Source organism: Ranitomeya variabilis, chromosome 5 (assembly GCF_051348905.1).
Source record: "Ranitomeya variabilis isolate aRanVar5 chromosome 5, aRanVar5.hap1, whole genome shotgun sequence".
Taxonomy (NCBI): domain Eukaryota; kingdom Metazoa; phylum Chordata; class Amphibia; order Anura; family Dendrobatidae; genus Ranitomeya; species Ranitomeya variabilis.
Window position 1 is genome coordinate 13,951,781 of NC_135236.1, and position 72,089 is coordinate 14,023,869.

At 43.1% G+C, this 72,089-nt stretch overlaps 3 pseudogenes; all 3 read right to left on the reverse strand.

The window, feature by feature from the left end:
* Positions 1 to 6,314: 6,314 nt before the first annotated feature.
* Positions 6,315 to 7,259, reverse strand: LOC143774614 (olfactory receptor 1f45-like; annotated as a pseudogene).
* Positions 7,260 to 23,497: 16,238 nt separating this feature from the next.
* On the reverse strand, positions 23,498 to 24,462 carry LOC143774615 (olfactory receptor 5G9-like; annotated as a pseudogene).
* A 12,182-nt stretch (positions 24,463 to 36,644) lies between these two features.
* On the reverse strand, positions 36,645 to 37,790 carry LOC143773246 (olfactory receptor 5G9-like; annotated as a pseudogene).
* Positions 37,791 to 72,089: the final 34,299 nt, after the last annotated feature.

Consider the following 72,089-nt stretch of genomic DNA (forward strand, 5'->3'; position numbering starts at 1 on the left):
GGCACATCAGGGGCTCTCCAAATGCAACTTGGCGTCCCATCTCAATTCCAGTCAATTTTGCATTGAAAAGTCAAATGGCGCTCCTTTCCTTCCGAGCTCTGCCATGCGCCCAAACAGTGGATTACCCCCACATATGGGGTATCAGCGTACTCAGGACAAATTGTACAACAAATTTTGGGGTCTATTTTCTCCTGTTACCCTTGGTAAAATAAAACAAATTGGATCTGAAATAAATTTTGTGTGAAAAAAAGTTAAATGTTCATTTTTATTTAAACATTCCAAAAATTCCTGTGAAACACCTGAAGGGTTAATAAACTTCTTGAAAGTGGTTTTGAGTACCTTGAGGGGTGCAGTTTTTAGAATGGTGTCACACTTGGGTATTTTCTATCATATAGACCCCTCAAAATGACTTCAAATGAGATGTGGTCCCTAAAAAAAAATGGTGTTGTAAAAATGAGAAATTGCTGGTCAACTTTTAACCCTTATAACTCCGTCACAAATAAAAATTTTGGTTCCAAAATTGTGCTGATGTAAAGTAGACATGTGGGAAATGTTACTTATTAAGTATTTTGCGTGACATATGTCTGTGATTTAAGGGCATAAAAATTAAAAGTTGGAAAATTGTGAAATTTTCAAAATTTTCGCCAAATATTCGTTTTTTCACAAATAAACGCAAGTTATATTGAAGAAATTTTACCACTATCATGAAGTACAATATGTCACGAGAAAACAATGTCAGAATCGCCAAGATCCGTTGAAGCGTTCCAGAGTTATAACCTCATAAAGGGACAGTGGTCAGAATTGTAAAAATTGGCCCGGTCATTAACGTGCAAACCACCCTCGGGGCTTAAAGGGTTAAGCAAGTGGACCCACAGGGAAAAACCCCAGGACCGAGACACTGAATTCCTCCAAGGGAGCATCGGCAAGTGAACCCTATGCTGGGACTGTCCCTATACAACCATGGAGACTCAAATGAAACGGTTCCAAAACCAGAGAGTCAGACCCAAGAGGGAAAGAGGCACACTGGAAAAGGGAATGGGAGGTCCTAGGAACCAGAGGAGGAATACCAGATGATCTGGAGAGTCCGCAGCCAGATGATGGATGGATGTGACACGGCACTAGAAGAAAACACGGAGTGTTAAAGTTAAGCAAGATAAAAACCGCACGAACAAGCGCTGGTCTGAGACCTGAGGAGGGCAACAGTGAATACAACACAAAATTGCCCAGGCACCTCCCAAAGTAACTGAGGACCTTAAATACATCCAGAACTCACTGCGACTGGCTGAGAGGACATTTCAGGAAAAAGGGTGAGCTGGCCCTTTAAATGCTTTGACAGCAGTGCACGCCTTATGCTCGCTCCCCTGCAACCAGGAAGCAAGGGAGCGGAGGAGGCACGCGGGACAGATGCTGCAGCCTGGGGAAGCGTCACAGGAGCGTGGACAGGGTGAGCAGGACTTCGGAGACCAGGAGGATGCCTGCGGGCAGGCGGGACCTGGACCCTCTATACCTTAGAACAGGGCCCGCCAGCCGGAGCTCTACAGTGCCTCTTCCTTATGCCCCATCCTTTAAAAATAAGGCAAAAACCTGTGCATGAGAGGGGGAGAATTAATATTTTCTCTTGGTTCCCAGGACCTCTCCCTGGACAAAAACCCTTCCAATTGACCAAAAACAGTGTCTTGTTCCCTCTCCATTTCAGATCCAGTATGGCCTTCACCTCAAAGATATCGCCAGCAGAGATAGGAGAAGGATCCCAGAAATAGCGTCCAAGGATGAACGGCTTAAGGAGAGAGACGTGAAAAGAGTTGTTGAAAGAGAAAGGCATCTTCAGCCGGTAGCATACCTCATTAATTCTCTGAAGTGCTTGGAATGGCCAGATAAACCAAGGAGCGAACTTGTAGGAGGGAACCTTGAGGCGATTGTGCCAAGAAGAGAGCCATACCTTGACCCCAGGTTGGAATGGATGAAAATCCAGACGTCTCTTATCTGCATGGTTTTTCATCCGCATTGCTGCCTGTTCCAAGGAAGCCTTCGTCTCTGACCAGATCCTGGAGAAATCCCTGGCCAGATCCTCGGCTCCTGCATTACTGGAAGGGGTGTTCAAGGGAGTCGGAGTCCTAGGGTGGCACCCATAACCAATGAAAATTGGGGATTTTGGAAGAAGACTCAATGACATGGTTATTGTAGGAGAACTCCGCCCAGGGCAATAAAGTGACCCAGTCACTGTGGTGCGCATTGACAAAGGTGTAGCAGGTACTTGGGGAGTATCTGATTCACCCATTCCACTTGGCCATTAGATTGTGGGTGATAGGCCAAGGAGAAATCCAGAGCGAAATCTGGCTGCTTGCTGAGGGATCGCCAGAATCGGGACACGAACTGCACTCCCCTGTCAGACACAATACGAATAGGTAAATCATGGAGATGAAGAACATGTTAACCACTTAATGTCCATTGACGAACACAGTCCATCATGGCCAGGTGTAAGTTCCTGCACCAGGACAGACTGTGTCCATCATGCATTTAAACTACCACTGCATGTAAACATGCAGTGATAGTTCAGTGCTGACAGCTGCCACTGACAGCTTAGAGGCACAGGAAGAGGCTATGTGAGGCATGCTGTTGTTCTCCACACCCAGACCTTTGTGATTGGTCAGTAATTCTGACTGATGAATCACAGCATGACCGAGCAGGAGATGCTGAAAGTTCAGCATTTTCAACCACATCAATGCAGCAGCTTAGCTCTGCCAGTGGCTGAGCTTCTGCACTAGCAGCCAGGAGTTACATCCTCACCACTCCTGGCTTTTAACCCCCTAATTGCTGTGATCGAGTGTGATCGCAGTGTTCAGGGGGGTGGCAGAGGGATGGGAGGTCCCTCTGCTTTCAGATCGGCGTCCCTGCAACTTCAAAGATCTCTGCCATGATGACCTGGGGTTATCATGACGTCACCTGGGGTCACAAGTTACAGAAAGCCTCTGAGACCATGCTCACATCTTGGTCTCAGAAGCTTTCACCAAAGGTATAATGCACTGCAATGCTAGTGCATTGAAATGCATTATACCTGCAAACAAAGTATAAAAAGTGAAAGTCCCATAAAGGGACTGGGTAAAAAAAAGGAAAAATGAAGAAAAAAAATGTAAAATAATAATAAAAAAATCCACTAATAAATACAAATTTTTAAGTAAAAAAAATAAGTAAACAAAGAAAGTACACATTTGGTGTCGTGCGTCCGTAAAAGTCCCATGTATAAACGTGTCACACTAGTTAACCTCTTCAGTGGACACCGTAAAAAAACAACAAAAAAGTAGCAAATTATGCTTTTTTCAACCAGTATCGTCATACGCGATAAAAAAAGAATAGCAATAAAAATAGTATCACTGAAAGCGCCATCTTGTCCTGCAGGAAAGCCACCATATAGCTCCATCAGCGGAAAAATAAAAAAGTTATCGCTCTCAGAATAAAGCAATACTAAAATATTTTTTTTTCTATAAAAGCGCCAAAACATAAAAAAATTATAAAAATGAGGTATCGCTGTAATCGTAGTGACCTGAAGAATAAAGCTGCCTTACCCATTTTACCACACATGGAACAGAGAAAAAAGAAGAATTCCTGAATTGCTGGTTTTTGTTCATTCTGCCTCCACAAAAATCAGAATAGAAAAATGTCATGTGCCTGAAATTGGAACCAATAAAACTGTCAACTTGTTCTGCAAAAACAAGCCTTCACATGACTCTGTGGGCCAAAATATGAAAAATGATAGCTCTCAAAATAATGTAAAAATTTCTTACAAACAATTCTTACAAAATAAAGCATCTTTTAGTGTGTGACAGAAGCGAAACATAAAAAAAGGACATAAATCTGGTATCTGTGTAATCGCACCGACCCGAAGAATAAAGTCGCCAAATCACTAATACCACTCTAGGAACGGTATAAAAATAAAACCAATTCTTCTCATTTTGTGGATTTGTTCATTCTGCCTCCCAAAGATTGCAGTAAGGCGATCACAGAGGTTTACCCCCACTTTTGGGGTATCAGCTTACTCAGGACAAATTGCACAACAACGTTTGCGGTCCTATTTCTCCTGTTACTCTTAGGAAAATAAAAACTTGGGGGCAAAAAGTTCATTTTTGTGGAAAAAATATGATTTTTTTATTTTCATGGCTCTATGTTAGAAACTTCTGTAAAGCATTTGGGGGTTCAAAATGCTCACCACACATCTAGATTAGCTCCTTGAGGGTGTATTTTCCAAAACTGGGTCACTTGTCGGGGCTTTGTACAGTTTAGGAACATCAAGGGCTCTTCAAACGCAACATGGCGTCCGTAGACCATTCCATCAAAGTCTGCATTCCAAAACAGTGCTCCTTTCCTTCCAAGCTCTGCCATGCGCCCAAACAGTGGTTTACCCCCACATTTAGGATATCAGTGTACTCAGGACAAATTGCTCAACAAGATTTAGGGTCCAATTTCTCCTGTTACCCTTGTGAAATTTAAAATTTTGGGGCAAAAATGATTTTTTATTTTCATGGCTCTACGTTATAAACTTTTGTGAAGCACTTGGGGGTTCAAAGTTCTCACAACACTTCTAGTTAAGTTCCTAGGGGGTTTAGTTTCCAAAATGGTGTCAGTTATGGGGGGTTCCCATTGTTTAGGTACATCAGAGGCTCTCCAAACACGACATGGAGTCCGCTCTCGATTCCATCCGATTTTACGTTCAAAACCTCAAGTGGTGCTCCTTCTCTTTCAAGCCCAGCCGTGCGCCTAAGGAGCGGTCTTCCTCCACACAAGGGGTACTCTGAAGAAATTGCACAACAAATATTGTGGTTCATTTTCTCCTGATACCCTTGACAAAATAAAAAAAATTGTGTCCAAATTAAAATTTTTGTGAAAAAAGTTAAATGTTCATTTTTTCCTTACACATTTCTTCAATTCTTGTGAAGCAACTGAAAGGTTAATAAACTTCTTAAATGTGGTTTTGAGTACCTTAAGGGGTGCATTTTTTAGAATGGTGTCACTTTGGGGTATTTTTAGTCATATTGACTCCTCAAAGTGACTTCAAATGTGAGGTGGTTCCTAAAAAAAATGGTTTTGTAAATTTTGTTCAAAAAATTTGAAATCGCTGGTCAAATTTTAACCCTTATAACTTCCTAACAAAAAAAATGTGTTTCCAAAATTGTACTGATGTAAAGTAGACATGTGGGAAATGTTATTTATTAACTATTTTGTGTGATATCTCTCTGATTTAACAGCATTAAAATTAAACATTTTAAAATTGCAAAATATTAGACATTTTAGCCATATCTCCATTTTTTCATAAATAAACGCAAGTAATATCGAAGAAACTTTACCGAGTCAATAGAACGTCACTTATTTGCAGCTGAGGCCAGACTAACCTGCATCTTCTTCAAGTTTTATCTTACTTTAAACCAGATACCATTTAATTTATCCACAGACTTTACAATTTCTGTAGTATCTATTACAATGGTGAAAATGTAGCTAAGATAAGAATGAAACTCAAGATTACAGAAAAGCAGAAATGTTTTCATGGATCCTTGATATTGATAAGCGAAATGATTAGAACAGAATTCAATTCTGATATTTTACAAAAATATGCATTTTCTAAAATGGCTACCATGGACAAGTTAACGCAAACTACTCCATTTACCAGATCTCCAGACTTCATAATTTATTGAATTTTCTCAGGGACCTATTAGTTAGGGCTATAAAGTCGGCTGCAGGCTGGTGATGCAGGCTGGCACGAATGATCAGGTAGCTGGCTCCAAACCAGTAGGACAGTAGTGCTACAAAAGGATAACATAGGAGAATCTTCTGTAAACATGCTGAGTTCCAGGAAGATGGACTAGAAATAAATAAAGACAGAAGTATTTTTTGAAAACTATTCATATTTCAAATTTAGGAGACTCAATCGAATTTAGCCTGGAAATTGGATTCACAACTTTATTATATGTGAAATAAAGGTGCCTGAAGGCCATTAATAGTCATTACCTAAGTGTTATCTGTCCACATCCTAGTGCAGAATCGGTTGGAGCGCTGGTCATGTGATGGGTAAAGACGGCATATTATTTTATTATTTTTACGTCTTCCCAGCGCTAAAATGTTGATTAGCCAGAAGCCATTTTGCTGAATTCAAAGGAATCAAATCAGAAAAATAGTGGATTCTGACCTGTCCATTTCTTCTGTGAAATTTGCAGAAAATTTAACTTGCTTTTAATTAATCTACTCATCTCTAGTTGTAATACAACTTCTAATGGATTGAAAACAATGCTTTGGTGAATGATTTGACTCATAGTTGAATAAGGCCTTCACTTATTACCACTGAGCTGAACATTTAAACTCATTTTGTTTAAAAAATATATATATCTCATCTTTTGCATAGCTCTCCTAATCTCATTGTTCCTCAGACTGTAGATAACGGGATTCATCAATGGTGTAACTACTACAATGGTATTGGATGAGCTCTCATCAGATGGAGCCATGTAGACTACGATTAGGGTGCCGTAATATGCACATACTGTGGTCAGGTGGGAGCTACATGTGGAGAAGGCTTTTCTTCTAACATAAGAAATGTTAAGGATCACAAAGAAAATGCAAAAGTAGGTAACAATAATAAAAACAAATGGGAAAAAAAGCATAAAGATGCCATAAACAAAGTCTTGCATTATTACAATGGAAATGTCTGAAGTGGCCAATTCCATTAAGGGACCAAGGTCACAAAAGAAATGGTCCATGTAATTCAAGCCACAGAAGTTAGACTGAATAAAAATAAAGACCTCAATTGAAGTGAGCATAATGACCAAAAACCAGGCTCCCATAACAAGTCAAAGGCAAAGATCTAGACTTATTAGTGAGGAATATCGTAACGGATGACAAATGGCCAAATATCGATCATAAGACATAATGGCAATGAGGAAACATGGAACAGTGCAAAATATACCAAAGAAATAAAGCTGTGTCATACAACCCCAAAGGGACAAAACTCCTTCCTCAACAAACATAATGCCTAACATCATGGGGATAACGCTGGTGGTCAGTAAGACATCTGCTATGGATAAATGCTTCAGTAAGAAAAACATTGGAGTTTTGAGTTGGTCAGTGATGGTCACTAGAAGGATAATGAGAAGATTCCCTCCCAGTATACATATGTAACTCAGGGTAAGCAGAAGGAATAGAAGAGGTTTGTATTTGGAAAGACTTTGAAATCCAAGAAGACGTATCTGAGTGACTTGTGTCTGATTCTCCTCACACATCATTTATATATCAATAAGTATCCAAGAATTATTTTCTCCTCAAAATTATGAGTATTTATTCAAGTTCAGGTATAAAGTCCGGGAATGTAGCCCACTAAAAACAAGTGTTATATTATCCTTAGTGATGGTTTTCATTATTAGAGGAGGCTCAATAGAATTTTGGGATATTTTCATCTGTAAAATGATATCATCGCATTGTTGGCCCTTCTGATGTAAAGGCGAAATGTTCCAGATGTTCATGTTTTTATAGTCTCAGAAGAACATAGCAAATGCCCACTGGATCCCGATAATCACCCTCAAGTGAATGTTCTAGACAAAAGAGACCAGATGTTTAACTGAATTGATAATTATCTTGCCTTCAGAGAATTTTGGTAAAAAAAAAAAAAGCTTTCATGTTTTGTATGCTAAATACCCACAATGTGTAAACTTACAAAAATATAAAGTACTTTACTGTATATAAAATGCAGTGAGATAGTTTTAAGCAGGAGGGTCAAGAATTGAGCAGTTAAAAATAATTTCAAAATTAGAAGTGTTAAAAGTTTATTTTTGTCAAATAGTAAAATGCAAAGTGAATGGACAAAACAAAAATATAAATCAAATTCGTTTTTGATGTTATCAAACTTTGCCTTCCAAACAGTCAAAGCATTATTTTTCTCTAGGGACATTTACATATATTTCTTGAAGGAAGTTGGCTGAGAGGTTGCAAGAGGCTCCAAGCATCTTGGAGAAGTATCTGCAGAATTCTGTGGATTTACTGTAGGTTTGCACACATTCTTCTGTATTTTTAAACAATCCCACACAAACAGGATGACGTTGAGATCAGAGATTGGTTGGGGCCATATCATCACTTTCAGAACGCCTTGCTTTCCTTATGCTTAAGATCCTTCTCCATGGTCGTTCTTCGTGACATTGGCTGATTCTCATAGACTTTCATTGAGAACTTCTGATGTAGTTTCAGACCTCAGGCCTGTCAGAAGCTGAGTTCACAAGATGGTGCCATGGAAGCATTTAAAGAGACCAGGATGAATGAACACAGAAGTTAAAGACTTGCTAAAAAGTAAAGAAGAAATTTCTATCAAATGAAAAAGTGGCATATCTAATGAAGAATATAATGCTGTTCACAGGGAATGTAGGAAAAGCGTTAGAAAATCTAAAGTCAGTAAAAAAGTGAGGTTTGAAATTGTGATCAAAAGCAATAAAAAAGGATTTTGATTTCATGTGAAAATAAAAAAAGACAAAAATGCTATAGGATTTTTACAGGATGAAAAGGGTGATGTGGTCAAAGGTGATGTTGAGAAGGCCAAACTTTTCCATTCCTATTTTGCATCTATGTTCTCTAAGAAAACAATTGTAACATCAACAGCTAATTTACATGAACTTAAATCTCCTGGTCCAGATGAATTACATCCTAGGGTACTGAAAGAGATAGCAGACAAAATTGCAGAATCACTAGCCAGAATCTGAAAAATCCTGGAGCACAGGAGAAATCCCTGAAGATTGTAAAAGGGTAAATGTTTTCCCTATCTTCAAAAAAGGAAAGAACACGGAGCCAGGAAATTACAGGCTAGTCAGCCTTACTTCTAAACCATTAAAGATCTTTGAGCAAATTATTAAACAGCACGTGTGCAAGTACGAATAAAAATACAGTAATTAACCATAGCCAGCATGGGTTTTTACCAAAAAGTCATGCCAGATTAATCTAATTTCCTTCTATGATGCAATCACTGACTGAGTGGAACAGGGAAATTCAGTAGATATAGTATATCTCAACTTCAGAAAATCATTTGATAAAGTATCAAATACCTTCCTAAGGCTACAGTTAGGTAAATTCATAACTGGCTCAGTGTGATTGCACTCAAAAAGTGGTGATAAATAGTTGCACATCCAATTGGAAGAGTGTTCTAAGTGGGGTACCACAAGGCTCTTCCCTGGCCCCAGTGTTGTTATTTTCATCAATGATCTAGACAAGTAAACTGAATGTAAACTAATCAAATTTGCAGATGATGCAAACCTAGGAGGCATAGCTAATACTAGAGAAGACAGAGAGAGAATTCAGAAGGATATGATCTGCCCCTGACGAAGACACACATGGCACGGCATTATGTAAGAGGTCAGACCCCTTTTCTGTCTTGATTACAGGCAGAGCTTTTATGTGTTCACTCTACCTATTATGGGCTGTTGAATCTTGCCCTATTAATCTTTTGTTGAGTTCTCTTAAATATCCACCTTGATTTGGATATTGCATCCTTTGTGTGTTTATTTATAGATACATTTTTGCTTTTTTGTGTAATTCTGCCTTTGCACTGTATTTATTATAAGGATGTTGTACATTTGATCAGGTTCTACCATCTTTCAAATGAAATGTATTTTTATTTATGTAAACTTTCCTCCTTTATTTCTTTGTAAACAGTAGGACATTTTGATGTGTATGTCAGGGCTCTGAACATTTGTATTACCTTTTTGTGCATTACTGCCCTTTTCCAAGATGGCGTCTTTGGCCTCATGTGCACTGTGTCTTCCTGCTATAAAACTCCACCCCAGCCTTTAGTCTGTGCTAGAGTATTCTGCCTTGCATCCAGCTCCTGACCTCTGGTGACTCCCTGGCTATATACCTGCTCCTGTGAACCTGAAGGGTTATCCTGCTACTCTGCTCTGAGTTCCTGCTGCATACACCAGTTCCAGTAATCCTCCTTCATCTGCTGCTCGTGTTTGCTTCCATCTGCATTTGCTGGACATGTAAGCTGTTTCTGCTCTGCAAGAACCTGAGACTATTACCCAGACTTCCCTGGTTGAGCTAAGATATTATTTGAACTGCCTTATAAGCATATCTGTGTTTTGGACTAAGCAAGGACTTCGTGTCAAGTATCCTCAAGAATAATTGTGCTTCATAGACTTTCTGCGTGATTGCATTTTCCTCTGAAGTTTCCTATAGACTGCTGAGCTGCATTTGATATTTGCACCAAGTGTTGTGGACTTGAGTTTCTCTCTGCACCTGTTTGAATCACCGTGTGATCATATAAACTTTACCACTTATAAAACTGTGTCCTGTAGTTGTCTTGTTCTACCCAAAGAGTCTCCTGAGTTATCCCCTATAATTATTACAGGATACTCTAGTCTAAAAAAAAAAGGAAACTGCTGGAACAATGACTGCAGAAAGTAGACTAGAGCAGGTGTTTTCCATAATTAGATCACTGCAGAAAGATGTGGAAGGTCTGCAAAAAAAGTTTGGAAGCTTTGAACTCAATCAACAAGTGTTTGGACAGACTGTGCAGGACTTAAGCACCCACATGGCAGCCCAGGAAAACAAACTTGCTGGCATAGAGTCCCAGTATGGACGGGCTTTTCAGGACATAAGCACGCAAATAGCTGCACAAGCGACTTTTCCCTCTGGGCAACCGCCACCAGCTAGCCCACCTAAGTTGCCCCCATTCAGATTTAATTGTGATCGTGACAAATTTCATGGCTTTGTGAATCAATGTATGCTACATTTTGATGTGCATGCTGACTGTTTTCCTAATGATAGATCCAAAGTATTGTGTGTAATAATGCTGCTGACCGCACGAGCGCTCGCCTGGGCGAATCCGATGATTGAGTCTCGTGACCCACGGTTAAATAACTTGGATGATTTCTTGGCCGCTATGGCATTAATGTTTGATGATCCTAATCGCCGTGCAACCGCTGAATCTGCTTTATTGTCTTTATGCCAGGCAAAACGTTCTGTAATTGAGTATGCTACTGAATTCAGGAGATTAGCGGTAGATACCAATTGGGACAGTTATGCACAATTGCCTATTTTTAAAAGGGGTCTGTCTAGTATTGTAAAAGATGAATTAGCTCGCTCTGAGTCACCACAAGAGCTAGAGACATTTATACAGCATTGTGCGTGCATTGACATTCGCCTTACTGAGCGTAGGCAGGAGAAGTTTGCTGCATATAACCGAATTTCTAACTTTTCCCTTCCTTCCAAAGAGCCTGCAGGTAAAACATCTCGGGAGGTGCAGGAGGTGCCCTTGCAAATTGATTCCATTCAGAGGCACTAGATCAATGAGTGACGGGAGCATCGCCTTCATGAAATTCTGTTTTTACTGCGGCCAGTCTGACCACTTCTTGATCAATTGTCCTAAGTGTCCTAGATGGCCTAACAAGGTGCTTGCAGTAGTAGGGGAGTATGACAACTGTGATGATGAATCTGACATCTCTGAATGTAGCCTGCCTTTAAAGGGAAGGTGCCATCAAAAAAAATTTTTTTACAGAAATTGTAAAAATGTAAAGAATTAATGTTTACATTTTCTTAAAAATTATTATCATTTGTTTATAATTTAGTAAAATATGAAAAATAATTTGAAAAGTTTTGGAATTTCCACTTTTAAACACTAGGGGGAGCAGCTGCTGAAATTTCAGAAAAACCTCGTGTACAACAAGCTCACATTACAGCACTGCAGTAATTATGGGCGGAGTCTGCTGTCCTGTGTGATGTCTCCTCTCCTTCCCTTCTGGGTGTTTGCTAAGGGATAAGAGGATGATATTCAGGAATCCAGTGAGCAGCCATTTTGTTGGTGACTGCAGAGTAAGGCTGCCGTCACACTATCAGTATTTGGTCAGTATTTTACCTCAGTATTTGTAGCCAAAACCAGGAGTGGAACAATTAGAGGAGAAGTATATTAGAAACATCTGCACCACTTCTGTATTTTTCACCCACTCCTGGTCTTGGCTTACAAATACTGAGGTAAAATACTGACCAAATACTGAATGTGTGACGGCAGCCTTAGGCTACTTGCACACTAGCGTTGTTGGCTGTACGTCGCAATGCGTCGTTCAGGAGATAAAACACATCCTGCTAAACACATCCTGCAAAGTTGTCTGCAGGATGTGTTTTTTCCCCATAGACTAAACATTACCGACGCATTGCGACGTATTGCCACACGTCGCAACCACCGTGCGACGGTTGAGTCGTGTTTTGGCAGACCACCGCCACAAAAAAAATTACATGTAACGGTTTTTTTGTGCGTCGAGTCCGCCATTTTCGACCGTGCATGCGCAGCCGAAACTCCGCCCCCTCCTCCCCGGACCTTACAATGGGGCAGCAGAAGCGTCGTAAGACTACATCCGCTACCACGTCAGGCATTTCTTTCACAGCATGCGTCGGTACGTCGGCCCGACGCACTGCGACGGGCCCGTACTGACGCTAGTGTGAAAGCAGCCTTACACTGACAAGTAGACAGTCACCGAGGATGGCAGCCAGCAAGGATTCTGGGAGATATGTGGTGGAGGGAGCAGGGTGACCGCAGCGCAGAGTATTTCAGGAGAGCAGTGTGCTGGTCTATGGGGGCACCCTGTTTGGTGCGCGGAGCAGCCAGGGATTGTACATAGAGCGCTGTCTTTTATACACATGGATGGACCGTCTGCTCCACAGAAATCCAGGAAACATTTCTGCGGATTGATGGCCTGTTCTGATCCAGACTTTGCATGCAGACCCCATTCCCCTCCTCAGATCCTGTCTTCTCCATCCTGTCCTGGTGATGTGTGAAAGTGAGACGACAGGCGAAGTACGGGGTGACGCTGGGAAGGAAATTTAGCCATATAGTAACAATAAAAATGAGACCCCTCTCTTCAGCAGCCTGACCAGCCCTGACTGCACCTAACTGGAGGTCATGCTGCCCCCTCTATTACCCCAGACCCACGTGCAGGTGCTCAACCAGAACCACCATAGAATGGGTCCGCTTTCTGAAGATAATACTGCCATAGTGTTCTCACATAATACTGCCATATAGCTCACACATAATACCGCCATATAGATCACACACAATACCATCAAATAGATCACACACAATACTGTCATACAGTTCTCACATACCACCATATAGAGCACACATAATACAGCCATATGGATCACACACAATACCATCATACAGTTCTCACATACCACCATATAGATCACACATAATACTGCCAGTGTTCTCACATAATACCACCATATAGATCACACATAATACCGCCAGTGTTCTCACATAATACCACCATATAGATCACACATAATACCGCCAGTGTTCTCACATACCACCATATAGATCACACATAATACCGCCAGTGTTCTCACATACCGCCATATAGATCACACATAATACTGCCAGTGTTCTCACATAATACCACCATATAGATCACACATAATACCGCCAGTGTTCTCACATACCGCCATATAGATCACACAATACTGCCAGTGTTCTCACATAATACCACCATATAGATCACACATAATACCGCCAGTGTTCTCACATACCGCCATATAGATCACACATAATACTGCCAGTGTTCTCACATAATACCACCATATAGATCACACACAATACCACCGTATAATTCTCACAATACTGATCAAGCATAATCACCACCATACAGATCACATAATACCGTCATATAGATCTCACATAATGCCATAATACAGCATGACCCCTGCAGCTCCTGTTATCGCATGCATTGAGTTGTGTGTGTAATGGGGAAAGATATGCAGGGGGGAGAGGAGTGCCTGAGAGGATTAGATACACGGTTCACCAGACAGTATCACACAGGATAGGATTAGATACACGGCTCAGCAGTCAGTATCACACAGGAGAGGATTAGATACACGGCTCAGCAGTCAGTATCACACAGGAGAGGATTAGATACACGGCTCAGCAGTCAGTATCACACAGGAGAGGATTAGATACACGGCTCAGCAGTCAGTATCACACAGGAGAGGATTAGATACACGGCTCAGCAGTCAGTATCACACAGGAGAGGATTAGATACACGGCTCAGCAGTCAGTATCACACAGGAGAGGATTAGATACACGGCTCAGCAGTCAGTATCACACAGGAGAGGATTAGATACACGGCTCAGCAGTCAGTATCACACAGGAGAGGATTAGATACACGGCTCAGCAGTCAGTATCACACAGGAGAGGATTAGATACACGGCTCAGCAGTCAGTATCACACAGGAGAGGATTAGATACACGGCTCAGCAGTCAGTATCACACAGGAGAGGATTAGATACACGGCTCAGCAGTCAGTATCACACAGGAGAGGATTAGATACACGGCTCAGCAGTCAGTATCACACAGGAGAGGATTAGATACACGGCTCAGCAGTCAGTATCACACAGGAGAGGATTAGATACACGGCTCAGCAGTCAGTATCACACAGGAGAGGATTAGATACACGGCTCAGCAGTCAGTATCACACAGGAGAGGATTAGATACACGGCTCAGCAGTCAGTATCACACAGGAGAGGATTAGATACACGGCTCAGCAGTCAGTATCACACAGGAGAGGATTAGATACACGGCTCAGCAGTCAGTATCACACAGGAGAGGATTAGATACACGGCTCAGCAGTCAGTATCACACAGGAGAGGATTAGATACACGGCTCAGCAGTCAGTATCACACAGGAGAGGATTAGATACACGGCTCAGCAGTCAGTATCACACAGGATAGAATTAGATGCATGGCTCAGCATAGTATCACAGTATAGGATTAGATGCATGGCTCAGCAGACAGTATCACAGTATAGGATTAGATACACGGCTCAGCATAGTATCACACAGGAGAGGATTAGATACACGGCTCAGCAGTCAGTATCACACAGGATAGAATTAGATGCATGGCTCAGCATAGTATCACAGTATAAAATTAGATGCATGGCTCAGCAGACAGTATAAGATTAGATACATGGCTCAGCATAGTATCACAGTATAGGATTAGATGCATGGCTCAGCAGACAGTATCACACAGTATAGGATTAGATACACGGCTCAGCATAGTATCACACAGGAGAGGATTAGGTACAGGGCACAGCAGACAGTATCATACAGGAGAGGATTAGGTACATGGCACAGCAGACTATCATACAGGAGAGGATTAGATACATGGCTCAGCACAGTGTAGTGATAGATACACGGTCTGATGTCCTTGATCAGTGGCTGCAGTGAGAGGCAGGGTCGGGTCGGAGCAGCACAGAGATTCTCCCCCTCCCCCCCCTGTTACCTCTCTGCAGCTCCTGATAGAGGACATCAGACCCCAGCACTTCACCCTCTCTAGCGATTCTAGAGATTGAGCCAGGGCACCAGGCAGCAGAGGACAGGGAACAGCCGACTGCTGACAGTGTGAAAGGAGAGGCAGCTGGAGCTGCCCCTCCAACAGCACAGCTCTCAGTCACAGTGGAGCTCACACACTGTGGGCTGAAGAAACATGGCGCCGACCTCCTGCCTCTGCTGTGATGTGGAGACAGCCCAGGGGGCGTGGCCAGATCAGAGCAGGAGATAACGCGGTCGGCTCCCGACTGCTGAGTCCTATGCACAGGGCTGCCGTAAATGCAGAGTGGAAATGTCGTGCTGGGACTCTTACACTCCTGCAAAGCAAAATGGCGGCGCCCAGTGGCTGCAAAAATTATTAATAATAAAAAAGATATTAAGGTTAAAAAAAATAATTTTGTATTAAAGATAATTGTTTATATAAACAATCATTTTTAATACAAAAACAAAATTGCGGCACCTTTCCTTTAAACGCTGTATTCCATTCACTTTCTATGACTTCACCCCCCAAGGAGCTTAAAGAAAAGAACTCTCACTGTTCTCTCCCTATTAAGATCCTGTGTTCAGGACAGTGAATTTCCAGTGCAGCTATGATTGACTCTGGTGCAGGTGGCAATTTCATGGATATCGCATTTGCCAAGGAACATGGTATTGAAATTCAGCAAAGAGCCTCTCCAATTACCATGGAAATAGTGGATGGGTCACCTTTAATCTCTGGGCCTGTGGATCAGGAGACCGTACCCCTTGAAATTTTGTTGGAGCCTAATCATCAGGAGCAACTTTCTTTCTTGCTAATTTCTTCTCCTCATTTTCCTGTGATTTTAGGCATCCCTTGGTTGCATTCTCAGAACCCAATTATCAACTGGGAGACCAAGGAGATTATCTTTCCAACAAGGAGCAACTCAGCGTTAACAGACGCTGTCCCTGAGTCCACGGCTACGGAACCACATGTACAGGTATTTTCTTTACCTCCAGCATATAAAGAGTTCTCTGACATCTGTGACAAGAAGAATGCAGATCAGCTTCCTCCACACAGGCATTATGACTGTCCAATTGAGTTGCTTCCTGGGGCAGCTATTCCTTTTGGTAACGTATACTGTTGTGACCTGGTGGTTAAGGAGCAACATGGACGAGCTCTGAGGAGATGGTATCTTTACTGACCGCAGTTCCTGAACCTAACACAACACTAGAAGTAGCCGTGGAATGTTCCTGTCACTCCCTAGACATCTCGTCACAGCCGGAGAGCTAACTACCCCTAAAGATGGAAACAGGAAAGCTATCTTGCTTCAGAGAAAATTCCCAAAGGACAGACAGCCCCCCACAAATATGAACTGTGAGTAGAGAGGGAAATGACATACACAGAATGAAATCAGGATTTAGCAAAGGAGGCCACTTCTAACTAGATAGACAGAATAGGAAAGGATACTGTGCGGTCAGTATTAAAAGCTAAAAAAATCCATCACAGAGTTTACAAAAAATCTCCACACCTGACTAAATGTGTGGAGGGCCAATCTGCTTCCCCAGAGCTTCCAGCTTAACTGAATATGGAATACTGACAAGCTGGACTAGAGCAAACATAAAATGAGCTGAACAATTAAGTCCACAGCAAGTGGACAACAAAAGAACATGCAAGGACTTATCTTTGCTGAACTGGACCGACTAACAAGGAAATCCAAGGAGAGATCTGAATCCAACCAAGAAACATTGACAGCTGGCACAGGCTGAAGATCAGAGCCAGGCTAAATAGTAGAGCAGGAGAGACGATCAGTGGAAGCAGCTGCTAAGCTAAATCCAAGGAGCAGCAGTTCCACTTAAAACCACCGGAGGGAGCCCAAGAACGGAATTCACAACAGTACCCCCCCCTTGAGGAGGGGTCACCGAACCCTCACCAGAGCCTCCAGGCCGATCAAGACGAGCCAAGTGAAAGGCCTGAACCAGATCTGTGGCATGGAAATCGGAGGCTACAACCCAATAATTATCCTCCTGGCCATAACCCTTCCACTTGACAAGATACTGAAGCCTCCGCCTCGAAAAACGAGAATCCAAAATCTTCTCCACCACATATTCCAACTCCCCCTCAACCAACACCGGGGCAGGAGGATCAACAGAGGGAACAACGGGCACCACATATCTCCGCAACAAAGATCTATGGAAAACATTATGGATGGCAAAAGAGGCAGGAAGGGCCAAACGAAAAGATACCGGATTAATAATCTCAGACATCTTATAGGGACCAATAAAGCGAGGCTTGAACTTAGGGGAAGAAACCTTCATAGGAACATGATGAGAAGATAACCAAACTAAATCCCCAACACGAAGCCGGGGACCAACACACCGATGGCGGTTAGCAAAACGTTGAGCCTTTTCCTGAGACAACGTCAAATTGTCCACCACATGAGTCCAAATCTGCTGTAACCTGTCCACCACAGAATCCACACCAGGACAATCCGAAGGCTCAACCGGCCCTGAAGAAAAACAAGGATGAAAACCAAAATTTCAAAAAAAAGGCGCAACCAAAGTAGCCGAACTAGCCCAATTATTAAGGGCAAACTCGGCCAACGGCAAGAAGGCCACCCAATCATCCTGATCAGCAGACACAAAGCATCTCAAATAGGTCTCCAAGGTCTGATTGGTTCGCTCAGTTTGGCAAATTTAAGCAAGATAAAAACCGCACGAACAAGCGCTGGTCTGAGACCTGAGGAGGGCAACAGTGAATACAACACAAAATTGCCCAGGCACCTCCCAAAGTAACTGAGGACCTTAAATACATCCAGAACTCACTGTGACTGGCTGAGAGGACATTTCAGAAAAAAGGTGAGCTGGCCCTTTAAATGCTTTGACAGCAGTGTACGCCTTATGCTCGCTCCCCTGCAACCAGGAAGCAAGGGAGCAGAGGAGGCATGCGGGACAGATGCTGCAGCCTGGGGAAGCGTCACAGGAGCGTGGACAGGGTGAGCAGGACTTCGGAGACCAGGAGGATGCCTGCGGGCAGGCGGGACCTGGACCCTCTATACCTTAGAACAGGGCCCGCCAACCGGAGCTCTACAGTGCCTCTCCCTTATGCCCCATCCTTTAAAAATGAGGCAAAAACCTGTGCATGAGAGGGGGAGAATTAATATTTTCTCTTGGTTCCCAGGACCTCTCCCTGGACAAAAACCCTTCCAATTGACCAAAAACAGTGTCTTGTTCCCTCTCCATTTCAGATCCAGTATGGCCTTCACCTCAAAGATATCGCCAGCAGAGATAGGAGAAGGATCCCAGAAATAGCGTCCAAGGATGACCGGCTTAAGGAGAGAGACGTGAAAAGAGTTGTTGAAAGAGAAAGGCAACTTCAGCCGGTAGCATACCTCATTAATTCTCTGAAGTGCTTTGAATGGCCAGATAAACCAAGGAGCGAACTTGTAGGAGGGAACCTTGAGGCGATTGTGCCAAGAAGAGAGCCATACCTTGACCCCAGGTTGGAATGGATGAAAATCCAGACGTCTCTTATCTGCATGGTTTTTCATCCGCATTGCTGCCTGTTCCAAGGAAGCCTTCGTCTCTGACCAGATCCTGGAGAAATCCCTGGCCAGATCCTCGGCTCCTGCATTACTAGAAGGGGTGTTCAAGGGAGTCGGAGTCCTAGGGTGGCACCCATAAACAATGAAAATTGGGGATTTTGGAAGAAGACTCAATGACATGGTTATTGTAGGAGAACTCCGCCCAGGGCAATAAAGTGACCCAGTCACTGTGGTGCGCATTGACAAAGGTGTAGCAGGTACTTGGGGAGTATCTGATTCACCCATTCCACTTGGCCATTAGATTGTGGGTGATAGGCCGAGGAGAAATCCAGAGCGAAATCTGGCTGCTTGCTGAGGGATCGCCAGAATCGGGACACGAACTGTACTCCCCTGTCAGACACAATACGAATAGGTAAATCATGGAGATGAATAACATGTTAACCACTTAATGTCCATTGACGAGCACAGTCCATCATGGCCAGGTGTAAGTTCCTGCACCAGGACAGACTGTGTCCGTCATGCATTTAAACTACCACTGCATGTAAACATGCAGTGATAGTTCAGTGCTGACAGCTGCCACTGACAGCTTAGAGGCACGGGAAGAGGCTATGTGAGGCATGCTGTTGTTCTCCACACCCAGACCTTTGTGATTGGTCAGTAATTCTGACTGATGAATCACAGCATGACCGAGCAGGAGATGCTGAAAGTTCAGCATTTTCTGCCACATCAATGCAGCAGCTCAGCTCTGCCAGTGGCTGAGCTTCTGCACTAGCAGCCAGGAGTGAAGTCCTCACCACTCCTGGCTTTTAACCCCCTAATTGCTGTGATCGAGCGCGATCGCAGTGTTCAGGGGGGTGGCAGAGGGATGGGAGGTCCCTCTGCTTTCAGATCGGAGTCCCTGCAACTTCATAGATCTCTGCCATGATGACCTGGGGTTATCATGACGTCACCTGGGGTCACAAGTTACAGAAAGCCTCTGAGACCATGCTCACATCATGGTCTCAGAAGCTTTCACCATAGGTATAATGCACTGCAATGCTAGTGCATTGAAATGCATTATACCTGCAAACAAAGTATAAAAAGTGAATGTCCCATAAAGGGACTGGGTAAAAAAAAGGAAAAATGAAGAAAAAAAATTAAAAATAATAATAAACAAATCCACTAATAAATACAAATTTTTAATTAAAAAAAATAAGTAAACAAAAAAAGTACACATTTGGTGTCGTGCGTCCGTAAAAGTCCCATGTATAAAAGTGTCACACTAGTAAACCTCTTCAGTGGACGCCGTAAAAAAACAACAAAAAAGTGGCAAATTATGCTTTTTTCAACCAGTATCATCATACGCGATAAAAAAAGAATAGTAATAAAAATAGTATCACTGAAAGCTCCATCTTGTCCGGCAGGAAAGCCACCATATAGCTCCATCAGCGGAAAAATAAAAAAGTTATCGCTCTCAGAATAAAGCAATACTAAAATATATTTTTTTTTCTATAAAAGCGCCAAAACATAAAACAATTATAAAAATGAGGTATCGCTGTAATCGTAGTGACCTGAAGAATAAAGCTGCCTTACCCATTTTACCACACATGGAACAGAGAAAAAAGAAGAATTCCTGAATTGCTGGTTTTTGTTCATTCTGCCTCCACAAAAATCGGAATAGAAAAATGTCATGTGCCCGAAAATGGTACCAATAAAACTGTCAACTTGTTCTGCAAAAACAAGCCTTCACATGACTCTGTGGGCCAAAATATGAAAAATGATAGCTCTCAAAATACGGCGATGTTAAAATTTCTTACAAACAATTCTTACAAAATAAAGCATTTTTTAGTGTGTGACAGAAGGCTACGTTCACATTTGCGGCCAGCGCCGCAGCGTCGGGCGCCGCAGCGGCGCCGCATGCGTCATGCGCCCCTATATTTAACATGGGGGCGCATGGACATGCGGCGCACTTGCGTTTTGCGCCGCATGCGTCGCTGCGGCGCCCGCGTCGGGGCGCAGAGGACGCAGCAAGTTGCATTTTTGCTGCGTCCAAATTCAATGAAAAAAACAACGCATGCGGCGCAAAACGCAGCGTTGTGCATGCGTTTTGCTGCGTTTTTGTTTGCGTTGTGCGCTGCGGCGCCGACGCTGCGGCGCACAACGCAAATGTGAACGTAGCAGAAGCGAAACATAAAAAAAGGACATAAATCTGGTATCTGTGTAATCGCACCGACCCGAAGAATAAAGTCGCCAAATCACTAATACCACTCTAGGAACGGTATAAAAATAAAACCAATTCTTCTCCTTTTGTGGATTTGTTCATTCTGCCTCCCAAAGATTGCAGTAAGGCGATCAGTGGTTTACCCCCACTTTTGGGGTATCAGCTTACTCAGGACAAATTGCAAAACACCGTTTGGGGTCCTATTTCTCCTGTTACTCTTAGGAAAATAAAAACTTGGGGGCAAAAAGTTCATTTTTGTGGAAAAAATATGATTTTTTTATTTTCATGGCTCTACGTTAGAAACTTCTGTAAAGCATTTGGGGGTTCAAAGTGCTCACCACACATCTAGATAAGCTCCTTGAGGGTCTATTTTCCAAAACTGAGTCACTTGTCGGGGCTTTGTACAGTTTAGGAACATCAAGGGCTCTTCAAACGCAACATGGCGTCCGTAGACCATTCCATCAAAGTCTGCATTCCAAAACAGTGCTCCTTTCCTTCCAAGCTCTGCCATGCGCCCAAACAGTGGTTTACCCCCACATTTAGGATATCAGTGTACTCAGGACAAATTGCTCAACACGATTTAGGGTCCAATTTCTCCTGTTACCCTTGTGAAATTTAAAATTTTGGGGCAAAAAGATAATTTTTGTGGAAAAAATTATTTTTTATTTTCACGGCTCTACGTTATAAACTTTTGTGAAGCACTTGGGGGTTCAAAGTTCTCACAACACATCTAGTTAAGTTTCTTGGGGGTTTAGTTTCCAAAATGGTGTCAGTTATGGGGGGTTCCCACTGTTTAGGTACATCAGAGACTCTCCAAACACCACATGGAGTCCGCTCTCGATTCCATCCGATTTTACGTTCAAAACCTCAAGTGGTGCTCCTTCTCTTTCAAGCCCAGCCGTGCGCCTAAGGAGCGGTCTTCCTCCGCACAAGGGGTACTCTGAAGAAATTGCACAACAAATATTGTGGTTCATTTTCTCCTGATACCCTTGACAAAATAAAAAAAATTGTGTCCAAATTAAAATTTTTGTGAAAAAAGTTAAATGTTCATTTTTTCCTTACACATTTCTTCAATTCTTGTGAAGCAACTGAAAGGTTAATAAACTTCTTAAATGTGGTTTTGAGTACCTTAAGGGGTGCATTTTTTAGAATGGTGTCACTTTGGGGTATTTTTAGTCATATTGACTCCTCAAAGTGACTTCAAATGTGAGGTGGTTCCTAAAAAAAATGGTTTTGTAAATTTTGTTCAAAAAATTAGAAATCGCTGGTCAAATTTTAACCCTTAAAACTTCCTAACAAAAAAAATGTGTTTCCAAAATTGTACTGATGTAAAGTAGACATGTGGGAAATGTTATTTATTAACTATTTTGTGTGATATCTCTCTGATTTAACGGCATTAAAATTAAACATTTTAAAATTGCAAAATATTAGACATTTTAGCCATATCTCCATTTTTTCATAAATAAACGCAAGAAATATCGAAGAAACTTTACCGAGTCAATAGAACGTCACTTATTTGCAGCTGAGGCCAGACTAACCTGCATCTTCTTCAAGCTTTATCTTACTTTAAACCAGATACCATTTAATTTATCCACAGACTTTACAATTTCTGTAGTATCTATTACAATGGTGAAAATGTAGCTAAGATAAGAATGAAACTCAAGATTACAGAAAAGCAGAAATGTTTTCATGGATCCTTGATATTGATAAGCGAAATGATTAGAACAGAATTCAATTCTGATATTTTACAAAAATATGCATTTTCTAAAATGGCTACCATGGACAAGTTAACGCAAACTACTCCATTTACCAGATCTCCAGACTTCATCATTTATTGAATTTTCTCAGGGACCTATTAGTTAGGGCTATAAAGTCGGCTGCAGGCTGGTGATGCAGGCTGGCGCAAATGATCAGGTAGCTGGCTCCAAACCAGTAGGACAGTAGTGCTACAAAAGGATAACATAGGAGAATCTTCTGTAAACATGCTGAGTTCCAGGAGGATGGACTAGAAATAAATAAAGGCAGAAGTATTTTTTGAAAACTATTCATATTTCAAATTTAGGAGACTCAATCGAATTTGGCCTGGAAAATTGGATTCACAACTTTATTATATGTGAAATAAAGGTGCCTGAAGGCCATTAATAGTCATTACCTAAGTGTTATCTGTCCACATCCTAGTGCAGAATCGGTTGGAGCGCTGGTCATGTGATGGGTGAAGACGGCATATTATTTTATTATTTTTACGTCTTCCCAGCGCTAAAATGTTGATTAGCCAGATGCCATTTTGCTGAATTCAAAGGAATCAAATCAGAAAAATAGTGGATTCTGACCTGTCCATTTCTTCTGTGAAATTTGCAGAAAATTTAATTTGCTTTTAATTAATCTACTCATCTCTAGTTGTAATACAACTTCTAATGGATTGAAAACAATGCTTTGGTGAATGATTTGATTCATAGTTGAATAAGGCCTTCACTTATTACCACTGAGCTGAACATTTAAACTCATTTTGTTTAAAAAATATATATATCTCATCTTTTGCATAGCTCTCCTAATCTCATTGTTCCTCAGACTGTAGATAACGGGATTCGTCAATGGTGTAACTACTATATACAACAGAGACCTGTATTTGTTGATATTGGATGAGCTCTCATCAGATGGAGCCATGTAGACTACGATTAGGGTGCCGTAATATGCACATACTGTGGTCAGGTGGGAGCTACATGTGGAGAAGGCTTTTCTTCTACCATAAGAAATGTTAAGGATCACAAAGAAAATGCAAAAGTAGGTAACAATAATAAAAACAAATGGGAAAAAAGCATAAAGATGCCATAAACAAAGTCTTGCATTATTACAATGGAAATGTCTGAAGTGGCCAATTCCATTAAGGGACCAAGGTCACAAAAGAAATGGTCCATGTAATTCAAGCCACAGAAGTTAGACTGAATAAAAATAAAGACCTCAATTGAAGTGAGCATAATGACCAAAAACCAGGCTCCCATAACAAGTCGAAGGCAAAGATCTAGACTTATTAGTGAGGAATATCGTAACGGATGACAAATGGCCAAATATCGATCATAAGACATAATGGCAATGAGGAAACATGGAACAGTGCAAAATATACCAAAGAAATAAAGCTGTGTCAGACAACCCCAAAGGGACAAAACTCCTTCCTCAACAAACATAATGCCTAACATCATGGGAATAATGCTGGTGGTCAGTAAGACATCTGCTATGGATAAATGCTTCAGTAAGAAAAACATTGGAGTTTTGAGTTGGTCAATGATGGTCACTAGAAGGATAATGAGAAGATTCCCTCCCAGTATACATATGTAACTCAGGGTAAGCAGAAGGAATAGAAGAGGTTTGTATTTGGAAAGACTTTGAAATCCAAGAAGACGTATCTGAGTGACTTGTGTCTGATTCACATCACACATCATTTATATATCAATAAGTATCCAAGAATTATTTTCTCCTCAAAATTATGAGTATTTATTCAAGTTCAGGTATAAAGTCCGGGAATGTAGCCCACTAAAAACAAGTGTTATATTATCCTTAGTGATGGTTTTCATTATTAGAGGAGGCTCAATAGATTTTTGGGATATTTTCATCTGTAAAATGATATCTTCGCATTGTTGGCCCTTCTGATGTAAAGGCGAAATGTTCCAGATGTTCATGTTTTTATAGTCTCAGAAGAACATAGCAAATGCCCACTGGATCCCGATAATCACCCTCAAGTGAATGTTCTAGACAAAAGAGACCAGATGTTTAACTGAATTGATAATTATCTTGCCTTCAGAGAATTTTGGTAAAAAAAAAAAAAAGCTTTCATGTTTTGTATGCTAAATACCCACAATGTGTAAACTTACAAAAATATAAAATACAGTACTTTACTGTATATAAAATGCAGTGAGATAGTTTTAAGCAGGAGGGTCAAGAATTGAGCAGTTAAAAATAATTTCAAAATTAGAAGTGTTAAAAGTTTATTTTTGTCAAATAGTAAAATGCAAAGTGAATGGACAAAACAAAAATATAAATCAAATTTGTTTTTGATGTTATCAAACTTTGCCTTCCAAACAGTCAAAGCATTATTTTTCTCTAGGGGCATTTACATATATTTCTTGAAGGAAGTTGGCTGAGAGGTTGCAAGAGGCTCCAAGCATCTTGGAGAAGTATCTGCAGAATTCTGTGGATTTACTGTAGGTTTGCACACATTCTTCTGTATTTTTAAACAATCCCACACAAACAGGATGACGTTGAGATCAGAGATTGGTTGGGGCCATATCATCACTTTCAGAACGCCTTGCTTTCCTTATGCTTAAGATCCTTCTCCATGGTCGTTCTTCGTGACATTGGCTGATTCTCATAGACTTTCATTGAGAACTTCTGATGTAGTTTCAGACCTCAGGCCTGTCAGAAGCTGAGTTCACAAGATGGTGCCATGGAAGCATTTAAAGAGACCAGGATGAATGAACACAGAAGTTAAAGACTTGCTAAAAAGTAAAGAAGAAATTTCTATCAAATGAAAAAGTGGCATATCTAATGAAGAATATAATGCTGTTCACAGGGAATGTAGGAAAAGCGTTAGAAAATCTAAAGTCAGTAAAAACGTGAGGTTTGAAATTGTGATCAAAAGCAATAAAAAAGGATTTTGATTTCATGTGAAAATAAAAAAAGACAAAAATGCTATAGGATTTTTACAGGATGAAAAGGGTGATGTGGTCAAAGGTGATGCTGAGAAGGCCAAACTTTTCCATTCCTATTTTGCATCTATGTTCTCTAAGAAAACAATTGTAACATCAACAGCTAATTTACATGAACTTAAATCTCCTGGTCCAGATGAATTACATCCTAGGGTACTGAAAGAGATAGCAGACAAAATTGCAGAATCACTAGCCAGAATCTGAAAAATCCTGGAGCACAGGAGAAATCCCTGAAGATTGTAAAAGGGTAAATGTTTTCCCTATCTTCAAAAAAGGAAAGAACACGGAGCCAGGAAATTACAGGCTAGTCAGCCTTACTTCTAAACCATTAAAGATCTTTGAGCAAATTATTAAACAGCACGTGTGCAAGTATGAATAAAAATACAGTAATTAACCATAGCCAGCATGGGTTTTTACCAAAAAGTCATGCCAGATTAATCTAATTTCCTTCTATGATGGAATCACTGACTGAGTGGAACAGGGAAATTCAGTAGATATAGTATATCTCAACTTCAGAAAATCATTTGATAAAGTATCAAATACCTTCCTAAGGCTACAGTTAGGTAAATTCATAACTGGCTCAGTGTGATTGCACTCAAAAAGTGGTGATAAATAGTTGCACATCCAATTGGAAGAGTGTTCTAAGTGGGGTACCACAAGGCTCTTCCCTGGCCCCAGTGTTGTTATTTTCATCAATGATCTAGACAAGTAAACTGAATGTAAACTAATCAAATTTGCAGATGATGCAAACCTAGGAGGCATAGCTAATACTAGAGAAGACAGAGAGAGAATTCAGAAGGATATGATCTGCCCCTGACAAAGACACACATGGCACGGCATTATGTAAGAGGTCAGACCCCTTTTCTGTCTTGATTACAGGCAGAGCTTTTATGTGTTCACTCTACCTATTATGGGCTGTTGAATCTTGCCCTATTAATCTTTTGTTGAGTTCTCTTAAATATCCACCTTGATTTGGATATTGCATCCTTTGTGTGTTTATTTATAGATACATTTTTGCTTTTTTGTGTAATTCTGCCTTTGCACTGTATTTATTATAAGGATGTTGTACATTTGATCAGGTTCTACCATCTTTCAAATGAAATGTATTTTTATTTATGTAAACTTTCCTCCTTTATTTCTTTGTAAACAGTAGGACATTTTGATGTGTATGTCAGGGCTCTGAACATTTGTATTACCTTTTTGTGCATTACTGCCCTTTTCCAAGATGGTGTCTTTGGCCTCATGTGCACTGTGTCTTCCTGCTATAAAACTCCACCCCAGCCTTTAGTCTGTGCTAGAGTATTCTGCCTTGCATCCAGCTCCTGACCTCTGGTGACTCCCTGGCTATATACCTGCTCCTGTGAACCTGAAGGGTTATCCTGCTACTCTGCTCTGAGTTCCTGCTGCGTACACCAGTTCCAGTAATCCTCCTTCATCTGCTGCTCGTGTTTGCTTCCATCTGCATTTGCTGGACATGTAAGCTGTTTCTGCTCTGCAAGAACCTGAGACTATTACCCAGACTTCCCTGGTTGAGCTAAGATATTATTTGAACTGCCTTATAAGCATATCTGTGTTTTGGACTAAGCAAGGACTTCGTGTCAAGTATCCTCAAGAATAATTGTGCTTCATAGACTTTCTGCGTGATTGCATTTTCCTCTGAAGTTTCCTATAGACTGCTGAGCTGCATTTGATATTTGCACCAAGTGTTGTGGACTTGAGTTTCTCTCTGCACCTGTTTGAATCACCGTGTGATCATATAAACTTTACCACTTATAAAACTGTGTCCTGTAGTTGTCTTGTTCTACCCAAAGAGTCTCCTGAGTTATCCCCTATAATTATTACAGGATACTCTAGTCTAAAAAAAAAGGAAACTGCTGGAACAATGACTGCAGAAAGTAGACTAGAGCAGGTGTTTTCCATAATTAGATCACTGCAGAAAGATGTGGAAGGTCTGCAAAAAAAGTTTGGAAGCTTTGAACTCAATCAACAAGTGTTTGGACAGACTGTGCAGGACTTAAGCACCCACATGGCAGCCCAGGAAAACAAACTTGCTGGCATAGAGTCCCAGTATGGACGGGCTTTTCAGGACATAAGCACGCAAATAGCTGCACAAGCGACTTTTCCCTCTGGGCAACCGCCACCAGCTAGCCCACCTAAGTTGCCCCCATTCAGATTTAATTGTGATCGTGACAAATTTCATGGCTTTGTGAATCAATGTATGCTACATTTTGATGTGCATGCTGACTGTTTTCCTAATGATAGATCCAAAGTATTGTGTGTAATAATGCTGCTGACCGCACGAGCGCTCGCCTGGGCGAATCCGATGATTGAGTCTCGTGACCCACGGTTAAATAACTTGGATGATTTCTTGGCCGCTATGGCATTAATGTTTGATGATCCTAATCGCCGTGCAACCGCTGAATCTGCTTTATTGTCTTTATGCCAGGCAAAACGTTCTGTAATTGAGTATGCTACTGAATTCAGGAGATTAGCGGTAGATACCAATTGGGACAGTTATGCACAATTGCCTATTTTTAAAAGGGGTCTGTCTAGTATTGTAAAAGATGAATTAGCTCGCTCTGAGTCACCACAAGAGCTAGAGACATTTATACAGCATTGTGCGTGCATTGACATTCGCCTTACTGAGCGTAGGCAGGAGAAGTTTGCTGCATATAACCGAATTTCTAACTTTTCCCTTCCTTCCAAAGAGCCTGCAGGTAAAACATCTCGGGAGGTGCAGGAGGTGCCCTTGCAAATTGATTCCATTCAGAGGCACTAGATCAATGAGTGACGGGAGCATCGCCTTCATGAAATTCTGTTTTTACTGCGGCCAGTCTGACCACTTCTTGATCAATTGTCCTAAGTGTCCTAGATGGCCTAACAAGGTGCTTGCAGTAGTAGGGGAGTATGACAACTGTGATGATGAATCTGACATCTCTGAATGTAGCCTGCCTTTAAACGCTGTATTCCATTCACTTTCTATGACTTCACCCCCCAAGGAGCTTAAAGAAAAGAACTCTCACTGTTCTCTCCCTATTAAGATCCTGTGTTCAGGACAGTGGATTTCCAGTGCAGCTATGATTGACTCTGGTGCAGGTGGCAATTTCATGGATATCGCATTTGCCAAGGAACATGGTATTGAAATTCAGCAAAGAGCCTCTCCAATTACCATGGAAATAGTGGATGGGTCACCTTTAATCTCTGGGCCTGTGGATCAGGAGACCGTACCCCTTGAAATTTTGTTGGAGCCTAATCATCAGGAGCAACTTTCTTTCTTGCTAATTTCTTCTCCTCATTTTCCTGTGATTTTAGGCATCCCTTGGTTGCATTCTCAGAACCCAATTATCAACTGGGAGACCAAGGAGATTATCTTTCCAACAAGGAGCAACTCAGCGTTAACAGACGCTGTCCCTGAGTCCACGGCTACGGAACCACATGTACAGGTATTTTCTTTACCTCCAGCATATAAAGAGTTCTCTGACATCTGTGACAAGAAGAATGCAGATCAGCTTCCTCCACACAGGCATTATGACTGTCCAATTGAGTTGCTTCCTGGGGCAGCTATTCCTTTTGGTAACGTATACTGTTGTGACCTGGTGGTTAAGGAGCAACATGGACGAGCTCTGAGGAGATGGTATCTTTACTGACCGCAGTTCCTGAACCTAACACAACACTAGAAGTAGCCGTGGAATGTTCCTGTCACTCCCTAGACATCTCGTCACAGCCGGAGAGCTAACTACCCCTAAAGATGGAAACAGGAAAGCTATCTTGCTTCAGAGAAAATTCCCAAAGGACAGACAGCCCCCCACAAATATGAACTGTGAGTAGAGAGGGAAATGACATACACAGAATGAAATCAGGATTTAGCAAAGGAGGCCACTTCTAACTAGATAGACAGAATAGGAAAGGATACTGTGCGGTCAGTATTAAAAGCTAAAAAAATCCATCACAGAGTTTACAAAAAATCTCCACACCTGACTAAATGTGTGGAGGGCCAATCTGCTTCCCCAGAGCTTCCAGCTTAACTGAATATGGAATACTGACAAGCTGGACTAGAGCAAACATAAAATGAGCTGAACAATTAAGTCCACAGCAAGTGGACAACAAAAGAACATGCAAGGACTTATCTTTGCTGAACTGGACCGACTAACAAGGAAATCCAAGGAGAGATCTGAATCCAACCAAGAAACATTGACAGCTGGCACAGGCTGAAGATCAGAGCCAGGCTAAATAGTAGAGCAGGAGAGACGATCAGTGGAAGCAGCTGCTAAGCTAAATCCAAGGAGCAGCAGTTCCACTTAAAACCACCGGAGGGAGCCCAAGAACGGAATTCACAACAGTACCCCCCCCTTGAGGAGGGGTCACCAAACCCTCACCAGAGCCTCCAGGCCGATCAAGACGAGCCAAGTGAAAGGCCTGAACCAAATCTGTGGCATGGAAATCGGAGGCTACAACCCAATAATTATCCTCCTGGCCATAACCCTTCCACTTGACAAGATACTGAAGCCTCCGCCTCGAAAAACGAGAATCCAAAATCTTCTCCACCACATATTCCAACTCCCCCTCAACCAACACCGGGGCAGGAGGATCAACAGAGGGAACAACGGGCACCACATATCTCCGCAACAAAGATCTATGGAAAACATTATGGATGGCAAAAGAGGCAGGAAGGGCCAAACGAAAAGATACCGGATTAATAATCTCAGACATCTTATAGGGACCAATAAAGCGAGGCTTGAACTTAGGGGAAGAAACCTTCATAGGAACATGATGAGAAGATAACCAAACTAAATCCCCAACACGAAGCCGGGGACCAACACACCGATGGCGGTTAGCAAAACGTTGAGCCTTTTCCTGAGACAACGTCAAATTGTCCACCACATGAGTCCAAATCTGCTGTAACCTGTCCACCACAGAATCCACACCAGGACAATCCGAAGGCTCAACCGGCCCTGAAGAAAAACGAGGATGAAAACCAAAATTACAAAAAAAAGGCGCAACCAAAGTAGCCGAACTAGCCCAATTATTAAGGGCAAACTCGGCCAACGGCAAGAAGGCCACCCAATCATCCTGATCAGCAGACACAAAGCATCTCAAATAGGTCTCCAAGGTCTGATTGGTTCGCTCAGTTTGGCAAATTTAAGCAAGATAAAAACCGCACGAACAAGCGCTGGTCTGAGACCTGAGGAGGGCAACAGTGAATACAACACAAAATTGCCCAGGCACCTCCCAAAGTAACTGAGGACCTTAAATACATCCAGAACTCACTGTGACTGGCTGAGAGGACATTTCAGGAAAAAAGGTGAGCTGGCCCTTTAAATGCTTTGACAGCAGTGTATGCCTTATGCTCGCTCCCCTGCAACCAGGAAGCAAGGGAGCAGAGGAGGCATGCGGGACAGATGCTGCAGCCTGGGGAAGCGTCACAGGAGCGTGGACAGGGTGAGCAGGACTTCGGAGACCAGGAGGATGCCTGCGGGCAGGCGGGACCTGGACCCTCTATACCTTAGAACAGGGCCCGCCAACCGGAGCTCTACAGTGCCTCTCCCTTATGCCCCATCCTTTAAAAATGAGGCAAAAACCTGTGCATGAGAGGGGGAGAATTAATATTTTCTCTTGGTTCCCAGGACCTCTCCCTGGACAAAAACCCTTCCAATTGACCAAAAACAGTGTCTTGTTCCCTCTCCATTTCAGATCCAGTATGGCCTTCACCTCAAAGATATCGCCAGCAGAGATAGGAGAAGGATCCCAGAAATAGTGTCCAAGGATGACCGGCTTAAGGAGAGAGACGTGAAAAGAGTTGTTGAAAGAGAAAGGCAACTTCAGCCGGTAGCATACCTCATTAATTCTCTGAAGTGCTTTGAATGGCCAGATAAACCAAGGAGCGAACTTGTAGGAGGGAACCTTGAGGCGATTGTGCCAAGAAGAGAGCCATACCTTGACCCCAGGTTGGAATGGATGAAAATCCAGACGTCTCTTATCTGCATGGTTTTTCATCCGCATTGCTGCCTGTTCCAAGGAAGCCTTCGTCTCTGACCAGATCCTGGAGAAATCCCTGGCCAGATCCTCGGCTCCTGCATTACTGGAAGGGGTGTTCAAGGGAGTCGGAGTCCTAGGGTGGCACCCATAAACAATGAAAATTGGGGATTTTGGAAGAAGACTCAATGACATGGTTATTGTAGGAGAACTCCGCCCAGGGCAATAAAGTGACCCAGTCACTGTGGTGCGCATTGACAAAGGTGTAGCAGGTACTTGGGGAGTATCTGATTCACCCATTCCACTTGGCCATTAGATTGTGGGTGATAGGCCGAGGAGAAATCCAGAGCGAAATCTGGCTGCTTGCTGAGGGATCGCCAGAATCGGGACACGAACTGCACTCCCCTGTCAGACACAATACGAATAGGTAAATCATGGAGATGAATAACATGTTAACCACTTAATGTCCATTGACGAGCACAGTCCATCATGGCCAGGTGTAAGTTCCTGCACCAGGACAGACTGTGTCCGTCATGCATTTAAACTACCACTGCATGTAAACATGCAGTGATAGTTCAGTGTTATGACCCCAATGGCGAGGGTCTCAGAGGAACGTGGAAGTCTGCAGAATACAAAAATCCAGCTCATAGGGCAGTGGTAACTGGGTTGACCATATATCTACTCCTAACGCCAACACTAGAAGTAGCCGGGGATCATTCCTACGTTGATTCTAGATGACACGCGCCAGCCGGAGAATCTAGCTACCCCTAGTAGAGGAAAACAAAGACCTTTCTTGCCTCCAGAGAAGGGGACCCCAAAGCTGGATAGAAGCCCCCCACAAATAATGACGGTGAGGTAAGAGGAAATGACAAACACAGAAATGAACCAGGTTTAGCACAGAGAGGCCCGCTTACTGATAGCAGAATAAAGAAAGGTAACTTATATGGTCAACAAAAACCCTATCAAAATCCACACTGGAAATTCAAGAACCCCCGAACCGTCTAACGGTCCGGGGGGAGAACACCAGCCCCCTAGAGCTTCCAGCAAAGGTCAGGATATAGATTTGGAACAAGCTGGACAAAAATACAAAACCAAAACAAATAGCAAAAAGCAAAAGGCAGACTTAGCTGAAATAACTGGAACCAGGATCAGTAGACAAGAGCACAGCAGACTAGCTCTGATAACTACGTTGCCAGGCATTGAACTGAAGGTCCAGGGAGCTTATATAGCAACACCCCTAACTAACGACCCAGGTGCGGATAAAAGGAATGACAGAAAAACCAGAGTCAAAAAACTAGTAACCACTAGAGGGAGCAAAAAGCAAATTCACAACAGTTCAGTGCTGACAGCTGCCACTGACAGCTTAGAGGCACGGGAAGAGGCTATGTGAGGCATGCTGTTGTTCTCCACACCCAGACCTTTGTGATTGGTCAGTAATTCTGACTGATGAATCACAGCATGACCGAGCAGGAGATGCTGAAAGTTCAGCATTTTCTGCCACATCAATGCAGCAGCTCAGCTCTGCCAGTGGCTGAGCTTCTGCACTAGCAGCCAGGAGTGAAGTCCTCACCACTCCTGGCTTTTAACCCCCTAATTGCTGTGATCGAGCGCGATCGCAGTGTTCAGGGGGGTGGCAGAGGGATGGGAGGTCCCTCTGCTTTCAGATCGGAGTCCCTGCAACTTCATAGATCTCTGCCATGATGACCTGGGGTTATCATGACGTCACCTGGGGTCACAAGTTACAGAAAGCCTCTGAGACCATGCTCACATCATGGTCTCAGAAGCTTTCACCATAGGTATAATGCACTGCAATGCTAGTGCATTGAAATGCATTATACCTGCAAACAAAGTATAAAAAGTGAAAGTCCCATAAAGGGACTGGGTAAAAAAAAGGAAAAATGAAGAAAAAAAATTAAAAATAATAATAAACAAATCCACTAATAAATACAAATTTTTATTTAAAAAAAATAAGTAAACAAAAAAAGTACACATTTGGTGTCGTGCGTCCGTAAAAGTCCCATGTATAAAAGTGTCACACTAGTTAACCTCTTCAGTGGACGCCGTAAAAAAACAACAAAAAAGTAGCAAATTATGCTTTTTTCAACCAGTATCATCATACGCGATAAAAAAAGAATAGTAATAAAAATAGTATCACTGAAAGCTCCATCTTGTCCGGCAGGAAAGCCACCATATAGCTCCATCAGCGGAAAAATAAAAAAGTTATCGCTCTCAGAATAAAGCAATACTAAAATATATTTTTTTTTCTATAAAAGCGCCAAAACATAAAACAATTATAAAAATGAGGTATCGCTGTAATCGTAGTGACCTGAAGAATAAAGCTGCCTTACCCATTTTACCACACATGGAACAGAGAAAAAAGAAGAATTCCTGAATTGCTGGTTTTTGTTCATTCTGCCTCCACAAAAATCGGAATAGAAAAATGTCATGTGCCCGAAAATGGTACCAATAAAACTGTCAACTTGTTCTGCAAAAACAAGCCTTCACATGACTCTGTGGGCCAAAATATGAAAAATGATAGCTCTCAAAATACGGCGATGTTAAAATTTCTTACAAACAATTCTTACAAAATAAAGCATTTTTTAGTGTGTGACAGAAGCGAAACATAAAAAAAGGACATAAATCTGGTATCTGTGTAATCGCACCGACCCGAAGAATAAAGTCGCCAAATCACTAATACCACTCTAGGAACGGTATAAAAATAAAACCAATTCTTCTCCTTTTGTGGATTTGTTCATTCTGCCTCCCAAAGATTGCAGTAAGGCGATCAGTGGTTTACCCCCACTTTTGGGGTATCAGCTTACTCAGGACAAATTGCAAAACACCGTTTGGGGTCCTATTTCTCCTGTTACTCTTAGGAAAATAAAAACTTGGGGGCAAAAAGTTCATTTTTGTGGAAAAAATATGATTTTTTTATTTTCATGGCTCTACGTTAGAAACTTCTGTAAAGCATTTGGGGGTTCAAAGTGCTCACCACACATCTAGATAAGCTCCTTGAGGGTCTATTTTCCAAAACTGAGTCACTTGTCAGGGCTTTGTACAGTTTAGGAACATCAAGGGCTCTTCAAACGCAACATGGTGTCCGTAGACCATTCCATCAAAGTCTGCATTCCAAAACAGTGCTCCTTTCCTTCCAAGCTCTGCCATGCGCCCAAACAGTGGTTTACCCCCACATTTAGGATATCAGTGTACTCAGGACAAATTGCTCAACACGATTTAGGGTCCAATTTCTCCTGTTACCCTTGTGAAATTTAAAATTTTGGGGCAAAAAGATAATTTTTGTGGAAAAAATTATTTTTTATTTTCACGGCTCTACGTTATAAACTTTTGTGAAGCACTTGGGGGTTCAAAGTTCTCACAACACATCTAGTTAAGTTTCTTGGGGGTTTAGTTTCCAAAATGGTGTCAGTTATGGGGGGTTCCCACTGTTTAGGTACATCAGAGACTCTCCAAACACCACATGGAGTCCGCTCTCGATTCCATCCGATTTTACGTTCAAAACCTCAAGTGGTGCTCCTTCTCTTTCAAGCCCAGCCGTGCGCCTAAGGAGCGGTCTTCCTCCGCACAAGGGGTACTCTGAAGAAATTGCACAACAAATATTGTGGTTCATTTTCTCCTGATACCCTTGACAAAATAAAAAAAATTGTGTCCAAATTAAAATTTTTGTGAAAAAAGTTAAATGTTCATTTTTTCCTTACACATTTCTTCAATTCTTGTGAAGCAACTGAAAGGTTAATAAACTTCTTAAATGTGGTTTTGAGTACCTTAAGGGGTGCATTTTTTAGAATGGTGTCACTTTGGGGTATTTTTAGTCATATTGACTCCTCAAAGTGACTTCAAATGTGAGGTGGTTCCTAAAAAAAATGGTTTTGTAAATTTTGTTCAAAAAATTAGAAATCGCTGGTCAAATTTTAACCCTTAAAACTTCCTAACAAAAAAAATGTGTTTCCAAAATTGTACTGATGTAAAGTAGACATGTGGGAAATGTTATTTATTAACTATTTTGTGTGATATCTCTCTGATTTAACGGCATTAAAATTAAACATTTTAAAATTGCAAAATATTAGACATTTTAGCCATATCTCCATTTTTTCATAAATAAACGCAAGAAATATCGAAGAAACTTTACCGAGTCAATAGAACGTCACTTATTTGCAGCTGAGGCCAGACTAACCTGCATCTTCTTCAAGCTTTATCTTACTTTAAACCAGATACCATTTAATTTATCCACAGACTTTACAATTTCTGTAGTATCTATTACAATGGTGAAAATGTAGCTAAGATAAGAATGAAACTCAAGATTACAGAAAAGCTGAAATGTTTTCATGGATCCTTGATATTGATAAGCGAAATGATTAGAACAGAATTCAATTCTGATATTTTACAAAAATATGCATTTTCTAAAATGGCTACCATGGACAAGTTAACGCAAACTACTCCATTTACCAGATCTCCAGACTTCATAATTTATTGAATTTTCTCAGGGACCTATTAGTTAGGGCTATAAAGTCGGCTGCAGGCTGGTGGTGCAGGCTGGCACGAATGATCAGGTAGCTGGCTCCAAACCAGTAGGACAGTAGTGCTACAAAAGGATAACATAGGAGAATCTTCTGTAAACATGCTGAGTTCCAGGAGGATGGACTAGAAATAAATAAAGGCAGAAGTATTTTTTGAAAACTATTCATATTTCAAATTTAGGAGACTCAATCGAATTTGGCCTGGAAAATTGGATTCACAACTTTATTATATGTGAAATAAAGGTGCCTGAAGGCCATTAATAGTCATTACCTAAGTGTTATCTGTCCACATCCTAGTGCAGAATCGGTTGGAGCGCTGGTCATGTGATGGGTGAAGACGGCATATTATTTTATTATTTTTACGTCTTCCCAGCGCTAAAATGTTGATTAGCCAGAAGCCATTTTGCTGAATTCAAAGGAATCAAATCAGAAAAATAGTGGATTCTGACCTGTCCATTTCTTCTGTGAAATTTGCAGAAAATTTAATTTGCTTTTAATTAATCTACTCATCTCTAGTTGTAATACAACTTCTAATGGATTGAAAACAATGCTTTGGTTAATGATTTGACTCATAGTTGAATAAGGCCTTCACTTATTACCACTGAGCTGAACATTTAAACTCATTTTGTTTAAAAAATACATATATCTCATCTTTTGCATAGCTCTCCTAATCTCATTGTTCCTCAGACTGTAGATAACGGGATTCGTCAATGGTGTAACTACTATATACAACAGAGATCTGTATTTGTTGGTATTGGATGAGCTCTCATCAGATGGAGTCATGTAGACTACGATTAGGGTGCCGTAATATGCACATACTGTGGTCAGGTGGGAGCTACATGTGGAGAAGGCTTTTCTTCTACCATAAGAAATGTTAAGGATCACAAAGAAAATGCAAAAGTAGGTAACAATAATAAAAACAAATGGGAAAAAAAGCATAAAGATGCCATAAACAAAGTCTTGCATTATTACAATGGAAATGTCTGAAGTGGCCAATTCCATTAAGGGACCAAGGTCACAAAAGAAATGGTCCATGTAATTCAAGCCACAGAAGTTAGACTGAATAAAAATAAAGACCTCAATTGAAGTGAGCATAATGAGCAAAAACCAGGCTCCCATAACAAGTCGAAGGCAAAGATCTAGACTTATTAGTGAGGAATATCATAACGGATGACAAATGGCCAAATATCGATCATAAGACATAATGGCAATGAGGAAACATGGAACAGTGCAAAATATACCAAAGAAATAAAGCTGTGTCATACAACCCCAAAGGGACAAAACTCCTTCCTCAACAAACATAATGCCTAACATCATGGGAATAATGCTGGTGGTCAGTAAGACATCTGCTATGGATAAATGCTTCAGTAAGAAAAACATTGGAGTTTTGAGTTGGTCAATGATGGTCACTAGAAGGATAATGAGAAGATTCCCTCCCAGTATACATATGTAACTCAGGGTAAGCAGAAGGAATAGAAGAGGTTTGTATTTGGAAAGACTTTGAAATCCAAGAAGACGTATCTGAGTGACTTGTGTCTGATTCACATCACACATCATTTATATATCAATAAGTATCCAAGAATTATTTTCTCCTCAAAATTAGGAGTATTTATTCAAGTTCAGGTATAAAGTCCTGGAATGTAGCCCACTAAAAACAAGTGTTATATTATCCTTAGTGATGGTTTTCATTATTAGAGGAGGCTCAATAGAATTTTGGGATATTTTCATCTGTAAAATGATATCTTCGCATTGTTGGCCCTTCTGATGTAAAGGCGAAATGTTCCAGATGTTCATGTTTTTATAGTCTCAGAAGAACATAGCAAATGCCCACTGGATCCCGATAATCACCCTCAAGTGAATGTTCTAGACAAAAGAGACCAGATGTTTAACTGAATTGATAATTATCTTGCCTTCAGAGAATTTTGGTAAAAAAAAAAAAAAGCTTTCATGTTTTGTATGCTAAATACCCACAATGTGTAAACTTACAAAAATATAAAATACAGTACTTTACTGTATATAAAATGCAGTGAGATAGTTTTAAGCAGGAGGGTCAAGAATTGAGCAGTTAAAAATAATTTCAAAATTAGAAGTGTTAAAAGTTTATTTTTGTCAAATAGTAAAATGCAAAGTGAATGGACAAAACAAAAATATAAATCAAATTCGTTTTTGATGTTATCAAACTTTGCCTTCCAAACAGTCAAAGCATTATTTTTCTCTAGGGGCATTTACATATATTTCTTGAAGGAAGTTGGCTGAGAGGTTGCAAGAGGCTCCAAGCATCTTGGAGAAGTATCTGCAGAATTCTGTGGATTTACTGTAGGTTTGCACACATTCTTCTGTATTTTTAAACAATCCCACACAAACAGGATGACGTTGAGATCAGAGATTGGTTGGGGCCATATCATCACTTTCAGAACGCCTTGCTTTCCTTATGCTTAAGATCCTTCTCCATGGTCGTTCTTCGTGACATTGGCTGATTCTCATAGACTTTCATTGAGAACTTCTGATGTAGTTTCAGACCTCAGGCCTGTCAGAAGCTGAGTTCACAAGATGGTGCCATGGAAGCATTTAAAGAGACCAGGATGAATGAACACAGAAGTTAAAGACTTGCTAAAAAGTAAAGAAGAAATTTCTATCAAATGAAAAAGTGGCATATCTAATGAAGAATATAATGCTGTTCACAGGGAATGTAGGAAAAGCGTTAGAAAATCTAAAGTCAGTAAAAAAGTGAGGTTTGAAATTGTGATCAAAAGCAATAAAAAAGGATTTTGATTTCATGTGAAAATAAAAAAAGACAAAAATGCTATAGGATTTTTACAGGATGAAAAGGGTGATGTGGTCAAAGGTGATGTTGAGAAGGCCAAACTTTTCCATTCCTATTTTGCATCTATGTTCTGTCATGATCTCAATGGCAAGAGAACATAGCATAAGCATATATAGGAACTAGCTCTTGGAAGATGGGAACTGAGCTGACCATGAACTAAACCTAACGCACAACTAGCAGTGGCCGGGTAGCATGCCTACGTTGATTCTAGATGCCCAGCCCAGCCGGAGGACTAAATAAAGCTAGCAGAGGAAAATATTAGTCCTAGCTCACCTCTAGAGAAATACCCCGAAAGGAGACAGAGGCCCCCCACATGTATTGGCGGTGAGTTGAGATGAAATAACAAACGTAGTATGAAAATAGGTTTAGCAAATTTGAGGTCCACTTACTACATAGCAGAAGACAGAAAGGACACTTTCATGGTCAGCTGAAAACCCTATCAAAAACACCATCCAGAAATTACTTTAAAACTCTGGCATTAACTCATAACACCAGAGTGGCAATTCCCGTTCACAAGAGCTTTCCAGACACAGTAACGAAACTACAGCTGTGAACTGGAACAAAATGCAAAAACAAACATGGACAAGAGTCCAACTTATCTAGTAGTTGTCTAGGAGCAGGAACAAGCACAGAGAGGCTTCTGATAACATTGTTGACCGGCAAGCAACTAACAGAGCAGCAAGGTTATATAGCGACTCCCACATCTTGATGGGAACAGGTGAACAGAGAAGATGAAGACACCAGTTCAATTCCACCAGTAGCCACCGGGGGAGCCCAAAATCCAAATTCACAACAGTACCCCCCCCTCAAGGAGGGGGCACCGAACCCTCACCAGAACCACCAGGGCGATCAGGATGGGCCCTATGAAAGGCACGAACCAGATCGGAGGCATGAACATCAGATGCATTCACCCAAGAATTATCCTCCTGGCCGTATCCCTTCCACTTGACCAGATACTGGAGTCTCCGTCTGGAAACACGAGAGTCCAAGATTTTCTCCACAACGTACTCCAACTCACCCTCAACCAACACCGGAGCAGGAGGCTCAACGGAAGGCACAACCGGTACCTCATACCTGCGCAATAATGACCGATGAAAAACGTTATGAATAGAAAAGGATGCAGGGAGGTCCAAACGGAAGGAAACAGGGTTAAGAATCTCCAATATCTTATACGGGCCGATAAACCGAGGCTTAAACTTAGGAGAAGAGACCCTCATAGGGACAAAACGAGAAGACAACCACACCAAATCCCCAACAGAAAGCCGAGGACCAACACGACGGTGGCGGTTGGCAAAAAGCTGAGTCTTCTCCTGGGACAACCTCAAATTGTCCACCACCTGCCCCCAGATCTGATGCAATCTCTCCACCACAGCATCCACTCCAGGACAATCCGAAGATTCCACCTGACCAGAGGGAAATCGAGGATGAAACCCCGAATTACAGAAAAACGGGGACACCAAAGTGGCAGAGCTGGCCCGATTATTGAGAGCGAACTCCGCCAATGGCAAAAAAGCAACCCAATCATCCTGGTCAGCAGACACAAAACACCTCAGATATGTCTCCAGGGTCTGATTAATCCGCTCGGTCTGGCCATTCGTCTGAGGATGGAAAGCGGACGAAAAAGATAAATCTATGCCCATCCTAGCACAGAATGCCCGCCAAAATCTAGACACGAATTGGGTCCCTCTGTCAGAAACGATATTCTCAGGAATACCATGCAAACGAACAACATTTTGAAAAAACAGAGGAACCAACTCGGAAGAAGAAGGTAACTTGGGCAGAGGAACCAAATGGACCATCTTAGAAAAACGGTCACACACCACCCAGATGACAGACATCTTCTGAGAAACAGGCAGATCTGAAATAAAATCCATCGAGATGTGCGTCCAAGGCCTCTTAGGAATAGGCAAGGGCAACAATAATCCACTAGCCCGAGAACAACAAGGCTTGGCCCGAGCACAAACGTCACAAGACTGCACAAAGCCTCGCACATCTCGTGACAGGGAAGGCCACCAGAAGGACCTTGCCACCAAATCCCTGGTACCAAAAATGCCAGGATGACCTGCCAACGCAGAAGAATGAACCTCAGAGATGACTCTACTGGTCCAATCATCAGGAACAAACAGTTTATCAGGTGGGCAACGATCAGGTCTCTCCGCCTGAAACTCCTGCAAGGCCCGCCGCAGGTCTGGAGAAACGGCTGACAATACCACTCCATCCTTAAGGATACCTGTGGGCTCAGAGTTACCAGGCGAGTCAGGCTCAAAACTCCTAGAAAGGGCATCCGCCTTAACATTCTTAGAACCCGGTAGGTATGTCACCACAAAATTAAACCGAGAGAAAAATAATGACCAGCGCGCCTGTCTAGGATTCAGGCGCCTGGCGGTCTCAAGATAAATCAAATTTTTGTGGTCAGTCAATACCACCACCTGATGTCTGGCCCCCTCAAGCCAATGGCGCCACTCCTCAAAAGCCCACTTCATGGCCAAAAGCTCCCGATTCCCAACATCATAATTCCGCTCAGCGGGCGAAAATTTACGGGAAAAGAAGGCACAAGGCCTCATCACGGAGCAGTCAGAACTTTTCTGCGACAACACTGCCCCAGCTCCGATCTCAGAAGCGTCAACCTCAACCTGAAAAGGTAGAGCAACATCAGGCTGACGCAACACAGGGGCAGAGGAAAAACGGCGCTTAAGCTCCCGAAAGGCCTCCACAGCATCAGGGGACCAATCAGCAACATCAGCACCCTTCTTAGTCAAATCGGTCAATGGCTTAGCAATATCCGAAAAACCAGCAATAAATCGACGATAAAAGTTAGCAAAGCCCAAAAATTTCTGAAGACTCTTAAGAGAAGAGGGCTGCGTCCAATCACAAATAGCTTGAACCTTGACAGGATCCATTTCAATGGAAGAGGGGGAAAAAATATATCCCAAAAAGGAAATCCTCTGTACCCCAAAAACACACTTAGAACCCTTCACACACAAAGAATTAGACCGCAAAACCTGAAAAACCCTCCTGACTTGCTGGACATGAGAGTCCCAGTCATCCGAAAAAATCAGAATATCATCCAGATACACAATCATAAATTTATCCAAATAATCGCGAAAAATATCATGCATAAAGGACTGGAAAACTGACGGAGCATTAGAAAGACCAAAAGGCATCACTAAATACTCAAAGTGGCCCTCGGGCGTATTAAATGCGGTTTTCCACTCATCCCCCTGCCTGATTCGCACCAAATTATACGCCCCACGAAGGTCAATCTTAGAGAACCACTTGGCCCCCTTTATGCGAGCAAACAAATCAGTCAGCAACGGCAATGGGTATTGATATTTAACAGTGATTTTATTCAAAAGCCGATAATCAATACATGGTCTCAAAGAGCCGTCTTTTTTTGACACAAAGAAAAAACCGGCTCCTAAGGGAGATGACGATGGACGAATATGTCCCTTTTCCAAGGACTCCTTTATATATTCTCGCATAGCAGCATGTTCAGGCACAGACAGATTAAATAAACGACCCTTTGGGTATTTACTACCCGGGATTAAATCTATGGCACAATCGCACTCTCGGTGCGGAGGTAACGAACCAAGCTTGGATTCTTCAAAGACGTCACGATAGTCAGACAGGAACTCAGGAATTTCAGAGGGAATGGATGATGAAATGGAAACCACAGGTACATCCCCATGAGCCCCCTTACATCCCCAGCTCAACACAGACATAGCTCTCCAGTCGAGGACTGGGTTGTGAGATTGCAGCCAAGGCAATCCTAGCACCAAATCATCATGTAGATTATACAGCACCAGAAAGCGAATAATCTCCTGGTGATCCGGATTAATACGCATAGTTACTTGTGTCCAGTATTGTGGTTTATTATTAGCCAATGGGGTGGAGTCAATCCCCTTCAGAGGAATAGGAGTCTCCAAAGGCTCTAAATCATACCCACAGCGTTTGGCAAAGGACCAATCCATAAGACTCAAAGCGGCGCCAGAGTCGACATAGGCGTCCGTGGTAATAGATGACAAAGAGCAAATCAGGGTCACAGATAGAATAAATTTAGACGGTAAGGTGCAAATGGAAACAGATTTACCAAGCTTTTTAGTGCGCTTAGAGCATGCTGATATAACATGAGTAGAATCACCACAATAGAAACACAACCCATTTTTCCGTCTAAAATTCTGCCGCTCGCTTCGGGACAGAATTCTATCACACTGCATACTCTCTGGCGACTTCTCAGTGGACACCGCCAGATGGTGCACTGGTTTGCGCTCCCGCAAACGCCTATCGATCTGAATAGCCATTGTCATGGACTCATTCAGACCCGCAGGCACAGGGAACCCCACCATAACATCCTTAATGGCATCAGAGAGACCCTCTCTGAAAGTCGCCGCCAGGGCGCACTCATTCCACTGAGTAAGCACAGACCATTTACGGAATCTTTGGCAGTAAATTTCCGCTTCATCTTGCCCCTGAGATAGGGACATCAAAGTTTTTTCTGCCTGAAGCTCCAAATGAGGTTCGTCATAAAGCAACCCCAAGGCCAGAAAAAACGCATCCACATTGAGCAACGCAGGATCCCCTGGTGTCAATGAAAAAGCCCAGTCTTGAGGGTCGCCCCGGAGCAAGGAAATCACAATCCTGACCTGCTGTGCAGGGTCTCCGGCAGAGCGAGATTTCAGAGACAAAAATAATTTGCAATTATTTCGAAAATTCTGAAACCCGGATCTATTCCCCGAGAAAAATTCCGGCAAAGGAATTCTCGGCTCAGATACAGGTGCATGACAAACAAAATCTTGCAAATTTTGTACCTTCGTGGCGAGATTATTCAAACCTGCAGTTACACTCTGAAGATCCATTACAAACAGGTGGACACAGAGCCATTCAAGGGTTAAGAGGAGGTAAGAAGCAGCTAGACAGCAATTAAGGGCTAGGCAGCAAAACTCTGAGGGGAAAAAAAAAAAAATTTCCCTTCAACACTTCTTTTTCTCCTGCTTCAGCCCAAACAATTAACACTTTGCGGGCCGGTCAAACTGTCATGATCTCAATGGCAAGAGAACATAGCATAAGCATATATAGGAACTAGCTCTTGGAAGATGGGAACTGAGCTGACCATGAACTAAACCTAACGCACAACTAGCAGTGGCCGGGTAGCATGCCTACGTTGATTCTAGATGCCCAGCCCAGCCGGAGGACTAAATAAAGCTAGCAGAGGAAAATATTAGTCCTAGCTCACCTCTAGAGAAATACTCCGAAAGGAGACAGAGGCCCCCCACATGTATTGGCGGTGAGTTGAGATGAAATAACAAACGTAGTATGAAAATAGGTTTAGCAAATTTGAGGTCCACTTACTACATAGCAGAAGACAGAAAGGACACTTTCATGGTCAGCTGAAAACCCTATCAAAAACACCATCCAGAAATTACTTTAAAACTCTGGCATTAACTCATAACACCAGAGTGGCAATTCCCGTTCACAAGAGCTTTCCAGACACAGTAACGAAACTACAGCTGTGAACTGGAACAAAATGCAAAAACAAACATGGACAAGAGTCCAACTTATCTAGTAGTTGTCTAGGAGCAGGAACAAGCACAGAGAGGCTTCTGATAACATTGTTGACCGGCAAGCAACTAACAGAGCAGCAAGGTTATATAGCGACTCCCACATCTTGATGGGAACAGGTGAACAGAGAAGATGAAGACACCAGTTCAATTCCACCAGTAGCCACCGGGGGAGCCCAAAATCCAAATTCACAACAATGTTCTCTAAGAAAACAATTGTAACATCAACAGCTAATTTACATGAACTTAAATCTCCTGGTCCAGATGAATTACATCCTAGGGTACTGAAAGAGATAGCAGACAAAATTGCAGAATCACTAGCCAGAATCTGAAAAATCCTGGAGCACAGGAGAAATCCCTGAAGATTGTAAAAGGGTAAATGTTTTCCCTATCTTCAAAAAAGGAAAGAACACGGAGCCTGGAAATTACAGGCTAGTCAGCCTTACTTCTAAACCATTAAAGATCTTTGAGCAAATTATTAAACAGCACGTGTGCAAGTACGAATAAAAATACAGTAATTAACCATAGCCAGCATGGGTTTTTACCAAAAAGTCATGCCAGATTAATCTAATTTCCTTCTATGACTGAGTGGAACAGGGAAATTCAGTAGATATAGTATATCTCAACTTCAGAAAATCATTTGATAAAGTATCAAATACCTTCCTAAGGCTACAGTTAGGTAAATTCATAACTGGCTCAGTGTGATTGCACTCAAAAAGTGGTGATAAATAGTTGCACATCCAATTGGAAGAGTGTTCTAAGTGGGGTACCACAAGGCTCTTCCCTGGCCCCAGTGTTGTTATTTTCATCAATGATCTAGACAAGTAAACTGAATGTAAACTAATCAAATTTGCAGATGATGCAAACCTAGGAGGCATAGCTAATACTAGAGAAGACAGAGAGAGAATTCAGAAGGATATGATCTGCCCCTGACGAAGACACACATGGCACGGCATTATGTAAGAGGTCAGACCCCTTTTCTGTCTTGATTACAGGCAGAGCTTTTATGTGTTCACTCTACCTATTATGGGCTGTTGAATCTTGCCCTATTAATCTTTTGTTGAGTTCTCTTAAATATCCACCTTGATTTGGATATTGCATCCTTTGTGTGTTTATTTATAGATACATTTTTGCTTTTTTGTGTAATTCTGCCTTTGCACTGTATTTATTATAAGGATGTTGTACATTTGATCAGGTTCTACCATCTTTCAAATGAAATGTATTTTTATTTATGTAAACTTTCCTCCTTTATTTCTTTGTAAACAGTAGGACATTTTGATGTGTATGTCAGGGCTCTGAACATTTGTATTACCTTTTTGTGCATTACTGCCCTTTTCCAAGATGGCGTCTTTGGCCTCATGTGCACTGTGTCTTCCTGCTATAAAACTCCACCCCAGCCTTTAGTCTGTGCTAGAGTATTCTGCCTTGCATCCAGCTCCTGACCTCTGGTGACTCCCTGGCTATATACCTGCTCCTGTGAACCTGAAGGGTTATCCTGCTACTCTGCTCTGAGTTCCTGCTGCATACACCAGTTCCAGTAATCCTCCTTCATCTGCTGCTCGTGTTTGCTTCCATCTGCATTTGCTGGACATGTAAGCTGTTTCTGCTCTGCAAGAACCTGAGACTATTACCAAGACTTCCCTGGTTGAGCTAAGATATTATTTGAACTGCCTTATAAGCATATCTGTGTTTTGGACTAAGCAAGGACTTCGTGTCAAGTATCCTCAAGAATAATTGTGCTTCATAGACTTTCTGCGTGATTGCATTTTCCTCTGAAGTTTCCTATAGACTGCTGAGCTGCATTTGATATTTGCACCAAGTGTTGTGGACTTGAGTTTCTCTCTGCACCTGTTTGAATCACCGTGTGATCATATAAACTTTACCACTTATAAAACTGTGTCCTGTAGTTGTCTTGTTCTACCCAAAGAGTCTCCTGAGTTATCCCCTATAATTATTACAGGATACTCTAGTCTAAAAAAAAAAGGAAACTGCTGGAACAATGACTGCAGAAAGTAGACTAGAGCAGGTGTTTTCCATAATTAGATCACTGCAGAAAGATGTGGAAGGTCTGCAAAAAAAGTTTGGAAGCTTTGAACTCAATCAACAAGTGTTTGGACAGACTGTGCAGGACTTAAGCACCCACATGGCAGCCCAGGAAAACAAACTTGCTGGCATAGAGTCCCAGTATGGACGGGCTTTTCAGGACATAAGCACGCAAATAGCTGCACAAGCGACTTTTCCCTCTGGGCAACCGCCACCAGCTAGCCCACCTAAGTTGCCCCCATTCAGATTTAATTGTGATCGTGACAAATTTCATGGCTTTGTGAATCAATGTATGCTACATTTTGATGTGCATGCTGACTGTTTTCCTAATGATAGATCCAAAGTATTGTGTGTAATAATGCTGCTGACCGCACGAGCGCTCGCCTGGGCGAATCCGATGATTGAGTCTCGTGACCCACGGTTAAATAACTTGGATGATTTCTTGGCCGCTATGGCATTAATGTTTGATGATCCTAATCGCCGTGCAACAGCTGAATCTGCTTTATTGTCTTTATGCCAGGCAAAACGTTCTGTAATTGAGTATGCTACTGAATTCAGGAGATTAGCGGTAGATACCAATTGGGACAGTTATGCACAATTGCCTATTTTTAAAAGGGGTCTGTCTAGTATTGTAAAAGATGAATTAGCTCGCTCTGAGTCACCACAAGAGCTAGAGACATTTATACAGCATTGTGCGTGCATTGACATTCGCCTTACTGAGCGTAGGCAGGAGAAGTTTGCTGCATATAACCGAATTTCTAACTTTTCCCTTCCTTCCAAAGAGCCTGCAGGTAAAACATCTCGGGAGGTGCAGGAGGTGCCCTTGCAAATTGATTCCATTCAGAGGCACTAGATCAATGAGTGACGGGAGCATCGCCTTCATGAAATTCTGTTTTTACTGCGGCCAGTCTGACCACTTCTTGATCAATTGTCCTAAGTGTCCTAGATGGCCTAACAAGGTGCTTGCAGTAGTAGGGGAGTATGACAACTGTGATGATGAATCTGACATCTCTGAATGTAGCCTGCCTTTAAACGCTGTATTCCATTCACTTTCTATGACTTCACCCCCCAAGGAGCTTAAAGAAAAGAACTCTCACTGTTCTCTCCCTATTAAGATCCTGTGTTCAGGACAGTGGATTTCCAGTGCAGCTATGATTGACTCTGGTGCAGGTGGCAATTTCATGGATATCGCATTTGCCAAGGAACATGGTATTGAAATTCAGCAAAAAACCTCTCCAATTACCATGGAAATAGTGGATGGGTCACCTTTAATCTCTGGGCCTGTGGATCAGGAGACCGAACCCCTTGAAATTTTGTTGGAGCCTAATCATCAGGAGCAACTTTCTTTCTTGCTAATTTCTTCTCCTCATTTTCCTGTGATTTTAGGCATCCCTTGGTTGCATTCTCAGAACCCAATTATCAACTGGGAGACCAAGGAGATTATCTTTCCAACAAGGAGCAACTCAGCGTTAACAGACGCTGTCCCTGAGTCCACGGCTACGGAACCACATGTACAGGTATTTTCATTACCTCCAGCATATAAAGAGTTCTCTGACATCTGTGACAAGAAGAATGCAGATCAGCTTCCTCCACACAGGCATTATGACTGTCCAATTGAGTTGCTTCCTGGGGCAGCTATTCCTTTTGGTAACGTATACTGTTGTGACCTGGTGGTTAAGGAGCAACATGAACGAGCTCTGAGGAGATGGTATCTTTACTGACCGCAGTTCCTGAACCTAACACAACACTAGAAGTAGCCGTGGAATGTTCCTGTCACTCCCTAGACATCACGTCACAGCCGGAGAGCTAACTACCCCTAAAGATGGAAACAGGAAAGCTATCTTGCTTCAGAGAAAATTCCCAAAGGACAGACAGCCCCCCACAAATATGAACTGTGAGTAGAGAGGGAAATGACATACACAGAATGAAATCAGGATTTAGCAAAGGAGGCCACTTCTAACTAGATAGACAGAATAGGAAAGGATACTGTGCGGTCAGTATTAAAAGCTAAAAAAATCCATCACAGAGTTTACAAAAAATCTCCACACCTGACTAAATGTGTGGAGGGCCAATCTGCTTCCCCAGAGCTTCCAGCTTAACTGAATATGGAATACTGACAAGCTGGACTAGAGCAAACATAAAATGAGCTGAACAATTAAGTCCACAGCAAGTGGACAACAAAAGAACATGCAAGGACTTATCTTTGCTGAACTGGACCGACTAACAAGGAAATCCAAGGAGAGATCTGAATCCAACCAAGAAACATTGACAGCTGGCACAGGCTGAAGATCAGAGCCAGGCTAAATAGTAGAGCAGGAGAGACGATCAGTGGAAGCAGCTGCTAAGCTAAATCCAAGGAGCAGCAGTTCCACTTAAAACCACTGGAGGGAGCCCAAGAACGGAATTCACAACAGTACCCCCCCTTGAGGAGGGGTCACCGAACCCTCACCAGAGCCTCCAGGCCGATCAAGACGAGCCAAGTGAAAGGCCTGAACCAAATCTGTGGCATGGAAATCGGAGGCTACAACCCAATAATTATCCTCCTGGCCATAACCCTTCCACTTGACAAGATACTGAAGCCTCCGCCTCGAAAAACGAGAATCCAAAATCTTCTCCACCACATATTCCAACTCCCCCTCAACCAACACCGGGGCAGGAGGATCAACAGAGGGAACAACGGGCACCACATATCTCCGCAACAAAGATCTATGGAAAACATTATGGATGGCAAAAGAGGCAGGAAGGGCCAAACGAAAAGATACCGGATTAATAATCTCAGAAATCTTATAGGGACCAATAAAGCGAGGCTTGAACTTAGGGGAAGAAACCTTCATAGGAACATGATGAGAAGATAACCAAACTAAATCCCCAACACGAAGCCGGGGACCAACACACCGATGGCGGTTAGCAAAACGTTGAGCCTTTTCCTGAGACAACGTCAAATTGTCCACCACATGAGTCCAAATCTGCTGTAACCTGTCCACCACAGAATCCACACCAGGACAATCCGAAGGCTCAACCGGCCCTGAAGAAAAACGAGGATGAAAACCAAAATTACAAAAAAAAGCGCAACCAAAGTAGCCGAACTAGCCCAATTATTAAGGGCAAACTCGGCCAACGGCAAGAAGGCCACCCAATCATCCTGATCAGCAGACACAAAGCATCTCAAATAGGTCTCCAAGGTCTGATTGGTTCGCTCAGTTTGGCCATTTGTCTGAGGATGAAACGCCGAAGAAAAAGACAAATCAATGCCCATCCTAGCACAAAAGGAACGCCAAAACCTAGAAACAAACTGAGAACCTCTGTCAGACACAATATTCTCCGGAATGCCATGCAAACGAACCACATGCTGAAAAAACAATGGAACCAAATCAGAGGAGGAAGGCAATTTAGGCAAAGGTACCAAATGGACCATCTTAGAAAACCGGTCACAAACCACCCAGATAACAGACATCTTCTGGGAGACAGGAAGATCCGAAATAAAATCCATAGAAATATGCGTCCAAGGCCTCTCATGGACCGGTAAAGGCAAAAGCAACCCACTAGCACGGGAACAGCAAGGCTTGGCCCGGGCACAAGTCCCACAGGACTGCACAAATGAACGCACATCCCACGACAAGGAAGGCCACCAGAAGGACCTAGCAACCAAATCTCTGGTACCAAAAATCCCAGGATGACCAGCCAACACCGAACAATGAACCTTAGAAATTACCTTACTAGTCCATCTATCAGGAACAAACAGTTTCCCCACTGGACAGCGGTCAGGTTTATCAGCCAGAAATTCCTGAAGCACCCGCTGTAAATCAGGGGAGATGGCAGAAAGAATCACTCCCTCCTTGAGAATACCAACCGGCTTAAGGACTCCCAGAGAATCAGGCAAAAAACTCCTAGAGAGGGCATCAGCCTTAACATTCTTAGATCCCGGAAGATACGAGACCACAAAATCAAAACGGGAGAAAAACAGGGACCATCGAGCCTGTCTAGGATTCAACCGCTTGGCAGACTCGATGTAAATCAGATTCTTATGATCGGTCAAGACCACAATGCGGTGCTTGGCTCCCTCAAGCCAATGTCGCCACTCATCAAAAGCCCACTTCATAGCCAACAACTCCCGATTGCCGACATCATAATTACGCTCCGCAGGCGAAAACTTTCTGGAGAAAAAGGCACACGGTTTCATCAAAGAACCATCGGAACTTCTCTGAGACAAAACGGCCCCTGCCCCAATCTCAGAAGCGTCAACCTCAACCAGAAAAGGAAGAGAAACATCCGGCTGACGCAACACAGGGGCAGAAGTAAATCGACGCTTAAGCTCCTGAAAGGCCTCAACAGCCGCAGAGGACCAATTCATCACATCAGCGCCTTTCTTCGTCAAATCGGTCAGGGGCTTAACAACACTGGAAAAGTTGGCAATGAAACGGCGATAAAAATTAGCAAAGCCCAAAAATTTCTGAAGGCTCTTCACAGAAGTGGGTTGAATCCAATCATGAATGGCTTGGACCTTAACAGGATCCATTTCTATAGCCGAGGGAGAAAAAATAAAACCCAAAAAAGAAACCTTCTGAACTCCAAATAGGCATTTAGACCCCTTCACAAATAAAGTGTTAGCACGAAGGATCTGAAATACCATCCTGACCTGTTTCACATGAGACTCCCAATCGTCGGAAAAAATCAAAATATCATCCAAATATACAATCATGAATTTATCAAGATAATTCCGGAAGATATCATGCATAAAGGACTGAAACACAGATGGGGCATTAGAGAGCCCGAATGGCATCACAAGGTATTCAAAATGGACTTCGGGCGTATTAAATGCAGTTTTCCATTCGTCACCCTGTTTAATATGAACAAGATTATACGCCCCTCGAAGGTCAATCTTAGTAAACCAACTAGCCCCCTTAATCCGAGCAAACAAATCAGAAAGCAAAGGTAAAGGGTATTGAAATTTGTCCATGATCTTATTAAGAAGGCAATAATCAATACAGGGTCTCAAGGAGCCATCCTTCTTGGCAACAAAGAAGAATCCCGCTCCCAACAGTGACGAAGAGGGTCGAATATGCCCCTTCTCCAAAGACTCCTTAACATAACTCCGCATGGCGGCATGCTCTGGCACAGACAGATTGAAAAATCGACCCTTAGGGAACTTACAGCCAGGAATCAAGTTAATAGCACAATCACAGTCCCTATGAGGAGGAAGGGAACTGGACTTGGGCTCATCAAATACATCCTGGAAATCTGACAAAAACTCAGGAACTTCAGAAGAGGGGGAGAGGAAATTGACATCAAAGGAACGTTACTATGTACCCCTGGAAAACCCCAACTAGTCACAGACATAGATTTCCAATCCAGCACTGGATTATGTACCTGTAACCATGGAAAACCCAGTACAACCACATCATGCAAATTATGCAACACCAGAAAACGACAATCTTCCTGATGTGCTGGAGCCATGCACATGGTCAACTGTGTCCAATACTGAGGTTTATTCTTGGCCAATGGTGTAGCATCAATGCCCCTTAAGGGAATAGGGCTCTGCAAAGGCTGTAAAGAAAAACCACAGCGTTTGGCGAACTCTAAGTCCATTAAGTTCAGGGCAGCGCCTGAATCCACAAATGCCATGACAGAAAAGGACGACAATGAGCAAATCAGGGTAACAGACAAGAGAAATTTAGGCTGCACAGTACTAATGGTAACAGACCTAGCGACCCTCTTAGTACGCATAGGACAATCAGAAATAGCATGAGCAGAATCACCACAGTAAAAACACAGCCCATTCTGATGTCTGAATTCCTGCCGTTCTGCTCTAGTCCAAATCCTATCACATTGCATAGGCTCAGGACTCTGCTCAGAGGACACTGCCATATGGTGCACAACCTTGCACTCGCGCAGGCGCCGATCAATCTGAATGGCTAGAGACATAGATTCGCTCAAACCAACAGGCATGGGGAACCCCACCATAACATCTTTAAGGGCTTCAGAAAGACCCTTTCTGAAAATTGCAGCCAGAGCATATTCATTCCATTTAGTGAGCACAGACCACTTTCTAAATTTCTGGCAGTATAATTCTGCCGCTTCCTGACCCTGACCCAGGGCCAACAAGGTCTTTTCTGCCTGATCCACAGAATTAGGTTCATCATACAGTAATCCAAGCGCTTGAAAAAATGCGTCTACATTAAGTAATGCCGGATCCCCTGACTCAAGGGAGAATGCCCAATCCTGAGGGTCTCCACGCAGCAGAGAGATGACAATTTTCACCTGCTGAATGGGGTCACCAGAGGTACGGGGTCTCAAAGCAAAGAACTATCTGCAGTTATTTTTAAAGTTCAAAAACTTAGATCTATCCCCAAAAAACAAATCAGGAGTAGGAATTCTATGCTCCAAAACCGGAGTCTGAACAACATAATCTTGGATACTCAGTCTGTACCCTTGCAGCAAGTTGATTCACAAGAGAGAAAAAACCCTGAACATCCATGTCAGTGCCAAAATCCTGAACCACCCAGAGATCAAGGGGGAAAAAAAGACAAAACAGGTTGCAGAGAAAAAAAAATGGTTCAGAACTTTTTTTTTTCCCTCTTTTGAGATGCATTCAATACATTGCTGGCCAGCTGTACTGTTGTGACCTGGTGGTTAATGAGCAACATGAATGAGCTCTGAGGAGATGGTATCTTTACTGACCGCAGTTCCTGAACCTAACACAACACTAGAAGTAGCCGTGGAATGTTCCTGTCACTCCCTAGACATCTCATCACAGCCGGAGAGCTAACTACCCCTAAAGATGGAAACAGGAAAGCTATCTTGCCTCAGAGAAAATTCCCAAAGGACAGACAGCCCCCCACAAATATGAACTGTGAGTAGAGAGGGAAATGACATACACAGAATGAAATCAGGATTTAGCAAAGGAGGCCACTTCTAACTAGATAGACAGAATAGGAAAGGATACTGTGCGGTCAGTATTAAAAGCTAAAAAATTCCATCACAGAGTTTACAAAAAATCTCCACACCTGAGTAACGGTGTGGAGGGCAAATCTGCTTCCCCAGAGCTTCCAGCTTAACTGAATATGGAATACTGACAAGCTGGACTAGAGCAAACATAAAATGAGCTGAACGATTAAGTCCACAGCAAGTGGACAACAAAAAAACATGCAAGGACTTATCCTTGCTGAACTGGACCGACTAACAAGGAAATCCAAGGAGAGATCTGAATCCAACCAAGAAACATTGACAGCTGGCACAGGCTGAAGATCAGAGCCAGGCTAAATAGTAGAGCAGGAGAGATGATCAGCGGAAGCAGCTGCTAAGCTAAATCCAAGGAGCAGCAGTTCCACTTAAAACCACCGGAGGGAGCCCAAAAACGACGGAATTCACAACAGTATACCCTTTGGGGGCACTTGAGCTTCAAGCCTTAAAGGAGTATATTGATCAAAATCTGGCCAAAAGCTTCATACGTCCTTCTTCCTCACCAGCAGGGGCACCTATCTTTTTAGTAAAGAAGAAGGATGGGACCCTGAGACCCTGTGTTGACTATCGGGAGCTCAATAAGGTAACCGTACGAAACCGTTACCCTTTGCCTCTGTGTTGTGATCCTAATGGCAGAGGATCTCAGGGTCTTCAGCAAAAATCAGGACCAGTAGACAAAAGCAACCAGACAAGGACTGATTACATGGATGCCAGGCAAAGGACTAAGACTCCAGGAAGTTTAAATAGAAACACCCAGAGTCTTATTGAACAGGTGACTACCAACCTGAGGAAAGAGAATCCAGGAGCCATACCGCGAGTGACCACAAGAGGGAGCCCAAAAGTATAGTTCATAACAGTACCCCGCCTTTAAGGAGGGGTCACCGAACCCTCACTACGACCACCAGGGCGATCAGGATGGGCAGCGTGAAAAGCACGAACCAAATCGGCCGCATGAACATCAGAGGCGACCACCCAGGAATTATCCTCCTGACCATAGCCCTTCCATTTGACCAGATACTGAAGCCTCCGTCTAGAGAGACGAGAATCTAAGATCTTCTCCACCACATACTCCAACTCGCCCTCAACCAAGACCGGAGCAGGAGGGTCAACAGCAGGAACCACAGGCACAATGTACCGCCGCAACAAAGACCTATGGAACACATTGTGAATGGCAAACGACACAGGAAGATCCAAACGAAAAGACACCGGATTAAGGACCTCCAAAATTCTATAAGGACCAATAAAGTGAGGCTTAAACTTAGGAGAGGAAACCTTCAGAGGGACAAACCGAGAAGACAACCAAACCAAATCCCCAACACGAAGTCGGGGACCCACACCGCGGCGGCGGTTGGCAAAACGCTGAGCCTTCTCCTGTGACAACTTCAAGTTGTCCACCACATGATGCCAAGTCCGCTGCAACCTATCAACCACAGAATCCACCCCAGGACAGTCAGAAGGCTCAACATGACCCGAGGAGAAACGAGGATGAAAACCAGAGTTGCAGAAAAATGGCGAAACTGTTGTGAATTTGGTTTCTGGGCTCCCCCGGTGGTCACTGGTGGTACTGAACGTGGGTTTGTCATCTCCTCTGTTCACCTGTTTCCTTCAGGATGTGGGAGTTGCTATTTAGCTTTGCTCCTCAGTCATTTCTATGCCGGCCAACAATGTTACCAGAAGCATTTCTGTTGCATGTTCCTGCTCCTAGACTACTTTCAGCTAAGTTGGATTTTTGTCCTAAGTTTGTTTGCATTTTTGTTCCAGTTCTCTGTGTTTGAATATTTCTGAGACTGGAAAGCTCTTGTGAACTGAAATTGCCACTCTGGTGTCATGAGTTGATATTAGAGTTCTAAAGTAATTTCAGGATGGAATTTTGAATAGGGTTTTCAGCTGGCCGTGAAGTCCCCTTTTCTGTCTTCCTTCTATCTAGTAAGCGGACCTCAATTTTGCTAAACCTATTTTCATACTTCGTATGTCAATTTCCTCTAAAATCACGACAATATTTGTGGGGGCTACTGTCCGCCCTTTGGGGTAAATTTCTATAGAGGTGAGCCAGGTCTGTATTTTCCTCTGCTAGGGTCAGTCAGTTCTCCGGCTGGCGCTGGGCGTCTAGGGATAAAACGTAGGCACGTTACCCGGCCACTTTCAGTTGTTGTGATAGGTTTAGCTCACGGTCAGCTCGAGTTCCCATCTTCCAAGAGCTAGTCCTTTTTGTATGCTCAACTATGTTCTCTGTGTGTTGAGAACCATGACAGTTTGGCCGGCCGAGGGATAAAATAATTGGCTGAAGAAAGGAGAGAATTAGAAGTCTGCAGAGAATTTTTTTTTTTTTTTTTCTCTGAGTTTGCTTTTCTGCTTATACTGCAGCCTTCGTCTCTCTCTCCTTCTAATCCTTGAATGGCTCTGATCTCACCTGATTAAAATGGATCCTCAGAGTTTAGCTACTGGTTTGAGTAATGTCGCTAATAAAGTTCAAAGTTTACAGGATTTTGTTATTCATGCTCCAATATCTGAACCTAGAATCCCTTTACCTGAATTTTTCTCCGGGGATAGATCTCGCTTTCAGAATTTTAAACATAATTGTAAATTGTTTTTGTCTCTGAGATCTCACTCCGCTGGAGATCCTGCACAGCAGGTCAGGATTGTAATTTCCTTACTCCGGGGCGACCCTCAGGACTGGGCATTTGCTTTGGCACCAGGGGATCCTGCGTTGCTCAATGTGGATGCGTTTTTTCTAGCTTTGGGGTTGCTTTATGAGGAACCCCATTTAGAGACTCAGGCTGAAAAAGCCTTGATGGCCCTGTCCCAGGGTACAGATGAGGCGGAAATATACTGCCAAAAATTTCGTAAGTGGTCTGTGCTTACTCAGTGGAATGAGTGCGCCCTGGCGGCGATTTTCAGAGAGGGTCTCTCTGATGCCATTAAGGATGTTATGGTGGGGTTCCCTGTGCCTACAGGTCTGAATGAGTCCATGACAATGGCCATTCAGATTGATCGGCGTTTGCGGGAGCGCAAACCTGTGCACCATTTGGTGGTGTCTACTGAGAAGGCGCCAGAGAATATGCAATGTGATAGAATTCTGTCTAGAAGCGAACGGCAGAACTTTAGGCGAAAAAATGGGTTATGCTTCTATTGTGGTGATGCAACTCATGTTATATCAGCATGCTCTAAACGTACAAAGAAGGTTGATAAGTCTGTTTCAATCAGCACTTTACAGTCTAAGTTTATTCTATCTGTGACCCTGATTTGCTCTTTATCGTCAATTACCGCGGACGCTTATGTCGACTCTGGCGCCGCTTTGAGTCTTATGGATTGGTCCTTTGCCAAATGCTGTGGTTATGATTTAGAGCCTTTGGAAGTTCCTATACCTCTGAAGGGTATTGACTCCACGCCATTGGCTAGTAATAAACCACAATACTGGACACAAGTGACTATGCGTATTAATCCGGATCACCAGGAGATTATTCGCTTTCTTGTATTGTATAATCTATATGATGTTTTGGTGCTTGGATTGCCATGGCTGCAATCTCATAACCCAGTCCTCGACTGGAAAGCAATGTTTGTATTAAGCTGGGGATGTCAGGGGACTCATGGGGACGTACCTTTGGTTGCCATTTCGTCATCTGTTCCCTCTGAGATTCCGGAATTCTTATCTGATTATCGTGACGTTTTTGAGGAACCTAAACTTGGTTCACTGCCTCCGCACAGAGATTGCGATTGTACAATAGATCTGATTCCGGGCAGTAAGTTTCCAAAAGGTCGTTTATTTAATCTGTCTGTGCCTGAACATGCTGCTATGCGTGAATATATTAAGGAGTCCCTGGAAAAGGGACATATTCGTCCTTCGTCATCTCCTTTAGGAGCCGGCTTTTTCTTTGTATCTAAAAAGGATGGCTCTTTGAGGCCGTGTATTGATTATCGGCTTTTGAATAAAATCACGATTAAATATCAGTACCCTTTGCCATTGCTTACTGATTTGTTTGCTCGCATAAAGGGGGCCAAGTGGTTCTCTAAGATTGATCTTCGTGGGGCGTATAATTTAGTGCGATTTAAGCAGGGGGACGAGTGGAAAACCGCATTTAATACGCCTGAGGGTCATTTTGAGTACTTAGTAATGCCTTTTGGTCTTTCAAATGCCCCTTCAGTCTTTCAGTCCTTTATGCATGACATTTTCCGTGAATATTTGGATAAATTTATGATTGTGTATTTGGATGATATTTTGATTTTTTCGGATGACTGGGACTCTCATGTCCAGCAGGTCAGGAAGGTTTTTCAGGTTTTGCGCTCTAATTCCTTGTGTGTAAAGGGTTCTAAGTGCATTTTTGGGGTTCAAAAGATTTCTTTTTTGGGGTATATTTTTTCCCCCTCTTCCATTGAGATGGATCCTGTCAAGGTTCAGGCTATTTGTGATTGGACGCAACCCTCTTCTCTTAAGAGCCTTCAGAAATTCTTGGGCTTTGCTAATTTCTACCGTCGATTTATAACTGGGTTTTCTGATGTTGCTAAACCACTGACTGATTTGACTAAGAAGGGTGCTGATGTTGCTGATTGGTCCCCTGCTGCTGTGGAGGCCTTTCGGGAGCTTAAGCGCCGTTTTTCTTCCGCCCCTGTATTGCGTCAGCCTGATGTTACTCTTCCTTTTCAGGTTGAGGTCGACGCTTCAGAAATTGGAGCTGGGGCGGTTTTGTCGCAGAAAAGTTCCGACTGCTCCGTGATGAGACCTTGCGCGTTCTTTTCTCGTAAATTTTCGCCCGCGGAGCGAAATTATGATATTGGTAATCGTGAACTCTTAGCTATGAAGTGGGCTTTTGAGGAATGGCGTCATTGGCTTGAGGGGGCTAGACATCAGGTGGTGGTATTGACCGACCACAAGAATTTGATTTATCTTGAGTCTGCCAGGCGCCTGAAACCTAGACAGGCGCGCTGGTCGTTATTTTTCTCTCGGTTTAATTTTGTGGTTTCATACCTATCAGGTTCTAAAAATGTGAAGGCGGATGCCCTTTCTAGGAGTTTTGAGCCTGATTCTCCTGGTAATTCTGAACCTACGGGTATCCTTAAGGAGGGAGTGATTTTATCTGCTGTTTCCCCAGACCTGCGACGGGCCTTGCAGGAGTTTCAGGCGGATAGACCTGATCGTTTCCCGCCTGGTAGAATGTTTGTTCCTGATGATTGGACCAGTAGAGTCATCTCGGAGGTCCATTCTTCTGCGTTGGCAGGGCATCCTGGAATCTTTGGTACCAGGGAGTTGGTGGCTAGGTCCTTTTGGTGGCCTTCCCTGTCACGAGATGTGCGAGGTTTTGTGCAGTCTTGTGATGTTTGTGCTCGGGCCAAGCCTTGTTGTTCTCGGGCTAGTGGATTGTTGTTGCCCTTGCCTATTCCGAAGAGGCCTTGGACTCACATCTCGATGGATTTTATTTCTGATCTCCCTGTTTCTCAGAAGATGTCTGTCATCTGGGTGGTGTGTGACCGTTTCTCTAAGATGGTCCATTTGGTTCCCTTGCCTAAGTTGCCTTCCTCATCCGAGTTGGTTCCTCTGTTTTTTCAAAATGTGGTTCGCTTGCATGGTATTCCGGAGAATATCGTTTCTGACAGGGGGACCCAGTTCGTGTCTAGATTTTGGGGAGCGTTCTGCGCTAGGATGGGCATTGATTTGTCTTTTTCGTCTGCTTTCCATCCTCAGACTAATGGCCAGACCGAGCGAACTAATCAGACCTTGGAGACTTATTTGAGGTGTTTTGTCTCTGCGGATCAGGATGATTGGGTTGCCTTCTTGCCCTTGGCGGAGTTTGCCCTCAATAATCGGGCTAGTTCTGCCACTTTGGTTTCTCCTTTCTTCTGTAATTCGGGGTTTCATCCTCGTTTCTCTTCTGGTCAGGTGGAGCCTTCGGATTGTCCTGGAGTGGATGCTGTGGTGGAGAGGTTGCATCAGATTTGGGGGCAGGTGGTGGACAATTTGAAGTTGTCCCAGGAGAAGACTCAGCATTTTGCCAACCGCCGTCGTCGTGTTGGTCCTCGTCTTTGTGTTGGGGATTTGGTGTGGTTATCTTCTCGGTTTGTCCCTATGAAGGTTTCTTCTCCTAAGTTTAAGCCTCGGTTCATCGGCCCGTACAAGATATTGGAGATTCTTAACCCTGTGTCCTTTCGTTTGGACCTCCCTGCATCTTTTTCTATTCATAATGTCTTCCATCGGTCATTGTTGCGCAGGTATGAGGTACCTGTTGTGCCTTCCGTTGAGCCTCCTGCTCCGGTGTTGGTTGAGGGTGAGTTGGAGTACGTTGTGGAGAAGATCTTGGACTCCTGTGTTTCCAGATGGAGACTTCAGTATTTGGTCAAGTGGAAGGGCTACGGTCAGGAGGATAATTCTTGGGTGACAGCCTCTGATGTTCATGCCTCTGATTTGGTCCGTGCCTTTCATAGGGCTCATCCTGATCGCCCTGGTGGTTCTGGTGAGGGTTCGGTGCCCCCTCCTTGAGGGGGGGGGTACTGTTGTGAATTTGGTTTCTGGGCTCCCCCGGTGGTCACTGGTGGTACTGAACGTGGGTTTGTCATCTCCTCTGTTCACCTGTTTCCTTCAGGATGTGGGAGTTGCTATTTAGCTTTGCTCCTCAGTCATTTCTATGCCGGCCAACAATGTTACCAGAAGCATTTCTGTTGCATGTTCCTGCTCCTAGACTACTTTCAGCTAAGTTGGATTTTTGTCCTAAGTTTGTTTGCATTTTTGTTCCAGTTCTCTGTGTTTGAATATTTCTGAGACTGGAAAGCTCTTGTGAACTGAAATTGCCACTCTGGTGTCATGAGTTGATATTAGAGTTCTAAAGTAATTTCAGGATGGAATTTTGAATAGGGTTTTCAGCTGGCCGTGAAGTCCCCTTTTCTGTCTTCCTTCTATCTAGTAAGCGGACCTCAATTTTGCTAAACCTATTTTCATACTTCGTATGTCAATTTCCTCTAAAATCACCGACAATATTTGTGGGGGCTACTGTCCGCCCTTTGGGGTAAATTTCTCTAGAGGTGAGCCAGGTCTGTATTTTCCTCTGCTAGGGTCAGTCAGTTCTCCGGCTGGCGCTGGGCGTCTAGGGATAAAACGTAGGCACGCTACCCGGCCACTTTCAGTTGTTGTGATAGGTTTAGCTCACGGTCAGCTCGAGTTCCCATCTTCCAAGAGCTAGTCCTTTTTGTATGCTCAACTATGTTCTCTGTGTGTTGAGAACCATGACACGAAACCAAAGTAGCGGAACTAGCCTGATTATTGAGGGCAAACTCAGCCAATGGCAAGAAGGTCACCCAATCATCCTGATCCGCAGAAACAAAACATCTCAAATAAGCCTCCAGCGTCTGATTAGTTCGCTCCGTTTGGCCATTAGTCTGAGGATGAAAGGCAGACGAGAACGACAGATCAATGCCCATCTTAGCACAAAAAGATCGCCAGAATCTGGACACAAACTGGGATCCTCTGTCAGACACGATATTCTCAGGAATGCCGTGCAAACGAACCACATTCTGAAAAAACAAAGGAACCAGATCAGAAGAGGAAGGCAACTTAGGCAAGGGCACCAAATGGACCATCTTGGAAAAACGATCACACACCACCCAGATGACAGACATTCCCTGAGACACCGGAAGATCTGAAATGAAATCCATGGAAATGTGTGTCCAAGGCCTCTTCGGGATGGGCAAGGGCAAAAGCAACCCGCTGGCATGAGAACAGCAAGGCTTAGCCCGAGCACAAGTCCCACAGGACTGCACAAAAGCACGCACATCCCGTGACAAGGAAGGCCACCAAAAGGACCTAGCCACCAAATCTCTGGTACCAAAAATCCCAGGATGCCCTGCCAACACCGAGGAATGAACCTCGGAAATAACTCTGCTGGTCCATTTATCAGGAACAAACAGTCTATCAGGTGGACAAGAGTCAGGTCTACCAGCCTGAAATCTCTGCAACACACGTCGCAAATCAGGAGAAATGGCTGACAAAATCACTCCCTCTTTAAGAATACCAGCCGGCTCTGAGACTCCAGGAGAATCCGGCACAAAGCTCCTAGAGAGAGCATCAGCCTTCACATTTTTCGAACCAGGCAGGTATGAGACCACAAAGTCAAAACGGAAGAAAAACAATGACCAACGAGCCTGTCTAGGATTCAGGCGTTTAGCAGACTCGAGATACATCAGGTTCTTGTGATCAGTCAAGACCACCACACGATGCTTAGCTCCCTCGAGCCAATGACGCCACTCCTCAAATGCCCACTTCATGGCCAACAACTCCCGATTACCAACATCATAGTTCCGCTCAGCCGGCGAAAACTTCCTGGAAAAGAAAGCACATGGTTTCATCATAGAGCAACCAGAGCCTCTCTGCGACAAAACAGCTCCTGCACCAATCTCAGAAGCATCCACTTCAACCTGAAAGGGAAGTGAGACATCAGGCTGGCACAAAACAGGCGTCGAAGTAAACCGGCGCTTCAGCTCCCGGAAGGCCTCAATGGCCGCAGGAGCCCAATTAGCGACATCAGAACCTTTCTTGGTCATATCCGTCAGAGGTTTAACAACGCTAGAAAAGTTAGCAATAAAACGACGGTAGAAATTAGCAAAACCCAAAAACGTCTGAAGACTCTTAACAGACGTGGGTTGAGTCCAATCATGAATAGCTCGGACCTTGACTGGGTCCATTTCCACAGCAGAAGGGGAAAAGATAAAACCCAAAAAGGAAACAATCTGCACTCCAAAGAGACACATTGAGCCCTTCACAAACAAAGCATTATCACGCAAAACCTGAAACACCATCCTGACCTGCTTTACATGAGAATCCCAATCATCAGAAAAAACTAAAATGTCATCCAGATAAACAATCACAAATTTATCTAGATACTTCCGGAAGATGTCATGCATAAAGGATTGAAACACTGAAGGAGCATTAGAGAGCCCAAAAGGCATCACCAAGTACTCAAAATGACCTTCGGGCGTATTAAATGCAGTTTTCCATTCATCTCCCTGCCTAATGCGCACAAGATTGTATGCACCACGAAGATCTATCTTGGTGAACCAACAGGCACCCTTAATCCGAGCAAACAAGTCCGACAATAGTGGCAGAGGGTACTGAAATTTAACCGTGATTTTATTCAGAAGCCGATAGTCTATACAAGGTCTCAAAGATCCGTCTTTCTTGGCCACAAAAAAGAATCCCGCACCAAGAGGGGAAGAGGATGGACGAATATGTCCTTTCTCCAAAGACTCCTTTATATAAGAACGCATCGCGGCATGCTCAGGTACCGACAGATTAAATAATCGTCCCTTAGGAAACTTGCTACCAGGAATCAAATCTATAGCGCAGTCACAGTCCCTATGAGGAGGAAGAGCACTGGATCTGGACTCGCTGAACACATCCTGATAGTCAAGCAGAAACTCAGGAACTTCTGAAGGAGTGGAGGAAGCAATAGACACCGACGGGGAATCGCAATGAATTCCCTGACAACCCCAAATTGACACAGGCATAGCCCTCCAATCCAGAACAGGATTATGAGCCTGTAACCATGGCAGACCCAAAACGACCAAATCATGCATTTTATGCAGAACAAGAAAGCGAATCACCTCCCGATGTTCAGGAGTCATGCACATGGTCACTTGTGTCCAATACTGCGATTTATTCTCCGCCAATGGCGTAGCATCAATTCCTCTAAGAGGAATAGGATTTTCTAAAGGCTCCAGGACAAAACCACAGCACCTGGCAAACGACAAGTCCATAAGACTCAGGGCAGCGCCTGAATCCACGCCATAACAGGGTAGGAAGACAATGAGCAAATTAAAGTCACAGACAAAATAAATTTAGGCTGCAAGTTACCAACGGTGACAGGACTAACAAACTTTGTTAGGCGTTTAGAGCATGCTGATATAACATGTGTAGAATCACCACAGTAAAAACACAACCCATTCTGACGTCTATGATTTTGCCGTTCAGTTCTAGTCTGAATTCTATCACATTGCATTAAATCAGGCGTCTGTTCAGACAACACCGCCAAAGGATTAGCGGATTTGCGCTCCCGCAAATGCCGATCAATCTGAATGGCCAGCGTCATAGAATCATTCAGACTTGTAGGAATGGGAAAGCCCACCATCACATTCTTAATAGCTTCAGAAAGGCCATTTCTGAAATTTGCGGCCAGAGCACACTCATTCCACTGAGTAAGCATGGACCATTTCCGAAATTTTTGGCAATACACTTCGGCTTCAACCTGGCCCTGAGAAATAGCCAGCAAAGCCTTCTCTGCCTGAATTTCAAGATTGGGCTCCTCATAAAGCAATCCGAGCGCCAGAAAAAACGCATCAATATTCGCCAATGCCGGATCTCCTGGCGCCAATGAGAAAGCCCAATCCTGAGGGTCGCCCCGCAAGAAGGAGATAACAATTTTAACTTGCTGAGCTGAGTCTCCAGACGAACAAGGTCTCAAAGATAGAAACAATTTACAATTATTCCTAAAATTCCTAAATTTAAATCGATCTCCAGAGAACAGCTCAGGAATAGGAATCTTAGGCTCTGACATAGGACTGCCAATAACAAAATCCTGAATGCTCTGCACCCGAGCAGCGAGCTGATCCACACTAGTAATCAGAGTTTGCACATTCATGTCTGCAGCAGAGTTTCAAGCCATTCAGAGGTAAAGGGGAAGGAAGAAAAAAAAAAAAAAAACTCAGAACTTCTTTTTTCTTTTAATCACACTTCTGCAATGCATTAACTATTCAGTGTCCTGGCATACTGTTGTGATCCTAATGGCAGAGGATCTCAGGGTCTTCAGCAAAAATCAGGACCAGTAGACAAAAGCAACCAGACAAGGACTGATTACATGGATGCCAGGCAATGGACTAAGACTCCAGGAAGTTTAAATAGAAACACCCAGAGTCTTAACGAACAGGTGACTACCAACCTGAGGAAAGAGAATCCAGGAGCCATACCGCGAGTGACCACAAGAGGGAGCCCAAAAGTATAGTTCATAACACCTCTGATTCCCGAATTACAGGAAAGAGTCTGCCATGCTAAGGTGTTCTCTAAACTGGATCTTCATGGGGCTTATAATTTGGTGCGTATTCGTCCAGGGGATGAGTGGAAGACAGCATTCAGATGCTGGTATGGACAATTTGAATCTCTTGTGATGCCCTTCGGGCTTTGTAACGCCCCTGCAACGTTTCAACACCTTGCTAATTACATTTTCAGAGATTTGTTGGACCAGTTTGTAGTGATCTATTTGGACGATATACTAATCTTTTCTGACTCTCTACAGGAACATGAAGAACATGTCAAAACTGTTTTAAGACGTCTGAAAGAGAACATCTGCATATTAAGCCGGAGAAATGCGAGTTCCATCGTTCTGAGATAGGTTATATCATCTCTCCCCAGGGGCTGAACATGGAATCTGGTAAGATTCAGGCTATCCTTGACTGGCCGGTACCCAAGAACAATAAGGAGGTCAAACAATTATTGGTTTTGAAAATTTCTACAGACGCTTCATTCGAAATTTTTCTGATATTGTCCGTCCCATTACTTCCTTGACAAAGAAGGAAAAAACTTTTAAGTGGTCATCACAGGCTCAAGAAGCTTTTGATCAGCTTAAGATCTGTTTCACATCAGCACCACTGTTGATACACCCAGATCCAACACAACCTTTCATTGTGGAGGTGGATGCTTCTGATAATGCTTTGGGGGCTATTCTCTCCCAAAGAACTGGAGAGAAGGGTCTGCTACATCCTTGTGCTTTCTTTTCCCACAGACTAACCTCAGCAGAGAAGAATTACGACGTGGGAGACAAGGAATTGCTGGCTATTATTGCGGCTTTCAAAGAATGGAGGCATCATCTGCAAGGAGCTGCACAACAGATCATAGTGCTAACTGACCATCGCAATTTAGAGTTCCTTAGATCCGCTAGATGTCTTTCTCCTCGTCAGGCTCGTTGGAACTTATTTTTAAATCAATTTAACTTTCTTATCTCGTACCGTCCAGGTTCTCCTATTGGGAAGGCTGATGATTTATCCCGAATCCATGCTGCGGATTCCATACCTGGAGCCCCGTCCAAGACCATTCTATCTGATGCCAATTTCATTGGAGTTATATACGATCAGGACTTGTGGAAGGAGTGCAGGGAGGCCTATGACGGTGATGTATTTCTGGCCAACCCACCTGTGGATATTAATCTTGTCTTTAAGGGTGGCATGTGGTTCAGAGATCGACGTATCTATGTCCCTGAGGTCGTCCATCTGCAGATCCTCAAGTTGGTACATGACTCCAAGTTGGCTGGTCACAGGGGGTACAGAAGACACAAGAGTTCCTGAGCCGATTCTTCTGGTGGCCAACTTGCCTGAAGGATACCAAGGACTATGTTCTCTCTTGCGAGGTATGTGCTCATTTCAAGACTCCTCATGTGGCACCTACGGGTCTTCTACAACCATTACCTGTTCCGTCCCGCCCTTGAGGATCTATATCAATGGACTTTATTGTGGAGCTCCCTACATCGGGGGGCATGAATACAATCATGGTGGTAGTTGATCGCCTGACTGAAGCTGTTCATTTTGTTCCGTGCACTGGCCTCCCCTCAGCTAAAGATACAGTGAACTTGGTTATACAGAATGTCTTTCGGATGCATTGGGTTCCAGATGAGATCATCTCTGACCGTGGAGTGCAGTTCACTTCAAGATTCTGGAAGGGGTTTTGCTCTACACTCAATATTAATGTCGGTCTCTCTTCCGCTTACCATCCCCAGACAAATGGTCAGACTGAGCGTACCAACCAGACACTGGAACAATATCTAAGATGCTATGTCAGCCATCTCCAGGATGATTGGTTGGAGTTGCTGCCGTTAGCCGAATTTTCATATAACAATTCTTAGAGCGCCTCCACTAAATTTACACCTTTCTTTGCCAATCTGGGTTATCATCCATGTATCTTACCTAGGTCTCCAATTAATTCTTAGGTTCCGGCAGTGGAGGAAAGTCTGACTGCGATGAGGCAAAATCTGGAGGTTCTGAAGGAATCCCTGACCACAGCTCAAGAACGTTATAAGAGATCGGCTGATAGATTCCGTAAACCTGCACCAATGTTCAAGGTAGGAGATTCCATGTGGTTAGCAACTAAGAATCTGAAGTTAAACGTTCCTTCACAAAAACATGGACAGAAATTAATTGGCCTTTTCAAGATCAATGGTATTGGGAGCTCTGTGGCCTGCCGGCTGAAGCTGCCTAGGACAATGAAGGTACACCCAGTTTTTCATGTATCTTTAATAAAGCCTGTATCTCATAATTCCTTCAAGGGATGTGTTGTGCCACCTCCGCAGCCTGTGGTGATTGGTGGGCAAGAACAATTTGTGGTGGAGGAAATTGTTGATTCTAGGATTCGCAGGAATCGGCTCCAATATCTGATAAGATGACAGGGATATCCCCCTGAGGAAGACGCTTGGGAACCTGTGGAAAACATCAATGCCCAACAGAAGATTTCTCTTTTTCATCAGAGATTCCCTGAGAAACCAGGTCCAGGATCGTCCTGAGGCCGCTTCTAAGGAGGGAGTAATGTCAGGACTCTGAACATTTTGTATTAACTTTTTGTGCATTACTGCCCTTTTCCAAGATGGTGTCTTTGGTCTCATGTGCACTGTGTCTTCCTGCTATTAAACTCCACCCCAGCCTTCAGTCTGTGCTAGAGTATTCTGCCTTGCATCCAGCTCCTGACCTCTGGTGACTCCCTGGCTATATACCTGCTCCTGTGAACCTGTGGAGTTATCCTGCTACTCTGCTCTGATTTCCTGCTGCATACACCAGTTCTAGTAATCCTCCTTCAACTGCTGCTCGTGTTTGCTTCCATCTGCATTTGCTGGACATGTAAGCTGTTTCTGCTCTGCAAGAACCTGAGACTATTACCCAGACTTCCCTGGTTGAGCTAAGATATTATTTGAACTGCCTTATAAGCATATCTATATGTGTTTTGGACTAAGCAAGGACTTATTCGTGTCAAGTATCCTCAAGAATAATTGTGCTTCATAGACTTTCTGCGAGATTACATTTTTCTCTGAAGTTTCCTATAGACTGCTGAGCTGCATTTGATATTTGCACCAAGTGTTGTGGACGAGTTTCTCTCTGCACCTGTTTGAATCACCGTGTGATCATATAGACTTTACCATTTATAAAACTGTGTCCTGTAGTTGTCTTGTTCCATGCAAAGAGTCTCCTGAGTTATCCCCTATAATTATTACAGTGTATTTATTGTTGTTGGATATTTGGTGGCTGTGTGTTCACGTGCTTATGCTGTATGATGGATTAGGGTGACTAAATCTTTATCAGGAGTCTTTTGGTTAGTACTTTTAGGCTTTGCGCTTTTTAAATGTTTTTATTATGTGTTTTTTTGTGCCTATAGTTTTGTACTAATTAAATTTGTGATTATTTTTCTATATTTCGCATATTTTTTTTCTTTTTTTTCATTCATGTGTTTTGGTTTACCTTTGTGGTATTGGTTTACCTTTGTGAAGCTCCAGCCTACAATCCGTGCTCCAAGAGCATCGATCCTAGTCTGGTGCCTGGCTACACCAGGCATCACTGAACCCACTCTGATTGGTGCGATCAACGATTACATCGATTGCGTCAATCACAAGGCACAGCCATGGTGTGACGATGATGTGCACTGCTTGTGACCTACCTGGGATCGGAGCTGTAAGAGCACCGATCATAGGCTTGTGCCTGGCAACACTGACTTTTCAGCTCCTGACAATAGCGCTATTCTGTGGAGGAATTATATGCTTTTCTTGCCTACGACACGTGAGGGAGAGGATCCCACATTTCTTTATTTTTCAGATTCGTTCTCCTCGTCCTTTTCCTTCTCATCTCCCTCCTCATTTACTGCTGAACCGCCACATAGATATCCCAGGAAAGAAGATGATCCAGCATCCCCCATTACTGACCCCATGTGGACATCGCTCCCTGAAAATTATGAGACACAGATTCACGATTTTGTGGCACAATCAGGAATCAAGTTTGACACCACTGGCCTCACAGAAGACGTTTTCAAAGACTTTTTCTCTGAGGAATTTGTTTGCCTCATAGTGGGCCAAACCAATTTGTATGCTCATTAATTTTTTATATAAAACCCCAATTCATCATTTTCTAACTGGTCTCCTGTATAGGCAGTTGAAATGATGCAGTTTTGGGGCTTGGTCCTTCATATAGGGATTGTGAAGAAGCCAGAACTTTGGCAATATTGAAGTGTTGATGTTTTATACAGCACTGCAGTGTTACAAATGTTCTTGGCCCGGATACATTTTGAGGCCTTCCCCAAACTCCTGCATTTTACTGAAAATGCATGGTGTCCACCCCGAGATGACCCCAACTTTGACCGTCTGTTCAAAGTTCATCCGGCCATTGAACACTTCAAAAAAAGGCTTGCTGAAGTGTACATACCCCATATGGACTTCTGCATTGATGAGTCCTTAATTTATTTCATGGGAAGGTTTAAATTCTGTCAGTACCTGCCCAGTAAGAGAGCCAGGTATGGAGTTATACTCTATAATAACCCTTTTAACAGATGTACAGGATGGTCACGTGAAAGCAATGTTCCATTATTAGGAAGCTGATACTCCCATATTGTTTGCCCATGAAGGGGATGCAAGGCCTGCCCTGCCTCAAATGTGGATGCACACCAAAAACCCTTTGAACAGACGTACAGGATGGCCACCTGAAAGCAATATTCCTATTAGGAAGTTGATACTCCCATACTGTTTGTCCATTAAGTCAATGCAAGGCCTGCCCCAAATGTGGATGCAGCCCAATAAACCTTTGAACAAACATACAGGATGGCCACCTGAAAGAAATCTTCCCATTATTACGAAGTTGGTACACCCATACTGTTTGCCTACTGAGTGAATGCAAGGCCTGCCCTGCCCCAAATTTAGACGCACTCCAATATCCCTTTGAACAGACATACAAGATGGCGACCTGAAAGCAATGTTCCCTCTATTACAAAGTTGGTGCTTCCATACTCTTTGCCTATGCAGTGAATTGCAATGTTGAGACGGAAGAACCAGCAGTGGAATTTTGCAGTGTTGAGGCTGAAGACCCGACAGTGAAGAATTGCTGTTAAAATCTGTTTAGTTTGTGACTCTCCGCCATTTTCTTGTGGTGTTCTGGCTGCTGGTCTTTTCCCTCTGGTGCTGGGTTTGTCTTGGGTCAGGTGATTGTATCACTCTTTATAGACCGGCACGTGCTTCCCAGTCTTTGCTGGACAACAGTGTTAATCAGCTTTAGGTCTGGCTTGGTGCTTTGCTTTGTCTTCTGTGTGTGTAATTTGTGCAGTACTGGGACCTCTGGTTCTGCTAGCCTTAGTTTCCATTTTTAGTTGGTTTCAGCAGCCTTCTCTGTGTTTTCTTTTAGGATATGACCAGTGTTTGTACCCAGTCCTTAGATCTTTTAGGGACACCTTCCCCCTATCTATAGGTCTTCGCTTGAGATTATCCTAGGATCGTCGGTTTGTCTATTTGCAAGGAATGGGTCAACCACTCCATCGTAGGGTATCAGCCTAGGCATAGTGCAGGGTATGTTTTCCCTTTCTACTCTAGTTCTGTGTTGCAGTTCCATAGCAGTTTGTCCAGCCTGAAAGAAGTAAAAAAAAAAACAAAAAAAAAAACCTCCCGTATTTTTACAATACTACATATTTTGCAGTGTTGTATTTCCGTGACAGGCCTCATATATCTGTGTGCTCAAAGTTTGGGCATTGTAGGCCGGTTTCCTACTTTTTTCGCTATCTGTTACTCTACTTATATACAGCATTATCATGCCTTAAAAATATACAGGCCACATATTTGGCAGTGTGGTATTTCTGTTACATATGAGAAAACACTGTGTGCACAGTCACACTGTGGTGCATAGACTAGGTTCCCAAACCGTTAATATAAACCAAAAGGAAGTCTAGCACTCAACTTCAGTAAACGTAAATAACGTTTTATTTTGTAGCACTTGAAACGTTTCAGTCCTATCATGGACTTTCATCAGTCACTACAATATTATAAAGAACAAAATGAAATAGTACAGCCAGTACAAAAAATACAAATAAGGTATATACAGTAACACAAATACAAAAAACATAACACATAAACATACAGGGTTCACTTGAAGCGAAGGTCACGAAATGCATTGCAATATGAGAAAAATGAGCATGCAGTGGAAAGTAGCAAATAACTAGGCTCAGTAATACTTTGGAAATGGTGCTGAGGAATGTTAAACTGTGATAGGTAAGAGTAATTCAGACATACCGTGCCAATGTGGGCCTGTGGGGCCAGGCAAAAACAAGGAGATGAAGGCAATACGCCAGAATCTGTGGTGGAACGCAAAATCAGAGGGAGAAGAGGATGATGCTAGGTAAGGAATAGTGGTGGTGAGTGAGTAGTGGTCTGTATATACTACTTACGTGGAAGAGGAACCCTATGCGGCACTAATGGGGAGAGTAATACACGCTGTAAGATAAGTCAATAGGGGGGGGTTGTATACTGTGCCCACAGAGGAGATACAGAAGTGTCCAAATGGCAGTTTGTAATGGTACCTTAATGATGGTGTCTAAAGTCATAGAAGATAATGTCTCAGGTGGAATGTAGCACCTATAAGCTAGGAGGGCAATAAGGATATAGGTAAGTACCAGTGCAATGAGTGGCGAAGTTGCTGTTGTTCCGCCGAATGTCAGAGTGAGTACCTTACCCGAGGTAGTGCCGATGAGAGGGAGAGGGGTGCTTCCTTCAGACGCGGTATCCGCCGCTTGTCTGAGGAGGAGGAGGCCCCTAAAGCAATTTATAACATACGAAATTGGAGCCGGGAGTGTGGAGGGCGGGACCGCTGTTACCGGAAGTGACGTAGCGGCTTGGAGCGCAAACCGGAAGAAGATGGCGGTTTGAATTCTGAAGGTGGTGTGCGTTTCACCGTATGCTAAACCCCACTAAAGGGGTGGAGGGGGAGAAGAATGCGTGCCTCTGCTGCGCAGTGCAGACCAGGCAAAGTGCCATTCGGGGACATCTTGTAAATAAACAGGGTCAAGCGGGAGGGGCCGCACCGGATGATGTGACATATGTATGGAAAGATATATATGTGACGCCGGTATCTTTCCATGTTGTTACCCATAGTCAAGCAGCACCATCATTAAGCATGTCCATATCCTTGTCCCAGCACAGCCTTCAGTTGTTTATACCCCAGTCTTTGCAGTCTTTGGAAGGCAAGCGGAAATACCCAGCCCACAGGCCACAGTCCTAAATTCTATCATTTCTCTTCTGCTTATGCTAGAAATGTTGCCTTTTAGGTTCCTTGAGATGGAATCTTTCTGCAACCTGATGGTGGCAGCCGTCCCAAGGTACTCGGTCCCCAGTTTCCACTATTTCTCCCGGTCTGCCGTACTGGCATTACACCAGCATGTGTCCCACAACATTACCCGTGCCCTCAACAAGGCTGCTACAGGAAAATTCCACCTAA